At 45.4% G+C, this 72,089-nt stretch overlaps 2 protein-coding genes across 4 annotated transcripts; both read left to right on the forward strand.

Annotated features, from left to right (window-relative positions):
- The first annotated feature begins 26,316 nt into the window (after positions 1-26,316).
- LOC122924986 (gastrula zinc finger protein XlCGF17.1-like) lies at positions 26,317-49,982 on the forward strand. The gene is made up of 2 exons (XM_044276534.1): positions 26,317-26,373; positions 48,910-49,982. The coding sequence occupies exons 1-2, from the start codon at positions 26,340-26,342 to the stop codon at positions 49,821-49,823; spliced, it is 948 nt and encodes a 315-aa protein (XP_044132469.1). The 5' UTR covers positions 26,317-26,339; the 3' UTR covers positions 49,824-49,982.
- Positions 49,983-64,214: 14,232 nt separating this feature from the next.
- Positions 64,215-70,176, forward strand: LOC122924984 (gastrula zinc finger protein XlCGF17.1-like). Of its 3 annotated transcripts, none has more exons than XM_044276531.1 (2): positions 64,215-64,256; positions 68,509-70,176. In XM_044276531.1, the coding sequence occupies exon 2, from the start codon at positions 68,538-68,540 to the stop codon at positions 69,453-69,455; it is 918 nt and encodes a 305-aa protein (XP_044132466.1). In that variant the 5' UTR covers positions 64,215-64,256; positions 68,509-68,537; the 3' UTR covers positions 69,456-70,176. The 3 variants fall into 3 exon arrangements, with proteins under 3 accessions (XP_044132466.1, XP_044132465.1, XP_044132467.1); XM_044276530.1 differs by lacking the exon at positions 64,215-64,256 and adding an exon at positions 64,901-64,956; XM_044276532.1 differs by lacking the exon at positions 64,215-64,256 and adding an exon at positions 65,099-65,114.
- The last annotated feature ends 1,913 nt before the right edge of the window (positions 70,177-72,089 follow it).

Consider the following 72,089-nt stretch of genomic DNA (forward strand, 5'->3'; position numbering starts at 1 on the left):
GGAATATTTTACTGAATAATCACAGTGCTGCTATCATTTGGCTATATATTTTTTTAATATTATTTGAACATTTACATATTTTATATTTTTATATATATACAAACCGGATTCCAAAAAAGTTGGGACACGAAACTAATTGTGAATAAAAACTGAATTGCAATGATGTGGAGATGGCAAATGTCAATATTTTATTTGTAATAGAACGTAGATGACAGATCAAACGTTTAATCCGAGTAAATGTATCATTTTAAAGGAAAAATACGTTGATTCAAATTTTCACGGTGTTAACAAATCCCCAAAAGTTGGGACAAGTAGCAATAAGAGGCTGGAAAAAGTAAATTTGAGCATAACGAAGAGCTGGAAGACCAATTAACACTAATTAGGTCAATTGGCAACATGATTGGGTATAAAAAGAGCTTCTCAGAGTGGCAGTGTCTCTCAGAAGCCAAGATGGGTAGAGGATCACCAATTCCCACAATGTTGCGCAGAAAGATAGTGGAGCAATATCAGAAAGGTGTTACCCAGCGAAAAATTGCAAAGACTTTGCATCTATCATCATCAACTGTGCATAACATCATCCGAAGATTCAGAGAATCTGGAACAATCTCTGTGCGTAAGGGTCAAGGCCGTAAAACCATACTGGATGCCCGTGATCTCCGGGCCCTTAAACGACACTGCACCACAAACAGGAATGCTACTGTAAAGGAAATCACAGAATGGGCTCAGGAATACTTCCAGAAACCATTGTCAGTGAACACAATCCACCGTGCCATCCGCCGTTGCCAGCTGAAACTCTACAGTGCAAAGAAGAAGCCATTTCTAAGCAAGATCCACAAGCTCAGGCGTTTTCACTGGACCAGGGATCATTTAAAATGGAGTGTGGCAAAATGGAAGACTGTTCTGTGGTCAGACGAGTCACGATTCGAAGTTCTTTTTGGAAATCTGGGACGCCATGTCATCCGGACCAAAGAGGACAAGGACAACCCAAGTTGTTATCAACGCTCAGTTCAGAAGCCTGCATCTCTGATGGTATGGGGTTGCATGAGTGCGTGTGGCATGGGCAGCTTGCATGTCTGGAAAGGCACCATCAATGCCGAAAAATATAGTCAGGTTCTAGAACAACATATGCTCCCATCCAGACGTCATCTCTTTCAGGGAAGACCCTGCATTTTTCAACAAGATAATGCCAGACCACATTCTGCATCAATCACAACATCATGGCTGCGTAGGAGAAGGATCGGGTACTGAAATGGCCAGTCTGCAGTCCAGATCTTTCACCTATAGAGAACATTTGGCGCATCATAAAGAGGAAGGTGCAACAAAGAAGGCCCAAGATGATTGAACAGTTAGAGGCCTGTATTATACAAGAATGGGAGAGCATTCCTATTTCTAAACTTGAGAAACTGGTCTCCTTGGTCCCCAGACGTCTGTTGAGTGTTGTAAGAAGAAGGGGAGATGCCACACAGTGGTGAAAATGGCCTTGTCCCAACTTTTTGGGGATTTGTTGACACCATGAAATTCTGATTCAACATATTTTTCCCTTAAAATTGTTTATTTTCTCAGTTTAAACTTTTGTTCCGTGATTTATGTTCTATCCTGAATAAAATATTAGAAGTTGGCGCCTCCACATCATTGCATTCAGTTTTTATTCACGATTTGTATAGTGTCTATCACGATCGGCGTGACTATCACATACGTGACACAGAGGGAGGGAAAGAGGAAGGCCCTGCCCAAGTGAGAGGGAAGGTGGTGACCCCTGACTCACCTTGCGGCTGGCACCTGGCTGCCCTGACGTCCCTAGACGGGTTCCTCACCCGTACGCCGATCACGTGCCTAAAACCCTGGCTTTCCCTAAGATGAGCCCTAGATAGTGAACAGGGCGGTGGGAACACTAGTCCGCACCACTAGCTCTAAAGGAAAACACCAAGGGGAGGACAGACAATACAGACTAAACATATAATCCCAGGTGGGCGACAACAGGAGACAACAAAAAGCCCAACAGGGATCCGGAGGGAAGCACTCTGGAACAACAACCAGGATTCACAGCTCCAGTGGGTCAGTATAGAAGTCCAGGCAGGAAGCTCTATAACTGGCAACTAGAGAAGTGTGAGAGGAGAATATAAGGAGGTTGGGAGTGGCAGACAAGAAACAGCTGAGGAGGAGAAGCTACGGATCCCTGAGTGAGACAAAAAGGATTGCAAGGCAAACACAGAAAACAATCACTAAGAAACAACGTGATCTTTAGACATACAGCGCGCAGCCACCCGCTGCGACTTCCTGACCCCGGGTATAACTGAGTCAGACGTGGCTCTTGACACCCTCGTGACAGTGTCCCAACTTTTTGGGAATCCGGTTTGTATATATATATTATTTATACTCTACCTATTTAATAATATATTTTATTGATCTACTACATATTTAGTCTATTTGATTCCATCTATAAGAGTGCCCATTCACTTTTCCTCACCCGTACATACTAAATGGTAAAACACTGGGTAACACTGACATGGAAAAGGACCTAGGAATTTTTGTGGACAGCAAACTAAGATGTAGAAACCAGTGTCAGGCAGCTGCTGCCAAGGCCAATAAGATAATGGGTTGCATCATAAGGGGCATAAATGCCCGTGATGAGAACATAGTCCTACCACTTTACAAATCACTAGTCAGACCACACATGGAGTACTGTGCACAGTTCTGGGCTCCTGTACACAAGGCAGACATAGCAGAGCTGGAGAGGGTCCAGAGGAGGGCAACTAAAGTAATAACTGGAATGGGTGGACTACAGGACGCAGAAAGATTATCAAAATTAGGGTTATTCACTTTAGAAAAAAGACGACTGAGGGGAGATCTAATTACTATGTATAAATATATCAGGGGTCAGTACAGAGATCACTCCCATCATCTATTTATCCCCAGGACTGTGACGAGTGGAGACATCCTCTGCGTCTGGAGGAAAGAAGGTTTGTACACAAACATAGAAGAGGATTCTTTACGGTAAGAGCAGTGAGACTATGGAGCTTTCTGCCTGAGGAGGTGGTGATGGTGAGTACAATAAAGGAATTCAGGAGGGGCCTGGATGTATTTCTGGAGTGTAATAATATTACAGGATATAGCTACTAGAGCGGGGTCGCTGATCCAGGGAGTTATTCTGATTGCCTGATTGGAGTCGGGAAGGAATTTTTCCCCCTAAAGTGAGGAAAATTGGCTTCTACCTCACAGTTTATTTTTTGCCTTACTCTGGATCAACTTGCAGGATGACAGGCCGAACTGGATGGACAGAGGGCTTTTTTCAGCCTTATAAACTATGTTACTGTAATGCAAGGCACCAACGAAACAGACCAGTGAGGATGAAGTAAAAGGGGTTTATTAACAAAATAAACAAAGTCCAGGTAAACTTCACTGGGCAAACATCAGGCAAACAAAAAGCAAAGGAAAGCCAGGAGTAGTCCCGATCCGTGCATAAGTGGATGCGTCACGGAAAGTCCCAGGTCCTGGGTCCCACTGGAACGGACGGAGTCCCAGCAAACTTCAGTCAGTAGCTAGCAGTACTGACCTGCACCTGGATAAGGAAGGATAACAGTGAGCACTGACCGACCTGGGAGGCCACCTTTTATATGCCTGCTAACAAATCCCAGGGCGCCAAGTGTCCACTCCCCATAGGTAATGATCCTGCCCTACACCTGTGTACAAGGCTTTGGTCGGTCATTAGTTAATTAGACCAGCCCCATAATCTGCTTTGAACTTGCGGCCAGATGCTATTCCCTTAGCTGGTCGGCGAAGTGCCTACGCGCAACCGTGTATATCCCCTTGCGAACCCATTTTCGAACGTTAATGCGGATGCACGACAGGCTCTCCGAGAGAGTGCAAGTGTGTCGACATGGACAACGGAAAGGAATCCGTAATAGGCACCGGAGAGAAGCTCGGCCTCAGCGTACTGCCACTAGCCCGGCCAAGCTGTCCCCGAAAGCCATGTGGTCTTCCCCTCCAGCGCACATGCGAACGCATCCCCGTGTCGGTTCGCAAAGGGGTCAGAGCTAGTGTATCAATGGAGACACGTGTAACCTGTCCCGCAGCTCCACGAGGACCCTTTTTGGTCAGACCGGAGTGCGAGACAGGTGAGGATCTTACAGTTACTATGTTACTGCTAAGATCTGGGTGAGTCTTACATGTTATAATTGTCCTGTCCAAAGAACTGTTACAGTATATTGATGTGGTGATGGATTAATGTTATGCTGCCAACATGGAGTTGATACAGACTCCACAGTCCAGGGTTTGTCACGGGCAACTGGTATCATGTCTCACTACTGCGCTTTGGTAAGCAACTTGGGGTGTTCCTCAAGTGCAGCGAGCAGTGTCGCCAGTTGAGTACTAACATTGTTATGTCCAGCGTTGAGACAATCTACGGATGCCAGGGTTTACTTTTGAGTAACTTGTCTGCGTTTCTTATGGTTGCATTTTGGTAAGCGGTTCTTCAGGCAATCCAGATAACAAATCTACCCAGACCAGGACATACTTGTAATTACCCACCTTAGTTAGCTGTATGTAGTCCACCTGCAATCTCTAGAATGGATAATCTAGTCTTTTGGTGCTCTTCCTGGGTACTCGGGAAGGCTTACAAGGGTTATGCCTTGCACATGTAAAGACTCCCTGTACAAATTTTTCTTAGCTGCATTCTGAAACCCTGAGGCAAACTAGTTCTATAAAACTACTTGAAGTTATGGACCACTGACTGGGACAGGGTGGCCATCATGCAAAACAACAGGTCAGACACACGCCACGGCCCTCATTCTCCTTGTTTAGCACCTCCCTTCATCTACACCTTTTCCTTGTGAGGGGATGTCTTGTTCTGAAGGGTCCGCAGCAGCTCTACTGCAGGCATGGCCGATGGGGCATCTGCCATCAAGGGGTGAAATGCTGCCTTTCTGGCCACTTGATATGACAATGTATTCCCCGAGTTTCAAGGGTCTGCTCTTTGGTGTGCTGACACCTTCACAACTGCCGTCTTTTTATGTAATATCAGTCTGTGAGGAATATGGATTAATATTTACTGTCAGCCCTGTCCCCACACCAGCCATGAGCTGAAAGGTAGAAGAAGTATTGAGCTCCACAGGGGGTCCATGCTTCAAAGCCAGCAGATGGCATAGGACTACTAGCAGTCCACCAGTGTTTACAACGATTCACACTTCCATTCAGCCACCCAGGAACCCCAGCTAATGGAACAGGAAAGACCTCTCTGCAGGAGGTTTAAGCCATTCCCCAGTTTAATCAAATCTAGCAGACAGCACGGAACTGGCGATTTATAAGGAATTATGAATCACCCAGCCATCACAGGCGCAAACCGGATACATATTTGTCTGGCGGTGGGAGGCCAGGGAAGGGAGATACACATATCTCCCCACAGGAACTAAATAACGGTACCATGCTTGGACTCTACTTGTAGCTGGAACCCAGGCGGGTCTGTTGGTCCCAGAACAATCTCCCTGTGACCTTCTGCTCTGGAGCTATGAACCCTAAAGGGTTTTGTGGGTCATTGAGCTGCCAGGAGCAGCAGAGAGGGGGGACCCTTCCCAGAGGTGGGAAGAGGAGGGGCCGGCTACAGTTTGAAAGGCTTGTGCCAGCAAGCGGGCGTGTTTTTTCTCTGAAAGGGGGTCACATCGTGTCATGTGTTTAGAGGGACCTGCAACCGGCTGACATCACTGGCCCCAATGTGAATACAGCTAAGAACTCTTCACCACCCAAAACGACTCATCCATCTGGTAAACTGACTTTTGTTCTGCTTAATCCTGTTTGTACCATACCACCTGTGTTTGTAACCTCAGACCACTGTATATATTCCTTGTGTGTATAATGTTATTTCTAGTGAGCCCTTAAGGCAATTAAATATATAATTTAGTCTTGTGCTGTTCTTGTATCTCGATCATGAATCCCCACATCCGTGTTTCTGCCTAGTTAAAGACTACCGCGGGTTGGTTTCTTACCCTATATAATCCCGTTAGCGGACTGGAATTATATCAAACAAGAAACTGGTGGCAGTCTTCCTGGACTAAGAATGCGCTGTTTCACTGGGGCAGTGAAAAGGCTCTCTCAGTTTGTTGCCTCTCTGTGCCCGTGTGGACAGGAGGAGTCTGTGAAAAGTGTACCAAGACTGACCAAACCCCCTCCTCCAGGAGGGCTTAACATCACGCCTTGGTAACCAGTGACCATACCGTATCTCGTGAGCTCGACGTAGTTGACGTCCGGCACCAGTCGGGGCACGGTATTCGTCACACAGTCCGCTAGCTGTTGTACAGCCTCAGCGTTCTTTATAGGCTTACCTACAGAGCTCAATAAATAAGTGCTGCACCAAACGCATACCTCGAGTCCATATGGATGTTCACCTCCTTTCCTTTACCCAGATTACATGATACAGTGAGTGCCTTTAGCTCCGCAACTTTTGTCATGCAACTAGAAGGGTGTGGTTTCTGTATCACTGCCTCACCATTTTGGACTTCGGACTGCGGCATACTCAGTGACGAATCTTACTTATTCATTGTCCCATGACCTGGAGCCATCTACAAAATACTCAACAGAAGGGTTATTGAGTGGTACACCAGTAATATTTGCCAACCCACTTGTTTCACAGCGGTGAAGGACTTACATATGTTTGCTCATTCCTTACTTTTTAAAAGGTGGCATCACAAGGAGGGGGACTCGGATTATTTTGTCACCAGTGAAGAACGGGAGGCAGTGCAGACTCTGGAGGAACTATTGGAAGAAGGTGCACAGGCTAAAGATGTTAAAATACCTCCATCAATCAAATATAAGTCAAAAAAATGTCCCCCACTTTCCCCATGTCCTTCCATTGATAAGTTTGTAAAATAGATTTCCAAGGAATTAGCCAATGTCTCCATATCCCTTCCTAGGGATAATTTGTCCAGAACCCAACGCTCAAGTTTGAAGCACCTATCCAAATTACCAAATGTTGTCTTTAAACCTTTGGATAAGGGGGCAACATTGTGGTGTGACCCCACTCACTATATGAGAGGGAGGCCTACAGGCAATTATGGGACAAAGATTGCTCTAAGAAACTAACTTTTAATCCACTATTTTCATTTGAGGCTAGAATGCGGAAAACTTGGATAAAGCCTTAGATGAGGATGTGATTTCTAAACCTTTATATGATGCTTTGATCGTGAGAGAATCCACCATACCAACACTGTATCTTTTGCCGAACATTCACAAGAATGTCAAAGTACCGCCGGGTAGGCCCATTATCTCTGGAAATGGTAACTTAACTGAGAGGGTTGGGCACCATCTACATTCACAGTTTAAGGACATGGTGACTAACTTGCCGTCCTTTATACAAAATACCACAGATTTTTTTTGCGACAAATCGATGGGATACATTTGGAGGAAGATACTGTATGGTGCTGGTAACATGTGATGTAGAATCACTCGATACCAGCATTAGGCACCAGGATGGTATTAAGGCTGTTGAATATTTTCTAAAAAGAGAAAATATGAATGATCATAAAAGAAGATTTTTGGTTGACCTACTAGGTTTTGTTCTTACACACATCTTTTTAATTTTCAATGGGTCCTTCTACCTACAGCTCCAGGGGACCACGATGGCCTTGTGTGCCCTCCTACGTGAATCTGTTCCTGGGGCTGTGTGAGAGGAACATTTTCCTGTCAGATCGACACCCATTGATGGATCGTGCCATTTTCTGGCAGGGGGATACTCAGTAGTTGCAGGAGCTTTTTGGAGTCATAAATGATAATACCAAAAATATAAAACTTATATATACAAGTTCGATACGGACTCCATAGATTTTTTTGGATGTACAACTTCGGAGGGGAGTTGATGGTTCCATTTTAACAAACATCTTTAGGAAACCGACCTTGGTGAATTCTTATGTACATGCTTCCTCATCTGGCCTCCACAGATGATTAGATCAATCCCCATTGAACAGTTCCTGATGGCATGCAGAATATGTTCCACTGATGATATCTTTGAAGAACATTCGGAAGAACTGAGGCAATGTTTTTCCAATACGGTCCATTAGTCGTTCACTTGATCTTATCTATACAGAAAACAATTGGATATCGGATGACGACAAAGTGAGGTTCATTACATGCTATGATTCCAGATGGCATGAAATGAAGGCCTGTTCGGAGAAGTATTGGCCAGTTCTATTAACAAATCCGATTGCTGTGAGATATGTCGGCTCAGGTCCTTCACTAGTGGCAAGAAGATCTAGGAATTTGAAAGATCATTTGGTGAAGAGCTTTTATGTGAAGCAGATTCCTTTGATCTTCCCTGGAGTCGGCAAGCCTAAGTGGGGGTTCGTACCATGTGGGAAATGTATAGCCTGTTCAAATATGGAGAGGGCTGTGGATTTAACTGATGCCACTGGTGAGAAGATCTTTCAACTTACCCACCGGTTGATGTGCCCCAGTACAGCAATTTTATACTACGCAACATGCCCATGCCATATGTGGGCCTCACCACAAGAGAGTTAAAGGTTAGAGTCCGGGAGCATGTTCGAGACATTACATCTGCTGAAGATGAAAGAGAGGTGACTAAGTTAAAACTTGACGCTAGACATTTAAAAATCAATCGGTCTGAAAGTTCGGGAAATAGATTGTGTACCGAAAAATTTGCAAGGTGGAGATATCTCAAGGAGACTTGCTCAATTGGAATGTAAGTGGATTTGGAAACTAAACACGTTGCATCCAAATGGACTTAAATGAGTCCTCTGGCTTTTCGTCTTTTTTATAGGCATTTCTTAGGGCTGTATATTATATATAATAACGTTTTAATATATATCAGGTTTTATTATTCAAGCAATCACCTTGGTGTTATCATTCATTTTACTTATATTTTATTTATATTTTTTTATTCGTGTTCGCGTTGTCACCTTTTAGTCTTGATCCTAATATTCACACATAAAATTTAGCAGTATGCATTTATATACTATGTATTCATCATTATTATACATTCATTAATTATGTTTTTACAAATTATGGATGTACTATTATATATCTATGGATTATGTATTTAGACCAATTTTATAGATCACATCTTCATTTATTAATTATCCCCTTCACGACTGCCATATGGTTATTTACTTGCTATCTGCACATGCCCAGTGCAGCTAGCACATATATACAGCACATGTATACACATGCTAGCAGCGCTTTAATAAAAGCTCCTGCTCCTGCAATCTAACAGGAGCAGGTCAGGTCCCAGCTGACCGACTCAGCGGGGACTCTGAGGAGAAGACAGGAGCAGTTTATTACCGCTTCTGCCTTCTCCTGTGCTAGCAGAAGATCAATGCAGGAGCGCACATAGGAGGGAACAGGAAGCAGCAGAGCACTTCCTCTGCTAGCCCTGGCGGTCACGTGACTGCGGGGGGGGGGGGGGGGGAGTCTGGAGCAGGGTCAGGAGCAGATCTGCAGGGTCTAGGGAATCCCCGATCAGCTCTGCCTGTGTGTCATTCCCCCACGGGGGCCTGTTTTCCCCTGTAACTGGGGTTCCTGTGGTTTCCCCAGTTACAGTGGAAACTGTGAAAAGAAAAGTAAAAAAAAAAAAAAAAAGTCAGTGTCCTCCAGAGGTCTTTTATTGACCTCCTGGGGGACAGATTATGTGCAAAAAAATAATAATTTCAATATAAGTAAAAAATAATAATAAAAATGACAAATAAAAAAATGTAAAAAAAAATATTTTACATGCCATCGCTAACAGAAACCGTCACCATAGTCGCCCGGTTCTCTCAAACCTATGCATGTTATATATGAAAACGATTGTCACAAAATAGGGAACCAATTGCAATAATTAATTTTTGTGTCAGGTTTAATGTTGTAAATTAATATTCCGGGGCAGAGTATTCCAGAGAGTAGGTGTAGCTCGAGATAAGTCTTGAAGACGGGAGTGAGAGGTATGAATTATGGAGGTTAATAATCTTAGGTCGCTAACAGAACGGAGAGCACGAGTAGGGTGGTAGATGAGATGAGGGAGGAGATGTATGGAGGTGCAGCACTGTGGAGAGCAGGAGTAGGGTGGTAGATGGAGATGAGGGAGGAGATGTATGGAGGTGCAGCACTGTGGAGAGCAGGAGTAGGGTGGTAGATGGAGATGAGGGAGGAGATGTATGGAGGTGCAGCACTGTGGAGAGCAGGAGTAGGGTGGTAGATGGAGATGAGGGAGGAGATGTATGGAGGTGCAGCACTGTGGAGAGCACGAGTAGGGTGGTAGATGGAAATGAGGGAGGAGATGTATGGAGGTGCATCACTGTGGAGAGCTTTGTGGGTGAGAAGTTTAAACTGTATTCTGTGGTGGATGGGCAACCAGTGAAGTGACTGGCACAGACTAGTAGCATCAGTGTGGCGGTTGGATGGATAGATGAGCCTGGCTGCAGCATTTAGGACAGACTGAAGGGGGGGAGAGTTTAGTGAGAGGGAGACCGATTAGTAATGCGTTGCAGTAGTCAAGACGAGAATGAATCAAGGCAACAACAAGAGTTTTTGCCGTTTCCACCGTAAGAAAAGGGTGGATTCTGGCGATATTCTTGAGGTGCAGACGACAAGAGCGTGAATGTGACTGAATATGGGGAACAAAGGAAAGATCAGAGTCAAATGTGGCCCCAAGACAGCGGGCATGTTGCACAGGAGTTATGCTAGTTCTGCAGACCGAAATTGAAATATCAAGTTTAGGTGGGTTAGTAGATGGGGGAAAAATAAGACGTTCAGTTTTTCAGAAGTTCAGTTTTAGATACAGAGAGGACATGATGTTAGAGACAGCTGCCAGACAATTACTGGTGTTTTGGAGTAAAGCAAGGGTGATGTCAGGGGATGAAATGTATAGTTAGGTGTCGTTAGCATAGAGATGGTTTTGAAAGCCAAATCTTCTGTCCGATGGAGGGCTGTATAGAGGGAGAAGAGTAGAGGACCTAGTACTGAGCCCTGAGGAATGCCAACATCAAGAGGAAGAGGAGAAGAAGAAGAGCCAGCGAATGATACACTAAATGAGCGGCCATAGAGATAGGAAGAGAACCAAGAGAGAGCAGTGTCCTTAAAAGGGTTGTCCCACTCTGCTTTTTCAATCTTACCAGCAGTAAATGTCCTGATAACTTCCTGGTTTGGCTCCGGCAGTTGAGTGAAGGCCACGCCTCCTCATGACTCACCCTGAGAGCTCAGTCTGTGCTCGTTCATGTGGATGAGTCATCCACATGGAGCCTGCAGAGTATGTAAAGCCCATCCCCCTGCTGGGGCATAGCACTTTACAACACACCATACAAAACAGGGGTGAGAACAGAAACGCACCAAAGCAAAACAGTTTCAAACATAACAGTAACAAAATACAGAAGGATATCTAAGAGGAATGGGAGAGAGAGGAGATGTATTATAGACGCACAGAGGTATACAGGATTAACCAGCGATCAGTAACCGAGTCAAGACCCTGGAGAGAAAACAGAAGATGCTTTCACTGCTTCTGTCTTCTCTGTTTTCATATACACAGGTCCGCTGCCTGTATTGGTCCCACTGGTCATGTGACTGATGATGTAATCGCCAGGATAGCACACACACCTTTGATAGCTATTGTCCGACACCGATCACTACGGACTCCACCACGCACATTTGCTTTCGCCGAGCGTGTATGTGTTGCCGCCTGGACTCCTTCTGGGCACCAGAGAGCACGGCGTCCTCGGTTGCTATGACGCCGTGCGCTCCCTCCTGCTGCCGGAAAACAGTAATACATTGCTATGATCGGGCGCCGGCGCATGCGCAAAACTATGCGACGTGCGTGCTCACAGTGTGAGTGAGAGGCCAGCTGTAGGATCGCAATAGTTACCAGTGCGCAGTTGCGGCATGAATGCGGCCGGCGAGATGCGGCCATATCCATGGGATACCAGCACAAACAAAGGGGAGTGAAAGGAGCGTTTTTAGGCTGAATGCTATGTTTTTTTTTATTACATGTATTAGAAGAAATGTTCAGTGGGGGGCAATGATTTAATGTAACTCTATTTAATGAAGTGGGACAACCCCTTTAAGGCCGATTGAGTGGAGCATGGGGAGTAGGAGTTTATGGTCTACGGTATCGAACGCTGCAGAGAGATCCAGCAGAATCAGTAGAGAATAGTCACCATTTATTTTTGCTGTTAGGAGATTAGTAAGAGCAGTTTCTGTAGAGTGAGGAGGGCAAAAGGCAGATTGTAAGGGGTCAAAAAGAGAGTTTGCAGAGAGATAGCTTATTAATAGTGATGAGCGGCAGGTGCCATATTCGATTTCGACGAAATTCGCGAATATTCGATAGATTATTCGTTTTATATTCGTCGAAATCGAATATTCGTCATTATGCTAGTTATCGCGAATAATATGCGATTTAAAAAATCGCATATGCGATTTTTTTAATTTTTTTTTTTTTTTTTTTTTTTAAACTTAAAGGCTACTCTCCTATTGAAATCGCAAATGCAATTAATATAACACGAAATAATCGCATTTGCGATTTCAACGTAATTCTCAAATCCGACAGTACATTCTAGTATATGGAGACGTTACCATGGTGATGGGGACGCTCCATGAGCATGGCATATAGCAGGGATCAGCAACCTTCGGCACTCCAGCTGTGGTGCAACTACAACTCCCAGCATGCACACCTCCATGGCTGTTCTCAGGACTCCCAAAGAAGTGAATGGAGCATGCTGGGAGTCGTAGTTTGACAACAGCTGGAGTGCCGGAGGTTGCTGATCCCTGGAATATAGCATTACTAAGTAAAAATCGCAAATGCGATCATTTCGTGTTATATTAATCGCATTTGCGATTATTTTTATTTTTTTTACTATGGTTGGCTTCAATGGTAGAATTAGCGAATATGACGAATAAATTCGTTATATTCCACAAAACGAAGATAACGAAGTATTCTGCATCTCAGTTATATCTACCTATTCATCAACTTCGCTAATTCTAGCAATGATATAGGAAAGTTTACTATAGAGACAGCTAAGTATAATTCGCTATGCGATTATATTACTTAGCTTTTTTATATAAATAGATTATAATAATTATCAGGTATTATAATTATTCTATTTATATAAAAAAAAAAGCAGTCATATAATCGCATAGCGAATTATACTTAGCTGTCTCTATAGTAAACTGTCCTATATGATTGCTAGAATTAGCGAAGTTGATGAATAGGTAGATATAACTGAGATGCAGAATACTTCGTTATCTTCGTTTTGTGGAATATGACGAATACATTCGTATATTCGTTTTGTGGAATATAACGAATATATTCGTCATATTCGCTAATTCTACCATTGAAGCCAACCATAGTAAAAAAAAAAAAATAAATCGCAAATGCGATTAATATAACACGAAATAATCGCATTTGCGATTTTAACTTAGTAATGCTATATTCCATGCTCATGGGAACGTCTCCATATACTAGAATGTACTGTCGGATTTGAGAATTACGTTGAAATCGCAAATGCGATTATTTCGTGTTATATTAATCGCAATTGCGATTTCAACGTAATTCTCAAATCCGACAGTACATTCTAGTATATGGAGACGTTCCCATGGAGATGGGGACGCTCCATGAGCACGGAAGGCGGCAGAGGGGATAACGGGCACCGACTGGAGCAGCCAGGAAGCCAGGAATCCAAAGGACAGGTAAGAACAACTTTAGGGAAGTGGGAAAGGAAAAAATATAACAATTAAAAAAAAAAAAAAAAAAAAACGAATATTCGAAATAGCGAATTTATAGCACTATATTCGAAATATTCGCGAATTAGCGAAGTGCCGATATTCGCGAAAAAAATTCGCGATTCGAATATTCGCGCTCAACACTACTTATTAAGTGAGAGTAGACAAGACGTTCAAGGAGTTTAGAGATGAAGGGGAGGTTAGAAACAGGTCAGTAGTCAGCAGCACAGGTCGGGTCAAGAGATGGTTTCTTTAGTAGTGGGGTTATAATAGAGTGATTGAAAGAGGAGGGAAAGACACCAGAGGAGAGAGAGAGGTTTAAAATTGTCGTTAGATGAGTGATGACAGCCGGGGAGAGGGACTGGAGGAGGTGTGATGGAATAGGACCACTGCTACAGGTTGTGGGTCGAGAAGAAGAGAGAAGCCTGGAGACTTCTTCCTCTGTTACAGGGTTAAAAGAGGAGAGAGATCATGTGGAGGAATGGGAGGGAGGAGGATTGAAATTATTTGGAGACTGGGAGATTATTTCCTGCCGGATACTGCCGATCTTGTCTCTGAAGTAGGTGGCCATGCCATCAGCGCAGAGGTCAGTGACAGGTTCTGGAACTTTAGGGCTTGGAAGGGAATGAAAAGTGTGAAACAGTCGTTTTGGGTTATTTGAGAGTGAGGAGATGAGAGAGGTGAAGTACTTTTGTTTGGCAATGTTGAGAGCCGAATTGTATGTTTTGAGCATAAATTTATAATGGAGGAAGTCTGCTGATATTCGCGATTTTCTCCTCAAGCGTTCTGCACATCTGGAGCAGCGCTGGAGAAAACAGGTTTCAGGTGTGTGCCAGGGTTGCCGTGTTCTGTGTTAGGAGGGACAGATTGATATTGGAGCAACTTCATCTAGGGTGGTTTTGAGGGCCTGGTTTTAATGATTGGCAGCCAAGTCTGGACAGGAGAGGGAAGAGATTGGGGTAAGAGCTAATTGTAGGGGGTTAATAAGTTGCTGGCAGTTAATGGTGTGAAGTTTTCTGTAAGTGTGAAAAGTAGGATTGTCATGAGAAAAGTGAGAGGTCTTTATGGTAAATGAAAGAAGATTGTGGTCAGAAAGTGGGAAGGATGAGTTACTAAAGTTTGAGACTGAGCAGTGACGGAAGAAGACTAGATCGAGTGTATTGTCCTGTTCATGCGTGGCAGAGGAAGTCAGTTGTGATAGTCCAAGAGAGGAGGTTATAGAAAGAAAGTGAGCGGCTGATGGGGGGATGGGATCATCAATGGGGATATTAAAATCACCCATAATAAGAGTTGGTGATTCAGAAGATAGGAAGTGAGGAAGCCAAGTTGCAAAGTGATCCAGGTTTGGTGAGGGGAGCCTGGGGGACGATAGACAACCGCAACTCTCAGGAGGAATGGATAGAAGAGTCTAATGGTGTGAACCTCAAAAGAGGGGAATGTGAGAGAGGCTACAGGGGGAATGACCTGAAACGTGCCCCCATCCCACGCCCAAAGTCCGCCAGCGCGCCCTAGGTCTGCCTCAGCCTGAAAAGAGCTTGCAAGTCCCATAGGAGCAGAGATGCAAACACTCCCCCCCCCCCCCCCCCTTTAACTCAGGAGTAGGTTTGAAGCCAGGTTTCTGTAAGGGCCAGCAAGTCAGAGAGTCTGAGAGAAAGAAGCCATGGCTTGTGGGTAGTTTGTTATGAACCGACCGTGCGTTCCAGAGTGCGCAGTTAAGAGACTGGAGAGGATGTGTAGGGAACATTAATCAGATTTTTGGGGTTTCTGTGTGTGGCAGAGGAGAAGCTGAAGTTAGCAACAGAGGGACGGCCAGGGTTTGGGGAAATATCCCCTGCAGCTAGTAGCAGGAGAACAGAAAGAGACAGCAAGTGGGTGAGAGATTTATATTGGTGTTTTTTATGCTGCACCGTGGAGGAAGATGGGTCAGTGTAATGTATAAGGGTATAAAGTGTATGGGAACTGAACAAGGGTGAGGGAAGGAGGAAGGGACAGATGTGGAGAGAAGGGACAGAAGGGGGAAGGTGTGGTTGATTTTGAAGGTAGACAGCCATAGCAATGAGAAGAGCAGCCAGAGCCTGAGTGAGACAATATTGTAGCATACCTGTGTTGTGTGTAACGTTGAGTAGTCCACATAGCATCTCCGTCTCCTGCCCTGTCCGACTGCCATGATTAACTGCCAAGCGCTTAGGCAGTATGACGCTTTGGCAGAGATGGTGCTTTTGGCTCGTGCTGACCCCGAGTGCTCCCCCTTAGACTGTGTCTATATTTATAGGGAGTGTGGTCACAGAACAAGGGGGAATTTAGCTCATTAATCTATTAATAAAGATAAGAATACTGGGCACTCTCACTTTATGTAGAATCATACAGTTTATTTAAACATATAGAAGCATAATCATGACTTATAAAACAATATAATTAGACATCAGTAAGACTTATAAAACACAAAAATACTACCTTAAATTGTACAATAAATTGCTAACGCGTTTCGGGGTACTTTGCCCCTTCCTCAGTGGTGTACCACCAAGTACCCCGAAACGCGTTTGGTGAAAGACCCCCTGACCAACCACATAATCTATACGCTGGAACTATAAAGGCTTTTTCCACCCAAGAATTTGAGTATTCCGTGAGTAACCAAGTCCTGACACGCCGGCGACTAAAGCACACAGCACGAGGATATAAAGTACCGTAGTTCAAGTAAGCTGGCGTGGGAGAAGGCGATCTGAATCTCAGGGAGTACCGGCTCTGAGAAGCTACGGAGCGGTACCCAGAGCACTTCAGAGACACGGTAGTGGAAGCCTGAGAATTTAACAGCTACGGCACGATCTTTTGGACAGCAAGTACAGCAGCAGGAAAATTATCGCTGCGCAGTGAGTATAGCGGGACGCCGCGTTAATACACTCACTAAGGGTTAACTATCCAAACTGTAGTATCCCAAACCCATAAGAGGGAACTTGAAGTGGGGGTCAAAAAGGACTTTTTGAGAAGATTATCTTCAGTTACAAGATCTGTATCAGCAATTAGTCTGGATTCAACCCCATTGTCCACATATTCTTATGGACTTGTCAGTCTCATAGCTATAGTGCGGTATTTTACCATTTAGCGATTTATTGTACAATTTAAGGTAGTATTTTAGTGTTTTATAAGTCTTACTGATGTCTAATTATATTGTTTTATAAGTCATGATTATGCGTCTATATGTTTAAATAAACTGTATGATTCTACATAAAGTGAGAGTGCCCAGTATTCTTATCTTTACTTACTGCTTATTTGTCAGAGGAAGGGCGTATCCGCTTTACTGTGAGCACCTCCACCTGATTTTATTCACTCCTGTGCGTCACACAAGCTAACCTGTTGTATTAATCTATTGATCACTGAAGTGAGGCACATGAGAAGAGATGCTATATGTCGGTAAACAGACAAAGCTGAGGATCTGGATGGGCCATAAATCACTACAGATCACAAGCATTACAGCAGTCACATAAATCACCGGTCATCTGGAAGAACATCTCTAGGACTAATCACAAGGGTATCAGACCTGCAGAAAATAGTATACATTGATGAATATGCAAAGTTCTACACCAGGGGAGAGAGAAGCTGCACTATTAGGCTTGGGGAAAGCCGGTGGAGCAGTATTGTCCAAATGCAATGCAGACATACCTGTGTGACGAGAGGAGAGATTAGTTGATATCCCAAGTCTAGCTGAGCCCTCGGAGCAGCTGTTACTATCCTGCTCAGCTCCTCCATTGCTCCCAGCCTGAGAGAACGCTCTCCTGTCTCCAGGTCTTCTTGTAGGGCCACCTGGTTGCACAAAGCCCCTGATGAGCATTAATGGAACATGCGTGTAGGGATGGAGACAGAGATACATAGGGCGACTAGTATAGGGTAAGGGTCTGGACAGGGTCACCCTTCTCAGGGTGGGTGCTCTGTGGTTAGGTCCCCAGGGCCAGCACCCCCCCCCCCCAAATAGGGCATCAACATGGATAGTTACCATCCCTTGTCATTGACTTTTCCCTTCTTTTTTACATCCTCATAAGGAACCCATGCTGCATCCAGTGGATACCAGACTGACACCCCGCAACACTCAAGACATGGTAGGACTACCCGCTTCTTTTGACTTAACATTTTCTGGGTGTTTGGGTACCACCGTGTACCCGGGTACTGCTGTATACCCTCTATTTGATACTCTTATTATGATCTATAGGGGAACAATTGTATTATATGTCGATCCTCATTTATGTTAGGATGGAAAATAAACGTTCTATATTAAGGCAATCGTCTTACCATTTAGATGAGGTTATTGAGGCTGGTGAGTTACTTACATAAGTCAGTGAGAGGTTTTTGTATTTTGGTCTCTAAATAATTACTGATTAGAGATCAGGTATAAGGGGAAGCTCTGCTCCTGTTCTGTGTTTAGAGCCGCACCTGGATTTGGCTGATAATCACTGATGGAAATCATTCAGTGTATTGGAGTACTGTCATAGACTGGACTATTTTTGTCCTCAACCAATGTTTAAAGGGTTTATCCAGGAAATACTAATGATGACCTATTCTCTGGACAGGTCATCAATATCAGATCGGTGGGGGACTGACTCCCGTACCCTTGCTGATCAGCTGTTAGAAGAGGCCAGAGCTCCGTCAATGGGGCTGAGCTGCAATACCAAGCACAACCGCTGTACTGTGTATGGCTGTACTGTGTATGGCTGTACTATATATGGCTGTACTGTGTATGGCTGTACTATGTATGGCTGCACTGTGTATGGCTGCACTGTGTATGGCTGTACTATATATGGCTGTACTGTGTATGGCTGTACTGTGTATGGCTGTACTGTGTATGGCTGTACTATGTATGGCTGTACTGTGTATGGCTGCACTGTGTATGGCTGTACTGTGTATGGCTGTACTATGTATGGCTGTACTGTGTATGGTTGCACTATGTATGGCTGTACTGTGTATGGCTGTACTATGTATGGCTGCACTGTGTATGGCTGTACTATATATGGCTGTACTGTGTATGGCTGCACTATGTATGGCTGTACTATGTATGGCTGTACTGTGTATGGCTGCACTATGTATGGCTGTACTGTGTATGGCTGTACTGTGTATGGCTGTACTGTGTATGGCTGTACTGTGTATGGCTGTACTGTGTATGGCTGCACTGTGTATGGCTGTACTATATATGGCTGTACTGTGTATGGCTGTACTGTGTATGGCTGTACTGTGTATGGCTGCACTGTGTATGGCTGCACTATGTATGGCTGTACTGTGTATGGCTGTACTATGTATGGCTGCACTGTGTATGGCTGTACTATATAGGCTGTACTGTGTATGGCTGCACTGGTTGGCTGCACTGTGTATGGCTGCACTGTGTATGGCTGCACTGTGTATGGCTGCACTGTGTATGGCTGCACTGTGTATGGCTGCACTGTGTATGGCTGCACTGTGTATGGCTGCACTGTGTATGGCTGCACTGTGTATGGCTGCACTATGTATGGCTGCACTGTGTATGGCTGCACTGTGTATGGCTGTACTATATATGGCTGCACTGTGTATGGCTGTACTGTGTATGGCTGTACTGTGTATGGCTGTACTGTGTATGGCTGTACTGTGTATGGCTGTACTGTGTATGGTTGCACTATGTATGGCTGTACTGTGTATGGCTGTACTATGTATGGCTGCACTGTGTATGGCTGTACTATATATGGCTGTACTGTGTATGGCTGCACTGTGTATGGCTGCACTGTGTATGGCTGCACTGTGTATGGCTGCACTGTGTATGGCTGCACTGTGTATGGCTGCACTGTGTATGGCTGCACTGTGTATGGCTGCACTGTGTATGGTTGCACTGTGTATGGCTGCACTGTGTATGGCTGTACTATGTATGGCTGCACTGTGTATGGCTGTACTATATATGGCTGTACTGTGTATGGCTGTACTATGTATGGCTGTACTGTGTATGGCTGCACTGTGTATGGCTGTACTATGTATGGCTGTACTGTGTATGGCTGTACTATATATGGCTGTACTGTGTATGGCTGTACTGTGTATGGCTGTACTATGTATGGCTGCACAGTGTATGGCTGTACTATGTATGGCTGTACTGTGTATGGCTGTACTGTGTATGGCTGCACTATGTATGGCTGTACTATGTATGGCTGCACTATGTATGGCTGTACTATGTATGGCTGTACTATGTATGACTGTACTATGTATGACTGTACTGTGTATGGCTGCACTGTGTATGGCTGCACTGTGTATGGCTGCACTGTGTATGGCTGCACTGTGTATGGCTGTACTGTGTATGGCTGTACTGTGTATGGCTGTACTGTGTATGGCTGTACTGTGTATGGCTGCACTGTGTATGGCTGTACTGTGTATGGCTGCACTGTGTATGGCTGTACTGTGTATGGCTGTACTGTGTATGGCTGTACTATATATGGCTGTACTGTGTATGGCTGTACTGTGTATGGCTGTACTGTGTATGGCTGTACTATGTATGGCTGCACAGTGTATGGCTGTACTATGTATGGCTGCACTGTGTATGGCTGTACTGTGTATGGCTGCACTGTGTATGGCTGTACTGTGTATGGCTGCACTATGTATGGCTGTACTATGTATGGCTGTACTGTGTATGGCGGCACTGTGTATGGCTGTACTGTGTATGGCGGCACTGTGTATGGCTGTACAGTGTATGGCTGTACTATGTATGGCTGCACAGTGTATGGCTGCACTGTGTATGGCTGCACTGTGTATGGCTGCACTGTGTATGGCTGCACTGTGTATGGCTGTACTGTGTATGGCTGTACTGTGTATGGCTGTACTGTGTATGGCTGTACTATGTATGGCTGCACAGTGTATGGCTGTACTGTGTATGGCTGTACTGTGTATGGCTGTACTGTGTATGGCTGCACTGTGTATGGCTGCACTGTGTATGGCTGCACTGTGTATGGCTGTACTGTGTATGGCTGTACTGTGTATGGCTGTACTGTGTATGGCTGCACTGTGTATGGCTGCACTGTGTATAGCTGCACTGTGTATGGCTGTACTCTGTATGGCTGTACTCTGTATGGCTGTACTCTGTATGGCTGTACTCTGTATGGCTGTACTCTGTATGGCTGTACTCTGTATGGCTGTACTGCGTATGGCTGTACTGCGTATGGCTGTACTGCGTATGGCTGTACTGCGTATGGCTGTACTGCGTATGGCTGTACTGCGTATGGCTGTACTGCGTATGGCTGCACTGTGTATGGCTGTACTGTGTATGGCTGCACTGGGTATGGCTGCACTGTGTATGGCTGTACTGTGTATGGCTGTACTGTGTATGGCTGTACTGTGTATGGCTGTACTGTGTATGGCTGTACTGTGTATGGCTGTACTGTGTATGGCTGTACTGTGTATGGCTGCACTGTGTATGGCTGCACTGGGTATGGCTGCACTGGGTATGGCTGTACTGTGTATGGCTGTACTATGTATGGCTGTACTATGTATGGCTGTACTATGTATGGCTGTACTATGTATGGCTGTACTATGTATGGCTGTACTATGTATGGCTGTACTGTGTATGGCGCTGTGTTTGGAAAGCTGTCAGGAGCCGGGCTGTGCTCACCAGAGCTGCGGTTAGTGTGGTGGCTCCTGAAACAGCTGATCAATGGAGGAGCTGGGACTCTGACTAGGGATCGACCGATTATCGATTTTACCGATATTATCGGCCGATATTCAGTATTTTGACCGTTATCGGCATCTATTTTGCCGATATTCCGATAACTTATTGGGAACACAGATCTATCAGGCTGAATAAGACAAGGGTTCTAGTCCCTCAGGGGGCTAAAAGTTAGTAAAAAAAAAAAATATTAAGTATGAATGAAAAAGAAAGATTTACAAAAGAAAAATACTAGTTAACAATAAACATATTAATTTTCTGCAGATTTGTGTAGGATTTTTTTTTTTTTTCAAAAATGAAAATTCCCAGAATATCGGTCTAAATTATCGGCTATCGGCCTGAAAGTTCACAAATTATCGGTATCGGCCCTAAAAAATCAATATCGGTCGATCCCTAACTCTGACCCCCACCGATGTGATAATGAGGAGGATATCCTGAGGATAGGTCATCACCATCTTTACCTGGATAACCCCTAATAAAGTGTTTCATCTGTCAAATGTTGGGGGGGGGGGGGTCTCAAGAATGTGAATGATGTCATTGGTGAACAACACTATTTTACATTTACTGGACCTTATTTTAATTGTCTGATAAAATAATAATCCCCCGATATAAGAAGGTGTGAAGGCTATACTACATAGTAAGGGTGACCGGGAACAGCCCTGAGTCATTCCCTTGGTCAGATAAAGGTATAGATTTGAGCTGTAGGATTTTCATATAGGCCTGTAATTAACCCTCTGAAATTGCCTCTAACTCCGCTTTTGTCCTGAACCTTCCCCAGCCGGCTCCACCTGACATTAAAGGCTTTCTCTGCATGCAATGTGGTATACTGACCTGACTGCGGATGGTCCAGGCCCAGTCTGGAGTCTAAAGGACAATGCAGATGTTCGTAACAGCTTTTCTTCTCCCAACAAATCCTACCCCGATATAATGAATATAATACCACACTGGCTGCTGTAACATCTGGCAGTACTCTGACTCGGTGCGTCTCTGTTACCCTCTGTCTGGGCAGTTGGCCAATGAGAGCCCCACCATACAATCTTCTGAATTACTGTTGTGTCTCAAGCAACAAAACTTTCTCATGAATTTAGTCTCATCTCAGACTGTCCCCTGACCTGAAGATCCTGGGATCTGTTCTAGACACTCAAACAATTACCATAACCCTGTCAACAGGATAACTACCATTCACCAGGAGGTAAGTCATTTCTTGAACCTGTCAAATTGTAGACCTGGTCACCAATACAGGAGGTCCACGTCTCACATAATCTCTGCACTGTAACCTCCTCTGTGTCTGGGACAAGAATCCAATCTCTCTGGACTGTCATTTTAGAATCCTTCTATGTGTTTACAAAGATCTGAACTGATGTAGCAGAAGACCACTTGTCTGCAAGGAAATGTTTGGTTCATCTGGAGAAGTTCCTCCTCACCATGGATACTTCAGGCTCAGGTTGCGGTGCCCATGTCAAGAATCACTGGGTAGAAAAGAAGTGTCCATCATCAGATCTCCTGTCATCAAACATGAAGGAACTCAGGGCAATCACATCGGCCTTACTCATTTCTCAGCCCTTAATTCAGACGGATTCTGATTCAGACGGACAACACGGTGGATGTTTTTTCCCCATAAACAAGGTGGAAACAGACGCCTTTCCCGGTCAGAAGAATGGAGACAGATTGTGTGTTGGGCGGAGGTCACCTTGAGAAGCATTTCTACAGTTCATATCAGAGGCAATGTCAATGGCAAATCCAATCTGCTCATCTGCAAGACAATCCACTCAGCGCAGTAAGGGTTAATACTCATCTTCTTCTCCAAATCATTCAGAAACTGAGAGCTCCAGATATGGGTGTGATGGTGATGTGAGAGAAGTCTGACGGCTGATTATCCTGAGGAGCTGGACGGTCTATCCATTACCTGCTGGATAATATTTGTCCACATTTTTTCTCCCATCCCTCTCGTTCCCGAGTCCTGAAGAAGACCAGGGACAAGCAGAAGCCACTTCAATCCTACCTAGTCCTGCAGGGCCTGGCTTCCATGAGCATGACATTTTTCAATGGGAACCTTCTAGAAGCTTCCATAGAGGGAACAGAGGAGCCTGGAGGTGACAGAGGAGTCTAGAGGGGAACAGAGGACTCTGGAGGGGAACAGAGGGGTCTGGAGGGGAACAGAGGGGTCTGGAGGGGAACAGGGGAGTCTGGAGGGGAACAGAGGAGTCTGCAGGAGCAGAGAGGAGTCTGGAGGGGAACAGAGGACTCTGGAGGGGAACAGAGGGGTCTGGAGGGGAACAGAGGGGCCTGGAGGGGAACAGAGGAGCCTGGAGGGGAACAGAGGAGCCTGGAGGGGAACAGAGGAGCCTGGAGGGGAACAGAGGAGCCTGGAGGGGAACAGAGGAGCCTGGAGGGGAACAGAGGAGCCTGGAGGGGAACAGAGGAGTCTGGAGGGGAACAGAGGAGTCTGCAGGAGCAGAGGGGACTCTGGAGGGGAACAGAGGAGTCTGCAGGAGCAGAGAGGACTCTGGAGGGGAACAGAGGAGTCTGCAGGAGCAGAGAGGAGTCTGGAGGGGAACAGAGGAGTCTGCAGGAGCAGAGAGGAGTCTGGAGGGGAACAGAGGAGTCTGGAGGGGAACAGAGGAGTCTGGAGGGGAACAGAGGAGTCTGGAGGGGAACAGAGGAGTCTGGAGGGGAACAGAGGAGTCTGGAGGGGTCCGAATGGTATTGAGGGATCTGGAGGGGAAGAGAAGAGCCTGGAGGGAAGCTGAGGACGCGGAACGTGTAGAAGCCGTACCGCAATCCACACGAGAAGCAGTGTTTGGCAGCACGGAGAAGGAGCGGAGGAGGAGTCGTCTAGGATCTAATCTGCTTGTGGATCCTGGAGGAGCAGCGCCGTCCGTTCTTCTTGCTTTTTATGTCTGGTGTGAACTGAACCCACTTCACAAGGGACCTGCAGCGCTCACAGGAGGAGATACAACGCCAGACTAATTCTATCATTTTCAACACCTCAGTATAGATAACACAGGATCCGCCATTTACAATCAGTGTCACAGCTTACCTCCTCCCCCTCCCTGCACAATGGCCTCTGCTCAGTGCACAAAGCATGCCCACAATCCTCTCCTGTCTACTGTGCCCATAGTCCATGTAGCTGCTATAAACCATCTCTCTAAACGCTGCTCTCAGCATCGGGAAAGATGGCCACCCCCGTAATCATGTGCAGGAAACAGAGAGAACTACAACTCCCAACATTTCCAGGCTGCCATTATAGTATATCAGAGAAAAGAACTACAACTCCCAGCCTGTCCAGGCTATCATAAGAAATCAAAGGAGAGAACTATAGTTACCAGCACATCCAGACTGCTATTATAGGATATCAGAGAACTACAACTCCCAGCATTTCCTTGGCTGTAAAGAGAAAAAAATATCCTCAATCCTACAGTTCCTTCTCTATAGAAAGCTCCGCCCCCTCATGTCACATGACTAACATCTCCGTTCCTTCACCACCTCTTATCCTATCCTGAGTCCTGCCCCCTGCACTGGTCACATGACAGTGACATCATCACAGGTCCTTCACCTCTTCTCCTCTCCTGAGCCCCGCCCCGCCCCCTGCACTGATCACATGTCAGTGACGTCACCCCAGGTCCTTCGGCTCTGGCAGTGCAGCAGATACTGGGCAGGTCCTGGTCGGTAGTCAGGGCTCTTGTTCTCTCTGGTATCAGCCATTCCTCCAGCCTGCAGGTAAGATGAGCTGTGAGGAGACAGTGTGGTGGAGAGCTCAGACATGTCACCTCTGGAGAGTCTCCTCCATTACACACAAGGAATCCTTCTCCGCTCCTCAGCTTAGTATGATGGGGGAGGAGTAGTGGGGATGGTGGGGGTTGTCATCATTCACTGGCCCCTGACTGTCCTGGTGAGGGGCCCCTGCCTCCAGGAGGATAATGAATGGAGCGGGGGCCCGGCCTGAGCTCAGCTCTCTCCAGTCTCTTCTCTAGGAGTTCTGGACACAGCTGAGCACAGCCCAGAGGTGGGACCTGCATCTATCAGACATTTATCTCCTGTGGAGCCACCAGAGATCTCCATGATGGGCCCCTGGAATCCATGTGGTGGGGGCTCTGAGAAGCGGGGCCCCTCCAGGCTCAGGAAGTGCGGTTCTGGAGGTGACATTTGGTCTTGTCCCCTGGATGATTTCCTCTCCTCTTCTCATAAAGGCGCCTGCAGTACTAGAAGCCTCCAGCTCCTCCAGTTCTCTCCTCTTCTCCTGAACGACCACCAAGGATGGACAGGAAGGAGATCAGCAGAAGAATATTAGACCTCACCTTGGAGATCATCTCCCTGCTGAGCGGAGAGGTAAACTTTTCTAGATTTCTCTCCTCTGTATTGTATTCTGTAACAAGTCAGACATCGGGAAGGAGAATCCATCATAGGAAGTGATAGGAAGAGTCCAGGGTCCTGGAGAACGGCCTCCAGACCTTCCAAGTGATGGAGAACCTAAAGATCAGCCCCCAGTATGGTGAGTGATGTGTCATGTGACCAGTGACCAATAGTCATGTTGTAGGAGCCATGAGAAGGTAAGTAGGCACGTTGTACCAGGAGGAGAGGGCCGGAGGAGAGCACATGACCCCTGAAGGGTTTATTCCCTAAGTGTCTCTCTCCATCCACAGGAGTACACAATAGTGAAGAAGACATCGGGGGACTGTGTGACTCCCATCATCCATCTCCAGGAGTCAGGAGGGCGGAGCAGGACCCCTCCCCCCATCACAGAGCCTCCCCCTCACCCCCTGATACATGAGCAGAAGATCCTAGAACTCACCCACAAGATGATGGAGCTGCTGACTGGAGAGGTGACACTGCTGGGAATGCTGGGAAATTCTCCAGTAACAGCACTGGAGGGGTCTGGGTGATGACGATGTCATTGTGTTGTCAGGTTCCTGTAAGGTGTCAGGACGTCACTGTCTATTTCTCCATGGAGGAGTGGGAGTATATAGAAGGACACAAGGACCTGTACAAGGAGGCCATGATGGAGGAGCACCAGCCTCTTATATCACAGGGTAAGACCCGTCATGTGCAGTGTGTACACGTGTGTGCAGTGACATGTAATGGAGGAGCACCAGCCTCTTATATCACAAGGTAAGAGCCGTCATGTGCAGTGTATACACGTGTGTGCAGTGACATGTAATGGAGGAGCACCAGCCTCTTATATCACAGGGTAAGAGCCGTCATGTGCAGTGTATACACGTGTGTGCAGTGACATGTAATGGAGGAGCACCAGCCTCTTATATCACAGGGTAAGACCCGTCATGTGCAGTGTATACACGTGTGTGCAGTGACATGTAATGGAGGAGCACCAGCCTCTTATATCACAAGGTAAGAGCCGTCATGTGCAGTGTATACACGTGTGTGCAGTGACATGTAATGGAGGAGCACCAGCCTCTTATATCACAGGGTAAGAGCCGTCATGTGCAGTGTATACACGTGTGTGTAGTGACATGTAATGGAGGAGCACCAGCCTCTTATATCACAAGGTAAGACCCGTCATGTGCAGTGTATACACGTGTGTGCAGTGACATGTAATGGAGGAGCACCAGCCTCTTATATCACAAGTTAAGACCTTTCATGTGCAGTGTATACACGTGTGTGCAGTGACATGTAATGGAGGAGCCCAGCCTCTAATATCACAAGGTAAGAGCCGTCATGTGCAGTGTATACATGTGTGTGCAGTGACATGTAATGGAGGAGCACCAGCCTCTTATATCACAAGGTAAGAGCCGTCATGTGCAGTGTATACACGTGTGTGCAGTGACATGTAATGGAGGAGCACCAGCCTCTTATATCACAAGGTAAGAGCCGTCATGTGCAGTGTGTGCAGTGACATGTAATGGAGGAGCACCAGCCTCTTATATCACAAGGTAAGAGGCGTCATGTGCAGTGTATACACGTGTGTGCAGTGACATGTAATGGAGGAGCACCAGCCTCTTATATCACAAGGTAAGAGCCGTCATGTGCAGTGTATACACGTGTGTGCAGTGACATGTAATGGAGGAGCACCAGCCTCTTATATCACAGGGTAAGAGCCTTCATGTGCAGTGTATACACGTGTGTGCGGTGATATGTAATGGAGGAGCACCAGCCTCTTATATCACAAGGTAAGAGCCGTCATGTGCAGTGTATACACGTGTGTGCAGTGACATGTAATGGAGGAGCACCAGCCTCTTATATCACAAGGTAAGAGCCGTCATGTGCAGTGTATACATGTGTGTGCAGTGACATGTAATGGAGGAGCACCAGCCTCTTATATCACAGGGTAAGAGCCATCATGTGCAGTGTATACACGTGTGTGCAGTGACATGTAATGGAGGAGCACCAGCCTCTTATATCACAAGGTAAGACCCGTCATGTGCAGTGTATACACGTGTGTGCAGTGACATGTAATGGAGGAGCACCAGCCTCTTATATCACAAGGTAAGACCTTTCATGTGCAGTGTATACACGTGTGTGTGCAGTGACATGTAATGGAGGAGCACCAGCCTCTTATATCACAGGGTAAGAGCCGTCATGTGCAGTGTATACACGTGTGTGCAGTGACATGTAATGGAGGAGCACCAGCCTCTTATATCACAGGGTAAGAGCCGTCATGTGCAGTGTATACACGTGTGTGCAGTGACATGTAATGGAGGAGCACCAGCCTCTTATATCACAGGGTAAGAGCCTTCATGTGCAGTGTATACACGTGTGTGCGGTGATATGTAATGGAGGAGCACCAGCCTCTTATATCACAAGGTAAGAGCCGTCATGTGCAGTGTATACACGTGTGTGCAGTGACATGTAATGGAGGAGCACCAGCCTCTTATATCACAAGGTAAGAGCCGTCATGTGCAGTGTATACATGTGTGTGCAGTGACATGTAATGGAGGAGCACCAGCCTCTTATATCACAGGGTAAGAGCCGTCATGTGCAGTGTATACACGTGTGTGCAGTGACATGTAATGGAGGAGCACCAGCCTCTTATATCACAAGGTAAGACCCGTCATGTGCAGTGTATACACGTGTGTGCAGTGACATGTAATGGAGGAGCACCAGCCTCTTATATCACAAGGTAAGACCTTTCATGTGCAGTGTATACACGTGTGTGTGCAGTGACATGTAATGGAGGAGCACCAGCCTCTTATATCACAGGGTAAGAGCCGTCATGTGCAGTGTATACACGTGTGTGCAGTGACATGTAATGGAGGAGCACCAGCCTCTTATATCACAGGGTAAGAGCCGTCATGTGCAGTGTATACACGTGTGTGCAGTGACATGTAATGGAGGAGCACCAGCCTCTTATATCACTATGTAAGAGCCGTCATGTGCAGTGTATACATGTGTGTACAGTGACATGTAATGGAGGAGCACCAGCCTCTTATATCACAAGGTAAGAGCCGTCATGTGCAGTGTGTACACGTGTGTGCAGTGACATGTAATGGAGGAGCACCAGCCTCTTATATCACAAGGTAAGAGCCGTCATGTGCAGTGTATACACGTGTGTGCAGTGACATGTAATGGAGGAGCACCAGTCTCTTATATCACAGGGTAAGAGCCGTCATGTGCAGTGTATACACGTGTGTGCAGTGACATGTAATGGAGGAGCACCAGCCTCTTATATCACAAGGTAAGAGCCGTCATGTGCAGTGTATACACGTGTGTGCAGTGACATGTAATGGAGGAGCACCAGCCTTTTATATCACAAGGTGAGATCCATCATGTGCAGTGTATACACGTGTGTGCAGTGACATGTAATGGAGGAGCACCAGCCTCTTATATCACAGGGTAAGAGCCGTCATGTGCAGTGTATAAACGTGTGTGCAGAGACATGTAATGGAGGAGCACCAGCCTCTTATATCACAGGGTAAGAGCCGTCATGTGCAGTGTATACACGTGTGTGCGGTGACATGTAATGGAGGAGCACCAGTCTCTTATATCACAGGGTAAGAGCCGTCATGTGCAGTGTATACACGTGTGTGCAGTGACATGTAATGGAGGAGCACCAGCCTCTTATATCACAGGGTAAGAGCCGTCATGTGCAGTGTATACACGTGTGTGCAGTGACATGTAATGGAGGAGCACCAGCCTCTTATATCACAGGGTAAGAGCCTTCATGTGCAGTGTATACACGTGTGTGCGGTGATATGTAATGGAGGAGCACCAGCCTCTTATATCACAAGGTAAGAGCCGTCATGTGCAGTGTATACACGTGTGTGCAGTGACATGTAATGGAGGAGCACCAGCCTCTTATATCACAGGGTAAGAGCCGTCATGTGCAGTGTATACAAGTGTGTGCAGTGATATGTAATGGAGGATCTCCACAGTTTCTTCTCACATTACATTAGAGGCTACGTGTTCTTTATATGTCAGTCATGTCCATAGGGCTCCAGTCACATGATGAGAGCGTGTCCTTCTGGCCTCCATCGGGCCGGTATATTAGACTATACTACAGAGATTCAAAGTATACTAGTATTCAGTGGTTCACCCACCTTCTCTCCAAGGACCCGGTGCTCACTCCACGGATTCACCCAAATCCGATTGGGAAAGTGCAAAGTAAATAAATTATTGGAGGGCACTCAATTACCTGAAAACATTCAGCAGGGGATCAGTAAACCTATTTATTACACATAAAATAATCACAGCAATATTCGCTTTAAATATTCGCATGAAACACACACTATAAAATCATGCACGCATATAATCGCATAGGGGTTTGTCCATAAATCCAAATGGTGTACTCGATCCTAATGTAGGGAATCCGAATCTAACTGCAGTATTGATGTACGGTCTTTTTATGCGATCTTATTGCCGCCTTTGATCGCCATGTGTGGCATATATATAGAGCGCGTTCAATAGCCAAGTATAACGTATATCAATGATCAACATCGCATAAATAAATGCATCAATGTAGCCCCATGGGGCAAAGTACGTTACCCCTCTTCTGCCGCCGTATTCAAGTCCTTATTCAGCCTGCTCGACTCACATCGGCGTCCCGTGTGGTCTAAAGGTCTCGAACGCGGCGTCCTACGTAATGGGCACGGCTCTTTGGGGACCTGATAGGTAAATTCGGTCCTAAAGTCCGGACTGTATGCTTTGTATTCGCACAAACGAGGTCCTGAAGGCTGCCTTATAATATCGGCACCTTGGAATTCCGTTAAAGAAGATTTTTACTGTCATGAACCGGACGCGTTTCGGGGATCAAGCCCCTTCCTCAGCGGTAATGACAGCTATTATGTTCACTTTTCCTTATATATCCTTCCTTTATTGCAACAGGGAATTCTGGGGCCTCAGCTGCATTAGGATCCTGATATGGATCACTTCACTGGGCAACATGTCCATTCTCTATGTATATATGCATATAACCGCACGTGCGGTATTCAGTCCAACCTGCGGTACTGATTAGATCCAATACGCACTATAATAAACATGTGATCAAAACCACTTACTGGCACTTTTCGGTCTAAAGTCTCAAAAATCGACAAGCAGTGACCCTGCTTCATATTTATTGCATCAAGACTTCGAGATCCAAAGAAAACTCACTCGCGTTATCTGTGCGTTTTCTATACCGCCAGTGCGTTTTCTACAGCCATCCTGCTGAGTAACAATTTGTAAACAAACCCATATAAAAGGTTTTGAAAAACGCACAGTGTTATAATAAACGCACTTGCGTTATCTGTGCGCTTTTGCGTACATTCATGCTAGATCACAATTTATGGCCTGTACAATAGACTAAAACATTAAAATCACATTAAAACTCATGACTATTGCACAGAACCATACTCTGGAGATGGGTTCCAGAAGTACCAGAGGGGTGGTCTGGCGGGGAGAGGGGATCCAAGTGCTGGAAAAACAGCCTGACTTGTATCCCGTGTCCCCACCGGACAACCCCCCATATGTGTCTGTATCTGGCTCAATCATAGGAACCCAAACAGCTCCAATTCTGCATTTAATCCTTTTGGGGCCAACGTGTCAAACTTGAATATACTCCAAGACTCCTGTCTGGACATACGAATAGTGGGGTTCCGTGTTTGTCGACGTGGGGGGGAAGGAGTGCGTGATTTTCTGACCCTGTGGTTTGGGGGGGTCCCATCTAAAAAAAAGGGGAGAAGCTAGACCCTCAAATCTATTGGAGGTTGGGATGTTGACATGATCCCTTATTCTTATGCTCTCCCCATTTTCTATGGTCCCTACAGTCGTGGCCAAAGGTTTTGAGAATGACACAAATATTAGTTTTCACAAAGTTTGCTGCTAAACTGCTTTTAGATCTTTGTTTCAGTTGTTTCTGTGATGTAGTGAAATATAATTACACGCACTTCATACGTTTCAAAGGCTTTTATCGACAATTACATGACATTTTTGCAAAGAGTCAGTATTTGCAGTGTTGGCCCTTCTTTTTCAGGACCTCTGCAATTCGACTGCGCATGTTCTCAATCAACTTCTGGGCCAATTCCTGACCGATAGCAACCCATTCTTTCATAATCACTTCTTGGAGTTTGTCAGAATTAGTAGGTTTATGTTTGTCTACCCGCCTCTTGAGGATTGACCACAAGTTCTCAATGGGATTAAGATCTGGGGAGTTTCCAGGCCATGGACCCAAAATGTCAGCGTTCTGGTCCCCGAGCCACTTAGTTATCACTTTTGCCTTATGGCACGGTGCTCCATCGTGCTGGAAAATGCATTGTTCTTCATCAAACTGTTGTTGGATTGTTGGAAGAAGTTGCTGTTGGAGGGTGTTTTGGTTCCATTCTTTATTCATGGCTGTGTTTTTGGGCAGAATTGTGAGTGAGCCCACTCCCTTGGATGAGAAGCAACCCCACACATGAATGGTCTCAGGATGCTTTACTGTTGGCATGACACAGGACTGATGGTAGCGCTCACCTTTTCTTCTCCGGACAAGCCTTTTTCCTGATGCCCCAAACAATCGGAAAGAGGCTTCATCGGAGAATATGACTTTGCCCCAGTCCTCAGCAGTCCATTCACCATATTTTCTGCAGAAGATCAATCTGTGCCTGATGTTTTTTGGAGAGAAGTGGCTTCTTTGCTGCCCTTCTTGACACCAGGCCATCTTCCAAAAGTCTTCGCCTCACTGTGCGTGCAGATGCGCTCACACCTGCCTGCTGCCATTCCTGAGCAAGCTCTGCACTGGTGGCACTCCGATCCCGCAGCTGAATCCTCTTTAGGAGACGATCCTGGCGCTTGCTGGACTTTCTTGGACGCCCTGAAGCCTTCTTAACAAGAATTGAACCTCTTTCCTTGAAGTTCTTGATGATCCTATAAATTGTTGATTGAGGTGCAATCTAAGTAGCCACAATATCCTTGCCTGTGAAGCCATTTTTATGCAACGCAATGATGGCTGCACGTGTTTCTTTGCAGGTCACCATGGTTAACAATGGAAGAACAGTGATTTCAAGCATCACCCTCCTTTTAACAGGTCAAGTCTGCCATTTTAACCCAATCAGCCTGACATAATGATCTCCAGCCTTGTGCTCGTCAACATTCTCACCTGAGTTAACAAGACGGTTACTGAAATGATCTCAGCCGGTCCTTGAATGACAGCAATGAAATGCAGTGGAAAGTTTTTTGGGATTAAGTTAATTTTCATGGCAAAGAAGGACGATGCAATTCATCTGATCACTCTTCATAACATTCTGGAGTATATGCAAATTGCTATTATAAAAACTTAAGCAGCAACTTTTCCAATATTTATGTAATTCTCAAAACTTTTGGCCACGACTGTACATTGGGATTAGTGTTTGTTGTTTTACTAGTTTCCTGTTTGTTTTTCCCCGTATGTTTTAGTTTTTTTGATTTTCTGTTTATGATCTCCCCCTCTAAATTATGGCAAATTCTCTCTTTCCATCTCTGCACATCCTCTGTATCTGGAAAAAGTTCTATCTCTTTCCTCAGGGTGGAAATCTGGTCCGCGAACTGTTCTGTCATTTGGGATCTCCTAGTGATCACCATTTGGATCAGAACTTGAGATTGTGTTCTTAGGAACAGATCCCACTCCTTTTGGAAATTCTCATCCACCAAATCAGAGGCTGCACTTGGATCCCCTCTCCCCGCCAGACCACCCCTCTGGTACTTCTGGAACCCATCTCCAGAGTATGGTTCTGTGCAATATTCATGAGTTTAAATGTGATTGTAATGTTTTAGTATATTGGTCAGACCATAAATTGTGATCTAGCATGAATGTACGCAAAAGCGCACAGATAACGCAAGTGCGTTTTTTATAACACTGTGCGTTTTTCAAAACCTTTTATATGGGTTTGTTTACAAATTGTTATTCAGCAGGATGGCTGTAGAAAATGCACTGGCGGTATAGAAAACGTATAGATAACGCTAGTGCGTTTTCTTTGGATCTCGAAGTCTTTATCACGACCGGCGTGCCTATCACATACGTGACACAAAGGGAGGGAAAAGGGGAGGCTCTGTCCAAGGGAGAGGGAAAGGTGGTGACCCCTATCTCACCTTGAGGCTGGCACCTGACTGCCCTGACGTCCCTAGACGGGTTCCTCACCCCTACGCCGATCGCGTGCCTAAAACCCTGGCTTTCCCTAAGATGAGCCCTAGATAGTGAATAGGGCGGTGGGAACACTAGTCCGCACCACTAACTCTAAAGGAAAACACCAAGGGGAGGACAGACAATACAGACAACATATAATCCCAGGTGGGCGACAACAGGAGACAACAAAAAGCCCAACAGGGATCCGGAGGGTAACACTTTGGAACAACAACCAGGAATCACAGCTCCAGTGGGTCAGTATAGAAGTCCAGGCAGGAAGCTCTATATCTGGCAACCAGAGAAGTGTGAGAGGAGAATATAAGGAGGTTGGGAGTGACAGACAAGAAACAGCTGAGGAGGAGAAGCTACGGATCCCTGAGTGAGACAAAAAGGATAGTAAGGCAAACACAGAAAACTATCATTAAGAAACAGCATGATCTTTAGACATAGAGCGCGCAGCCACCCGCTGCAACTTCCTGACCCCGGGTATAACGGAGTCAGACGTGGCTCCCATATTTTTCAAGTTAGCTTGCACCTTCTGCCATACAGATGAAAGAGATGAAGAAAACCGTTCCGCTTCGGGAACCCCAGAAGACCCCCCCTCTTTGAAAGTACAGAATTGGGGATGAAAACCATATGCACCAAGAAATGGTGACTTGCCCGTGGATTCCTGACGGCGATTATTTATGGCAAACTCGGCTAACGGTAAATATGATGACCACACCTCTTGATTTTCAGACACAAAACACCTTAGATATGTCTCAAGGTTTTGGTTGGTACGCTCAGTCTGTCCATTCGACTGAGGATGGAAAGCTGAGGAAAACGACAAGTGTACCCCCAAACGGGAACAAAAAGCTTTCCAAAACTTAGAAATAAATTGGGTTCCCCGATCCGAAACAACATCGGAGGGGACCCCGTGAAGCTTAACGATCTCACTGACGAATACCTGAGCAAGAGTCTTAGCATTAGGAAGTGCGGGTAACGCAATGAAGTGTACCATTTTGCTAAACCTGTCCACTACAACCAAGATAACTGTTTTACCTGCAGACAAAGGTAAGTCAGTGATAAAATCCATTGACAGATGTGTCCATGGCCTATTTGGAATGACAAGTGGCAATAAAGACCCTGCAGGACGTGTATGAGAGACTTTCGCGCGTGCACAAGTAGAACAAGTAGACACAAAATCCATTACATCCTGACGCAACCTTGGCCACCAAAAACGACGAGACAATAGCTCCAAGGTTGCTTTACTACCCGGGTGCCCAGCAAGTGCCGAATTAAGATGTTCCTTTAATAATTCGAAACGCAGGTTTAACGGTACAAACAATTTCTCTGAGGGGCAAGAGACCGGGGCGTCCCCCTGGGCCTCTAACACCTTCCCCTCCAGAGCAGAGTGTACAGCAGAGACAACCACTCCTCTTTGTAGAATGGGCACCGGATCACTCACATTACCCCCTCCAGGGAAACAACGAGATAATGCATCAGCCTTGGTATTTTTTGCCCCAGGACGATAGGTAATCACAAAGTTAAACCTGGTAAAAAAAAATAGCGACCACCTAGCTTGTCTAGGAGTGAGGCGCTTAGCTGATTCGAGGTACAGAATGTTTTTGTGGTCCGTAATCACAGTGACAGGGTGGACTGCCCCCTCTAAAAAGTGACGCCATTCTTCAAATGCTAGTTTAATGGCTAACAGTTCCCTATTTCCAATATCATAGTTCTTTTCTGCTGCAGATAGTTTTTTTTTTTAAAAGAAAGCGCAAGGACGCCATTTGCCAGGAGACGGACCCTGAGACAGCACCGCCCCCACTCCAACCTCTGACGCATCGACTTCAACAATAAAAGGCTGGGAGACATCGGGTTGAATTAGAACAGGTGAGGAGGAGAAGCTACGGATCCCTGAGTGAGACAAAAAGGATAGTAAGGCAAACACAGAAAACTATCATTAAGAAACAGTGTGATCTTTAGACATAGAGCGCGCAGCCACCCGCTGCGACTTCCTGACCCCGGGTATAACGGAGTCAGACGTGGCTCTTGACACCCTCGTGACAGTCTTGATGCAATAAATATGAAGCGGGGTCACTGCTTGTCGATTTTTGAGACTTTAGACCGAAAAGTGCTAGTAAGTGGTTTTGATCGCATTTTTATTATAGTGCCTATTGGATCTAATCAATACCGCAGGTTAGACTGAATACTGCACATGCGGTTATATTCATATATACATAGAGAATGGACATGTTGCCCAGTGAAGTGATCCATATCGGGATCTTAATGCAGCTGAGGCCCCAGAATTCCCTGTTGCATTGATATACGTTATGCTTGGCTATTGAACTCGCTCTATATACACTGCGTGCAGAATTATTAGGCAAATGAGTATTTTGACCACATCATCCTCTTTATGCATGTTGTCTTACTCCAAGCTGTATAGGCTCGAAAGCCTACTACCAATTAAGCATATTAGGTGATGTGCATCTCTGTAATGAGAAGGGGTGTGGTCTAATGACATCAACACCCTATATCAGGTGTGCATAATTATTAGGCAACTTCCTTTCCTTTGGCAAAATGGGTCAAAAGAAGGACTTGACAGGCTCAGAAAAGTCAAAAATAGTGAGATATCTTGCAGTGGGATGCAGCACTCTTAAAATTGCAAAGCTTCTGAAGCGTGATCATCGAACAATCAAGCGTTTCATTCAAAATAGTCAACAGGGTCGCAAGAAGCGCGTGGAAAAACCAAGGCGCAAAATAACTGCCCATGAACTGAGAAAAGTCAAGCGTGCAGCTGCCAAGATGCCACTTGCCACCAGTTTGGCCATATTTCAGAGCTGCAACATCACTGGAGTGCCCAAAAGCACAAGGTGTGCAATACTCAGAGACATGGCCAAGGTAAGAAAGGCTGAAAGACGACCACCACTGAACAAGACACACAAGCTGAAACGTCAAGACTGGGCCAAGAAATATCTCAAGACTGATTTTTCTAAGGTTTTATGGACTGATGAAATGAGAGTGAGTCTTGATGGGCCAGATGGATGGGCCCGTGGCTGGATTGGTAAAGGGCAGAGAGCTCCAGTCCGACTCAGATGCCAGCAAGGTGGAGGTGGAGTACTGGTTTGGGCTGGTATCATCAAAGATGAGCTTGTGGGGCCTTTTCGGGTTGAGGATGGAGTCAAGCTCAACTCCCAGTCCTACTGCCAGTTTCTGGAAGACACCTTCTTCAAGCAGTGGTACAGGAAGAAGTCTGCATCCTTCAAGAAAAACATGATTTTCATGCAGGACAATGCTCCATTACACGCGTCCAAGTACTCCACAGCATGGCTGGCAAGAAAGGGTATAAAAGAAGAAAATCTAATGACATGGCCTCCTTGTTCACCTGATCTGAACCCCATTGAGAACCTGTGGTCCATCATCAAATGTGAGATTTACAAGGAGGGAAAACAGTCCACCTCTCTGAACAGTGTCTGGGAGGCTGTGGTTGCTGCTGCACGCAATGTTGATGGTGAACAGATCAAAACACTGACAGAATCCATGGATGGCAGGCTTTTGAGTGTCCTTGCAAAGAAAGGTTATATTGGTCACTGATTTGTTTTTGTTTTGTTTTTGAATGTCAGAAATGTATATTTGTGAATGTTGAGATGTTATATTGGTTTCACTGGTAAAAATAAATAATTGAAATGGGTATATATTTGTTTTTTGTTAAGTTGCCTAATAATTATGCACAGTAATAGTCACCTGCACACACAGATATCCCCCTAAAATAGCTAAAACTAAAAACAAACTAAAAACTACTTCCAAAAATATTCAGCTTTGATATTAATGAGTTTTTTGGGTTCATTGAGAACATGGTTGTTGTTCAATAATAAAATTAATCCTCAAAAATACAATTTGCCTAATAATTCTGCACTCCCTGTAAATGCCACACATGGTGATCAAAGGCGGAAATAAGATCGCTTAAAAAGACCGTACATCAATACTGCAGTTAGATTCGGATTCCCTACATTAGGATCGAGTACACCATTTGGATTTATGGACATACCCCTATGCGATTATATGCGTGCATGATTTTATAGTGTGTTTTTTATGTGAATGTTTTATGCGAATATTTAAAGCAAATATTGCTGTGATTATTTTATGTGTAATAAATAGGTTTACTGATACCCTGCTGGATGTTTTCAGGTAATTGAGTGCCCTCCAATAATTTATATACTACAGAGACGTCTTGTACAATCCGTGTTCTGCATTGTATATATATTGTAGATCATACATGGAGTTTATGGGCAATGTCCGCCCTGTACGACTGTCTCAATAAAATGTGAAAAAATTTGTAGTAAAATTCTTGTCTGGCATTGGCTTTAACCCCTTAAGGACACAGCCTTATTTTACCTTAGGACCAGGGCATTTTTTGCAAATCTGACCAGTGTCTTTGAGAAGTTCGGTATACCACTTTATTTTTTATTTTTAACAATTTTTATTGTTTTTACAATGGTCACATACAGAATAGTAGTATGCACATACATGTAATAAGTAACAATGAGTTATATTGCAAACAATATTCAGACTAAGTCCAATTAAATATTATATGCCTAAGATACATAGGAAGCAAGCTAAATATGTTAGGCTTGAGGTAGACCTGAGAATAAAGTGCAGGCGGAGAACAGATATATAATTCACAGTAATAGTAACTGTGAGTGGAACATAATTAAGTAACAAAACTAAGAAACATAAGGGGCGTTAATAGGTTATTGTATGCCACAAAGCCATAAAAAATTACCATATGGAGATAGTGGAAATGTATGCACTACAGGGGGGGATAAGTCGAGTTACAAATTAAAGTCAAGAGGGTCAAAGGAAGCCTCTGAATTGTTTCCAGGGAGACGAGATAGCTAGAAAAGTGGACCTAGAACGGAGTTCCCAGTGTGAGATCTCTTCAAGCCTATAGATCTGGTCCACTTTTTGTATCCACATGGCCATGTCTGGAACTTCTGGGGAGAGCCAATGGGATGCGACGAGTAACCTGGCAGCAGCCAGGAGTATGAGGAGAAGGGATGAGCGCCACTTATTCATACCTTTAATACCTAAGTTCAGGAGAGCTAATTCAGGGGAGCATGTTAGAGCAGATTTACCTATAAGATTGCATTTACTTATTATTCTGCGCCACCAATCCTTGATGGTTTGGCAGCTCCACCAGATCTGAAAGAAGGAACCTTTAGAGGCTTTACACCTTCAACATATGTCAGAACAGCTAGGGGAGTAAAGGGAGATAGATTTGGGGGTCTTATACCATCTCAGCAGAATCTTATATCCGTTTTCCTGGATGCGGATGCATCTGGATATCTTATGAGGAATCATAAGAGCTGTAGAAATTTCAGTGGGAGATAGGGAGCGACCCAAATCTTTCTCCCCGGAACCAATGATAGCGGGTGACCAGTGTCACTTTAAGTGGTGATAACTTTAAAATGCTTTGACTTATCCAGGCCATTTGTCACCACCAGATCTTTGAGAAGTTCTGATAGACGTTCTTCAGTACCTCCTGCATGATCTTCTTTTGTTTTGCTTTCGTTTTGACATCTCTCCTCCCTCTCCCAGCTGTCATCTATTAGCAGTGATTGCCTCCCTATATATCTCCTCCCCATACTGCCTCACCTTGCGGTTTATACAACTTTCTGGAGTGTGCTGATGCTGCAAGCTGCAACTGATGCTTCTACAGATAAGTCTGTTCATTTATTTGTGTTTTCCTGTTGCCTTGATCCTAGGTGACCCTGACTCCCTCCGTATTAAGTGTAGGGAGCTGGTGGTCGTGTCCCCTCACTATTATAGGGTGTTAAGGTGTCATGCATGCCCTCGTGCCTCGACTGTAATTATCTATCATAGAGATCTTTGCATGGGCTGAATAGACAGGGAGAGCTTCAGGGCTTTAATAGAGGTCACCCTTTTCTTCCTTAGTTTCGGATCAAGCCAGTCAGATCCTTATTTGTAACATCTTGTTTTCTGTTACAACCTCCGTGACACCATTCTGAGATAGTTTTTTCGTCACATATTGTACTTCATGACACTGGTAAAATGAAGTTATTTATAAAAAAAATACAAAATTTACCAAATTTTTTTTAAAAATTGCGAATTTCCAAGTTTCAATTTCTCTACTTCTATAATACATAGTAATACCTACAAAAATAGTTATTACTTTACATTCCCCATATGTCTACTTTATGTTCAGATCAATTTGGGAATGATATTTTATATTTGGGGGATGTTACAAGGCATAGAAATTTAGAAGAAAATCTTGAAATTTTTCAGAAATTTTCAAAAACCCACCAGTTCAGGTCTGAAGTCACTTTGTGAGGCTTACATAATAGAAACCACCCAAAAATGACCCCATTCTAGAAACTTGCGGATCAAGAAAAATCCAACCACCGTTTATTCAGATTCTTTCATTTTACAATGGCAAACTATTCTATCGGATTGCTCTTTTAAATTGATGGAACTGATAGTGCAGCATGAACAAGATACTCTCTCCAACTTGAGGGATGAAATTAAAACAGCACAATATCTATTGTCAGTCCATTCAAATATGCCGACTTTTGTTGAAGCAGATAACCAACTAAAGAGCAACCTCGAGAAAGTAGAAGAGGATCTCATGCTGTTCAAACAAAGTAAATTCAATAGGGACTTACTTGATTATAGCAATAATACAGTTTACACCTGGGCAGAAGCTCGTACTAATACACCACGCTCTATTTTACGGAGATCCCGCTCAAGGCAAAAAAGAACAAGCAGAGTATCATTCAGCTCCACTGAACGTGACTCACAGGAGTCCTCACCTGAGGCCACCGACCTCCCCGTTAACAACATGGAGAAAGATCCCAACCTCCGTGTGACATCCATGGCACAACATAAAAAGGAATAAAAAAACGGAGGGCAGGTCGGAGGCACCGGAAGAAACCACTGCTACCCGTCCAGGCAGAAAAGATAATCGAGGACATACAAGTCCTCAATTTATCGGCGTCCATTATTACATCTCAGCAGGTTAAGGTTCTAAAAAAGGGACAAACGTTCTCACCCACACATCACTTCAACCTTTACCGCACGATTTTGGATGTCAACAAATTTGCCCGGAACCTTACACTGAGGAAGCATTTTCGGGGGGAACCTCTGGGAGATGCACCGGATGCCGCCGTTTCTTCCACCTCGCAAGCTTTACCGGACTCTGACATGAACCAGGGACTTGGCAGTACAGCTCCTTCGGCTGCTTCTGTATGTAACCACAGCAATAAATCTCTTAGTATTAATGCTATGCCTGCATTAGATAGTAACACAATGAGTTTTGCTGATCTGGTTCAATGTAACTCCCTTCAAACTGCCATCAGCGATGAGGGGGGCTACATTAAATCTTCCCTATATTTTAGAACACAAAATAGAGATTTTTATCCCATCCAGTCTCGATCGCCAGCTCTTGATAAATATCAAGAACTGGTGGAGAAAGAATTATGCCTTTTATATGATACCACCAGGGCACAGGGACATTCCAATATGACCCCAGTGGAAAAAACTGCCCTTCGTGACCTAGGGAAGAGGGAAGATATTATTATCAGAGAGGCAGACAAGGGGGGGGGGGGGGGTCTGTGGTCGTTTTAGACAGGGGTTTATATAAATCCCTGGTGTTCGCTATGTTAAGTGACACTAGAGTATATACCCGACTGTCTAGCAATCCACTAAGGGCTTTTCAATCTGAAATGAAGAATCTCTTGGAGCTGGGGCTATCATGTGGTTGCTTCAGTATTAGAGAGAAGGAATACATTTTTGTGGAACACCCTATAGCTTCTATTTTCCATGCGTTACCCAAAGTCCACAAAGATGTATTCCCTCCACCCCTCAGACCGATCGTGGCTGGCATAGGCTCTTATTCTGAGCGTTTTTCTGAGTGGGTGGACTCTTTGCTGCAATCCTTGGTGCCACTTATTCCTGGTTTTCTAAAAGATACGGGGTCAGTGTTACAAGCTTTCTCTGATTTTGAATGGAAGGAGGGATATTCATGGATAACAGCTGACATTACATCTCTTTATACCAATATCCCCCACAATCTAGCAATTGTATCACTTAATTGGTTTTTTGAGCATTATAGTGATTATACTGAGGTACTCAGGGAATATGTTGTCCTGGTGGTGGACTTCCTCCTCAGGCACAATTATTTTCTGTTTGATGAGGCTTTTTTTCTACAGGTGTCGGGGGCTAAGTTCTCTCCCTCCATTGCAAATATTTTTATGGCATGGTGGGAGGGACACTTTCTCCTCATCGACACCTCTCCATTTTTGGACCACTTGCTCTGGTATGGACATTGCATCGATGACCTGCTGATGGTATGGTCTGGTGATGTGGCGTCCATACCGGAGCTTATCGGATATTTCAATTCCAAGGTTGACTGTATACAATTTGTTTTTCAAACTCATGAAACGGAGATTCAGTTTTTGGATCTGTGCCTGAGGGGGAATGTTTCCACCAACAGAGTCAATACGTTTACATATCGGAAACAACTTGCTGGGAATACTATATTACTAGCTCAGTCATGCCACCCCCCCCCCCCCCCCCCCATACCATTCACAGTATCCCTAAGGGCGAACTGATACGTGCCGGTCGGAACTGTCCCGACCAAAAAGCTTTTGAGAGGTAAGCCTCCAACATAACTGATAGACTGCTGCGCAGGGACTATTCACGCACTAATATAGAGCGGGCCATCAAAATGGTCTCAAATATGAATAGACAGTCCCCAGTTTTTCCCAAGCAGTCTGCAATATCCAAACAACTGGGAGATACTGACAGCAGCAAACAGGCCACCTATTTCGTTACACAATTCAGCCAAGAATTTTCTGCCATATGTAGAATCATGAAAAAATATTTCTATGTTCTCAATTTTGATGGTGATTGGTCTGAAATTGTGTCCAACGGAATAAAGTGTGTGGCCAAGAGAGCACCCACCTTGGGTAATATTATCAGCCCGAGTTTTTTCTCAGATGGGAAGAGATCACAAGCCACATGGCTACACTACAAAGGTAGTTTTAAATGTGGACACAAAAAATGCATTTGTTGCCACCATATGACCACTGAGAAAATGTTTAGATCTACTATTAGTGGAAAGGAATGTAATATTCAGTCTTACATTAACTGTAATACCAGACATGTGGTTTATCTTATCACATGTACCATGTGCTCTTTGCAATACGTAGGCTGTACTGTTAATCCGCTAAAAATTCGGATACGTAGACACATATCTGATGTGCCACATTATAGAGACCGTAATGTCTCTGCAGCCAGCCTGCATTTTGCAATTGCACATGCGGGAGATGTGTCCTGTTTAAAGGTTAAAGGCATAGAAAGGGTCCATCTACCGCCAAAGGGGGGGGATCATAGAAGGAAGCTCCTAAACAGGGAGGCCCTCTGGATCTTCCAGCTGGGATCCCGTCAGCCTTATGGGCTTAAAGGGAACCTGTCACCGGGATTTTGGGTATAGAGCTGAGGACATGGGTTGCTAGATGGCTGCTAGCCCATCTGCAATATCCAGTCCCCATAGCTCTGTGTGCTTTTATTGTGTAAAAGAAACGATTTGATACATATGCAAATTAACCTGAGATGAGTCCTGTCCCTGACTCATATGTGCAACAGACTAATAGGTCCTACAGGAGGTGGCCACGCTATTACAATATATAACAAAATTTTTTCAAGGGTCGTACGACCTAAGCGTGGCTTGAATCACCCACTGACTAATTTTTTATTTTGTGTACATAAAACTTATATCTTTATTATTTCAATTTAAAAGTTGAACTCTAAATTAATGATTAAAAGTCCTCAGAATGAGCGGTGAGACTGTTATATATGTTTGTATACCCCTCTTAGTATATGTCACTGGATGGGATAGCTCCTGATACACTTCTCAGGGCTTGCCCAAATCCCTAAATCTTTACAGCAACTTTATATTTAGTTGCATGTATGTCTCTGCTATGAGGGCTCACTCCGCTCTATCTGATTCTAAAATGTAGATGCTCCCGCTTCCCTACATGTTTCGCCGAGCCTTCGGCGTCCTCTGGGGATTTGCATATGTATCAAATCGGTTTTTTTTACACAATAAAAGCACACAGAGCTATGGGGACTGGATATTGTGGATGTGCTAGCGGCCATCTAGCAACCCATGTCCTCAGCTCTATACACAAAATCCCGGTGACAGGTTCCCTTTAATAAACGCCACGATCTCATCTTACAGTACTGACATGAGATTATAGTATTTCCTTTTCTTTTATCTATATGTATTTACCCTTTGATTATTGCTATTCTTTGAACACTGAATTCCATTTATCACTATTGTTTTAGTGTCAGGATTTATACCTAAGCCTCTTTTTCATGTTTGTTTTTGTTTCTGGCATGTAAGGGGTTCTTTTAACTTGGTTGATTTTTATGGGAACAGCTCCTGATGTCTCCTCCTCCCAGGTGATATCTATCAACCTGGGGTTAGTTTGGGATATATCTGGAGGTGCTCCTATTTCATATGTATGTTTGTCATGAGGAAGGACCCACATATCTAAGAGGTCTGAAACGCGTAGACTTACACTTGTATACAGATTTTATAACACTGGGATAAAGTTACAATACTTCACCTGAACTGAGCTGTATATTTCTTCACTATTTCCATTCTAGAAACTACACCCCTCCAGGTATTTAAAACTGATTTTACAAACGTCGTTAACCCTTTAGGTGTTCCACAAGAGGTAATGGCAAATGGTGATAACATTTCAGAACTTTTTTTTGGGGAAAATTTTCAATTTTAATCTATTTTTTCCAGTAACAAAGCAAGGGTTAACAGCCAAACAAAATGCTATATTTATTGCCTTGATTCTGTAGTTTGCAGAAACACCCCATATGTGTCCGTAAACTACTGTACGGCCACACAGCGGGCGTAGAGTGAAAGGTGCGCCGTATGGTTTTTGGAAGGCAGATTTTGCTGGACTGGTTTATTTACACCGTGTCCCATTTGAAGCCCCCCTGATGCACCCCTAGAGTAGAAACTCCATAACAGTGACCCCCATCTAAGAAACTACACCCCTCAAGGTATTTACAATCTTTGTTAACCCTTTAGGTGTTGCACAAGATTTAATAGAAAATTGAGATACAATTTCAAAATTTCACTTTTTTGGCAGATTTTCAAAATTTTTTTCTAGTTACAAAGCAAGGGTTAACAGCCAAACAAAACTCATTATTTATGGCCCTGATTCTGTAGTTTACAGAAACGCCCCATATGTGGTCGTAATCCGCTGTACGGGCACACGGCAGGGCGCAGAAGGAAAGGAATGCCATGCGGTTTTTGGAAGGCAGATTTTGCTGGACTAGTTCTTTTGGACACCATGTCCCATTTGAAGCCCCCCTGATGCACCCCTAGAGTAGAAACTCCAGAAAAGTGACCCCATTTTAAAAACTACGGGATAGGGTGGAAGTTTTGTTGGTACTAGTTTAGGGTACATATGATTTTTGGTTGCTCTATATTACACTTTTTGTGAGGCAAGGTAACAAGAAATAGCTTTTTTGGCACCGTTATTATTTTTTTTGTTATTTACAACATTCATCTAACAGGTTAGATCATGTGGTATTTTTATAGAGCAGGTTGTCACGGACGCGTCGATACCTAATATGTATAAATTTTTTTTATTTATGTAAGTTTTACCTAATGATTTCATTTTTTAAACAAAAAAAAAACATGTTTTAGTGTCTCCATAGTCTGAGAGCCATTATTTTTTTTTAGTTTTGGGGCAAATCTCTTGGGTAGGGTATGATTTTTGCGGGATGAGATGACTGTTTGGCACTATTTTGGGGTGCATATGACTTTTTGATCGCTTGCTATTACACTTTTTGTGACGTAAGATGAAAGAAAAATGGCTTTTTTTACACCGTTTTTATTTTTATTTTTTTACGGTGTTCACCTGAGGGGTTAGGTCATGTGATATTTTTATAGAGCCGATCGATACAGACAAGGCGATACTTAATATGTATACTTTTTTTTTTATTTATGTAAGTTTTACACAATGATTTCATTTTTGAAACAAAAAAAATCATGTTTTAGTGTTTCCATAGTCTGAGAGTCATAGTTTTTTTGGCGATTATCTTGGGTAGGGTATGATTTTTGCAGGATGAGTACTGGTACTATTTTGGTATACATGCGACTTTTTTGGTATACATGCGACTTTTTTGATCACTTTTATTACCTTTTTTGGGAAGTAAGGTGGGCAAAATTTTAATTTCCTCATAGTTTTTATTTTTATGGAGTTCACCGTGCAGGGAAAGTAACATGACCGTTTTATAGATCAGGTCGTTACAGACGTGGCGATACCGAATATGTGTAGTGTATTTCTTATTATTTTTATTTTTATTCAGTGATAAATGTATTTTTTTTTACCTTTTACTTTTTCACTTTTTTTTTACATTTTTTTTGACCCAGACCCACTTGGTTCTTGAAGATCCAGTGGGTCTGATGTCTGTATAATACAGTACAGTACACTATATAGTGTACTGCACTGTATTTCTCTTACACTTTGTCTGAACAGATCTATGCCTTTAGCACAGATCTGTTAAGCACCATGGACAGCAGGATGCCTGAGAAGGCGTCCTGTTTCCATGGGAACATTCCCCGTCTACCACAACTGAGCAGACGGGGAAGAAGAAGGAGGGGGGCTCCCTCCCTCTGTGACACCATCCTGTCTGGGGGCTGCAAAGGCACAGCAGCCCCCCTATGGGAGAGAGAGGGAGCTCCCTGACTGTCTGTTAACCTTTTCCATACAGTGGTCCATACGGACCGTGGTATGGAAAGGGTTAAACGGCTGACATCACAGCACAGATGTCAGCCATTTATACCAGAGTGTCAGCAATATGCTGACACTCTGGTATACCCACTGGACACCAATGAATATTCAAGAGGAGGCGGGCGGGGGATCGCGTTCTCGCCTGCCGCACCGCCCGCCTCCCACACCGCCTGCAACCCCCCCTGCATCACCCGCCGGAATAAATTCATTCAGGGGTGAAAAATCTTTATTTTGGCCATTTTAAAATTTCTGATCAGAATCTGCAGAAAGCGCAGATTCTGCAGACCCCCCCGACGTTGTGACAGGATGCCCACTGAATGATTTCAGCGGGCATCCTGTTCTGATTAACCCCCGCAGCTCTGCAATCTCGTTTTAAACTAATGACGTACTGGTACGTCATGTGTCCTTAAGGACTCTGGAAACATACCGTACCGGTACATCATGTGTCCTTAAGGGGTTAAATTGCTAAATGTGATCATGTTGTCCATCACTTCAGCGATTATCTGCTCATCCCCTTCAGACTGAACGTGTGACTTCTAGCAGTAACTGCATGTCCCAGAATGTTCCAGCTGCATTAGAGCGTGTTCACACAGGGCACATTTATTGTAGATCGTATTATGTAGAGAGAATCTAAATCGCACATCCTCATTCCTATACTTCTGATTCAAAAGGAATGCTGCAAATTGCAAACAGTTGTCGTATCAGAAGTATAGGAATGAGGATGTGCGATTTAGATTCTCTCCACAATATACAATTTATATGCTTTATCTTCTTTTTCCCCCCTCTGAGTCAGCACTCCTCCCCATGTGGCACAGGTGCTTTTAATTAGCAGAAGTCTGCAAAGGGTCTTATAATTCCTACCACATCTCGGTTGGAGTTCCTGAGAAGCTGTGAACAGGTGATACCTTTGCACCAGTTCACATGCGGCGCTGGACTGTGGCCGTCGCTGATTCTGTGCTGTGCTGGTGGAGTGATGGGATCCGAGGCCTGGGTGGCTCTGCCGCACGGTGGGGCCGCGGTGTGGCTGTTGGATCCCGTTGCCTGCTGGAGCGGTGTGGAGGCGCGGTGGTCGCCGCACGACGCCGTGCTATGGTTAGAGTAGGTCCCCACTTAAAAAGAGGCAACCTTGTCGCGGTAAGTGGGCCTATGCTCTTTGATCAAACTGTATACTAATGCCTCTTAATAGTGCACAGCAAATGATTGATACTAGTGCTGTACAGCCATGTTTTATCAAAAGAAATGCTGCAAATTGCAAACAGTTGTCGTATCAGAAGTATAGGAATGAGGATGTGCGATTTAGATTCTCTCCACAATATAAATTTTTTGTAGACATTTCCATGTATTGGGTTGTTTCTGCAGCAGGTGCATGGATTATTACAAGCCACATTCAGGATAGCGTCTGCAGCTGATCTTCTATGTGTGAACTTGCTGGTAGATAACCAGTGACTGATCTGTGCTGCTCTTATAATCTGTCCAAAAAGGGGGGATGTTAAGGTTCCACATATAGAAACAGGCAGGTTCTGCAGGGGCGGGGCTTACGATGCTCCATTGTGACAGAAAAGCCAACCACTAAGTGGTATAGAGGTAGACAGACTTGCGTAGCTGTGCAGCAGATCTGTCCTCCAGCCCAAGCTCCTGTGATGAATGTGGAGCATCTCTAGATTTACTCTGTACGTTTTAAACAGGATTAGTAAATCTGCCCAGTTGTTTACCCAATGGTTGCAGGGTGTCCAGACCATGAGGCAGCAACGCAGCTCCAAACCATGATGTTCCCTCCACCAGACCCAAACCATTAGACCCCACTTCACCAGGTCTAACGATTAGGCCCCCCTCCACCAGCTACAAACCATGATGCTCCTTGTTTTATTCAAATGATGTCTAGTTGCTGTTGAAAGGCAAAATGTGTTGGCAGAGAGCAGGGCTCGTTTCCAGACATGGTCAGGCTTTTTTCAATTTTTTTTGTTTTGTTAAGTCATTATTTACTGTATGTAATAAAAGTCATGACCTGGTGTAAACCAGAATCCTGGACTTTGTCAGGACGTTATAGAAGCTTTGTAAGGCTGAGATCACAAGTGCAGTGTTTTTTGGCCAAAGTCAGGAATGGATTCCAAATGAATGAACACTTCTCCTTCCTGCTGGATCAACTTCCAGCCTAATTGGAATGTTATAGGTTTGTCTACACTGTAGTTTGCAACAAAAAAAAACATTAAAACTTTTCATTTTTATCTTAACAGAAAATCCCAGTAAGAAATATGAAAATGTCATGTTACCACTAGATGAAGATATCCTGCAGCGCTCTTCAGGAGAAAACCTCATTACCCTTAATGTACATCCAGGACTTCACAGTACAGATCTGTCATATAATCCTCCTAATTATGAGGAACTTTCTCCGGACCAATCACAGATTGTTACCGCAAGTACAAGTCAGAAAAGGGTTAAAAGGTTTAATTGTGGTAAAGAATCCACAAACAGCCCAGGACTTTCTACACACCAAAGACATCACAAAGGAGAGAAAATGTATTCATGTTCAGAATGTGGGAAATGTTTTAGACAAAAATCTGATCTTGTTACACATCAGAGAATTCACACAGGAGAGAAACCATATTCCTGTTCAAAATGTGGGAAATGTTATACAGTGAAATCAAATCTGGTTATACATGAGAGAAGTCACATAGGAGAGAAGCCATATACATGTTTAAAATGTGGGAAATGTTTTACAGTTAAATCTAATTTTGTTACACATAAGAGAAGTCACAGAGAGAGGCTGTATTCATGTTCAGAATGTAGGAAATGTTTTAGACAAAAATCACATCTTGTTAGACATGAGAGAATTCACACTGGGGAAAAGCCATATTCCTGTTCAGAATGTGGGAAATGTTTTGCAGAGAAATCCAGTCTTGTTGCACATGAGAGAATTCACACAGGGGAAAAGCCGTATTCATGTTCAGAATGTGGGGAATGTTTTACAGTGAAATCCCGTCTTGTTACACATGAGAGAATTCACAGAGGAGAGAAGCTGTATTCATGTTCAGAATGTGGGCAATGTTTTAAGCAAAAATCGGATCTTGTTAGTCATGAGAGAAATCACAGAAGATTAAGGATACGATCACAATTCCAGAATTTAGACTTTGATTTTGATTCCAATTAAAGAATGACATTACTGAATACCAAACTGATACATAATGGGTAACAGGGATTGTGGCGAAACCAACCTCGCCACTAGGTTTTGGAGGGGCCTGTTTACCAGCCTCTTGCCCCAGGATTATGGGCCCTCTCATCAGCCAGGCCTCATTTGTTCACAAAGGACTTGGACTAACTTGAACCCCTGGTCTAATTCGTGCCATTTTGGGATGTTAAATGTCTATGTGTATTGAAAATGGTGGGACATTGTATACGTTGAGTAGGGAGGTCTGTTCTGTTTTTTGTTTTCTTTTTTACTTTTTTTTTTTACCACTTAATAGTCCCACAAGGGTACAATAACAGACAGCTTTTTGATTCATTTTAAAATGCTATGCATTAACCCTATAGGGCATTGCATTTTAAAATCAGTGCTATTCTTACATTGACCAACAGGCTGCGCCATAAAGGTGCAGCCTGCTGGAAATTACTGAAAACTGGTCTGGGGTCTACATCAGAGCCCTTCCAGCCTTTACACACATCAGCACCCCGCGATCGCATTTGCGGGGTGCAGATGGGAGACAGAGGGAGTCCGCTCCCTCTGTCAGCACTTTACATGCGGTGGGCGCCATTGCCTGCGGTATGTAAACTGTTAAACAGCCCGGATCAGCACTCCTGCCGGTCCGCGCTGTTAGAGCCAGGCCGCGGCTCTCATGTGAGAGCCCGACCGCCGCTGCACGGGAGACCCCGTTGCACGTAAAAAAAAAACAGTGGCCCGGCCTAAGGCCCCTTAGTGACCGCTGTATAAAGGCGTATGGGTGGTCACTAAAGGGTTAATGATGGAGTTATTATTAATGTGAGGCGCAAGGTTTTATCAATTTGGACCAACATGTGCCTCATATTCATAGTAAATAACCTCATCATGTACCTCACATGTTGCCCATTATATGAGGAGGTAGACGATGGGGTTACTTACTAATGTGAGGCATATGGAGGTACTAAAATAATTACACCACGTGGTCAATGCCTCACATTAATAATAAGTTACCCTGTCATATATCTCACATAATGGCAATATTGGGGTTGATGGGTCATATTAACCCTGGCTGTATCATCAGCAGCAAGAGGAACCCTCCCCTTGGATGTGTCAGTGACTTTCCACCCTCCCTGACGCTCTCCGTCCTTCTCTATGGGCAGCTGCTGGTGAGAACATGGCGTGCGCTGCGTTGTGCATGTGCCTAATCGGAACTTCTCCTAATTTGTGCTGCTTAGTATTGAAAACTGATTGATACGTTGATACCCAGTACAAACGGTTTCAGCAGGCTTTAGTGCAGATTCCTTCTGGCACCAGTGGAGGAGGTGCGGTGGCAGGCTGACTAGATGAGGATCTCTGCACTTAGCTAACACTGGCCTAATAGTGGCTTGATGATGATGAGGGTGTCCTTGGCCCGTTTTCCCTCTCTGTATATGCAGGGAGTGGATGCTCTATGAGCTGCTTCCACACTCCTTCTGACTGGAGAGGGGCCACAGACACCCCTCTCTTCCTCACTCTCCACTGACTGGACTAGCTCAATCCCCACACTTGGCAGGAAGTCCGCCTAGCCCACTTCTTCCACAGGGGGAGGAATGGAATGGTAAATTCCATTCCTATGCAGAACATGGCCAGGCACTCTCCATCCACTGGTGAACCAGGTGTAATACATGTATATATTCGAATTCTCATTTACTTTAGATGGAATACAGAATTGTTGCATTTTGCAAAAAAAAGAATAAAAAGCAATCAAAAGGTGTTATGTACCCCAAAATTATACCAATGAAAACTACAAGTTGTTCTACAAAAATCCAGCCCTCAACAGCTCCATAGCAAAATAAAAAGGTTTTGGGTCTTGGGATGCGGCAATGCAAAAAATTTTTCTTCTTTTAAAAAAATCTTGATTTCTAACATTAATCCGTTTTCCCTTAACAGCAGCACAATAATGGGGTATTTCTGCCCCCTCTGGTCCTGTGTTCTAGTAGGACAGATGGAATTTTTTATGTAATCACTAATTTGAGACCCCTGAGCCTATATAAGTATACCTAACCCCTCCTACCCTGTGTTTATGATAAAGAAGTAACGTACTAAGGGCACGGCGCTTGTGCTGCTGTTAGGACTAAGGGAAAACAGAATCAACACTTCTCTTACTTTCTAACCAGCAACACAATAATGGGGAATTAACAAGCACTATACCCGTAGGGAGGTCCCTCCTATGTTGTGGAACTCAAATAAACAGCCACAGGGTTGTCTCCCTTAGAACCATAAATTCAACAGACAGTGCAAGCTCCATGCTACTTGCATAAATCTTATCCAGCAGAGTCAGACTTCATCAGCCCAATACGTGGACACTGCTCTAAAAGGGGCTATAAACGAATTAGGCAGATTCAAATTCTGAACAAAGTGATCAGGTCTAATAACAGCCATAACATATCTGCCAGGGTACGTATGGCGGCTCTTAAGCTTATTGTTCTCAACCTTCCTGATCTCTTTTCCTGCAGGCTAAATAGATCTCAGGACATCCGGAAAGGTCTAAGGAATGGAGATTATATTCCACATTAGAGGAAAGCTCATAACAGAGAACAATCCTTTGGAGTAAAGTCTTTTAATACCATTAGAAAAAAAAACCTTGTCAGGAAGGAATCAGAAGTACAGATCCACTTATGACAAAACTAGGATTTCCCTTTGGAACTAAGCTCTTTGGGCTAGGTCTGTATGTCAGACCTCATCCCAAAGTTCATTGGGAGAAGAATGGTCTTTAAACTTTAAAGGACTAAGGGCAAGTCCTATTTTGACACAGATTCTTACAATGTGGATAAGATCCCTGACAAAGGAGCCCGATAGGCTCTGAAACGCGTCGGAAGTTTTTGTCCCACGGAGGCTCCAGTACTTTCAACAGTGACGTCACAGGCAGTGGTTTCCCGGGTAACAAAATCACAAGCTCCCTCGCACTGCGCGTGCTTCCGGCCGGGGCAGCGCTGGTGCTAGAATGTGAGCAAGGAGGACGGATATCTACAAGGAAAAGAAAAGAACTGTTCCAGCGGGAGAAGAGCGCCATACAATCACCAGAGAGAGAGGGGAATAAAGTGGGAGAAGTACAAGGTACGGACCGCGATACTAATATTAACGTTTGCATTTACTGCTTATCACTTTCTCTGACATAGGAATTATTTATATATACCCCAGGACAGCCCACTTCTATATACCATCCTCTCCTTAATCTCAAGGGACATACCTAATCTATTAAGTAATCTCCAGTGGGAATAGCTGTTTAGCTTGTTTGCCAGCGCCGGTGTCTTATATCACCTACGGGCGATATACTAGTGATATACACAGATTCTTACAATGGAGGGCCATATCTTGGCAAACTTTTCAGGAACTTTTCTAAGGACTTTTTAGGTCAGTACCCTCAGGCCTTTTTGAAAGTGTTTCTTCAGGAAGCCTGAGAGGCTGATAAACTGTGGTTTAGAACTATCTACTCCTTGAGCAGAATTCAAGCTGAATAGACTCACTCGATCCTTGTGTAAGACCTTTAACTGGCTACTACAAGGTCTTTATAACTATGTCTTAGAGGTCAGTAGGTTGCTAAAGTGGCTGTATGGTTGAGTCTCCCCAGGTCCTGGCAGAACTGAGTGCTCTAGATACACATGATTTGCATTGGAGAGAATCTTCAGATATATGTACCCTTGACTCATTTGAATATGTTGTAAAGAAAATTATCTTCTTATTGAAAACCAGAGTATGGTAAGGTCTCCATGAATGAATCAGAGAGGCCTCTAGATAGCTATAAAGGCTGGTCAACCTTCAGGCTGTCAGACTGAAGTTCTTCAGTAGTGATGGGCGAACATCGTCCGGGACGGTTCGCAAAACGCGAATGAGCGTTCACGATCAAATGTTCGCGAACCACGCGTTCGCGACAGGCCCTATTCATTTTAATGGCAGGCGAATCTGAAAAACCTTCAGGTCATATTTTCAGCCACCAAATACTTACTAGAAGTGCACAAATAGTCCCACAACATGGACAGTGACATACCAGAGGGGGGGTCATTGGCAAAATTCCCACAAAAAATATGTATTTTAATCAGGGGACATTTTTATGCATCTTAAAGGTAAACTCTCAAAAATGTGCCCTGCTGGAGCCTATAAAAATGTCTTAGGCCACGGGAGTACAGGCCCCAAAAATTAGGCATTCACCTGACAGAAAAGAACTTGTGATGATGTGGCTGAAGGCACATTAGGCGGTCACCGGCTATAAATTTTACTTTATGCCAGTACAGGCCCCAAAAACTAGGCATTCACCTGACAGAAAAGAACTTGTGATTATGTGGCTGGAGGTATATTAGGTGGTCACCGGATAAAATTTTTACTGTAGGCCACTGGAGTACAGGCAGGCTGCGTTACTGCAGTGTTCTGCTCCAGACTCAATGTGCCCAATATGGAAACTGAGAGCAAACCGATGCGGGCGGCGTGTGGAGCTAATTTTGTAATAATTTATTGTGGGCTTGACAAATTTAAAATACCTTTTGAAAAAAAAAATGGCAAAGGAAAATATTGCATTAGATGAAGAAGCTGCTGTTTATTTTTGGTGTTCCCCGGTCTGGTGGGGGGCCCATTCCTGGGAACACATTCCTGCTGCAAAGAACCTGCTGCTTTTGGTTCCTGCAGAGTTAGGCCGAGCTATGTGTAGGCCATATACTCGACCGTTACCATGTACCTGCTGCTTCTGCTGCCAGTCCTGATCCTGGTGAGTTATGTGTAGGCCTTATACTCCACCGTTACCATGTACCTGCTGCTGCTGTCTGTCCTGATCCTGATGAGTTTGCCCTGGACTAAAGGTGCCTTACTGCAACCTATCTGTTAATATTACCCAAAAACATAACTATTTCAAGAAACGAAAGCACACGTTAGAACTGAAAATATTTTTTTACAATTTGGGAAACAAATATGCCTCTGGAAATTTCTTAAGTTTGTCTAGAAGGTCCAAAAGCTCCTGGATTCTCTGACGGTGCTGCTCCTCTATCTGCTGCACCTTTCTTTCAAAAATCAGCTGCTGCTTCCTCTGCTGCTCCCGGAGTTCCTGCATTGATTTTAGGTGCTCCTGTTGCAGCAGCCTTATTTATTTATTTTTATTCAATTTGTACTGTTAGGATAAAAAAAAAATAATGAAAATTACTTGCAATTCAGATTAAGAGGCAATTGGTGCATTGTGTGGAGTATTTGTTAAAGCACTTCCGATTTACATCTCAATTCGATAGTTTATGATATTTATGATGATTATATAGTTGGTTAATTAGTGATAGTTCAGTAGAGTATACAGTATATACATATATATGGGATGTTTCTTGAATGGGGAGAAAATGGGGAACAAACACTGGGGTACATTTTGTCCTGTTACCACTTGTGAAAGTGAAAAATTGGGGACTGCTAGTAATTTTTAATTTTTACAAATGTGTGCTTTGAAATCCTTTCATCACTATTGTTTCGGCCTTCTGTGAGAAATCTGTTTGCTGAAAAATATCCTTTCCAACACTTAAAATGTTCGTACGGAGGTGCTGTTTCCGAAAATGGGTCACTTGTTGGGGCTTTTAATTTCTGGGGATCTCAAGAATTAATTTAATGCGACATGGTACCTAATATAAATGTCTGCCAACTCATGTCAGCCAAATCCATATTTTGCTGTTTGACTCTAGAGCCCTGCTGTGCGCCCATACATAATTTTTTGATCACATATGGGTTTTGATGTATGGGGGGGGGGGGGGGGATGGGTAACAAAATGTGGGGTGAATTTTGTCCTGTTACCCCTAGTGAAAGTGAAAGATTTTAGTGTAAAGCAACTTTTCACGAATTTTTCTTTTTTTTTTCTTTTCATTTTCACAGCCAAGTGTTTCCTAATTCTGGGAAATGCCTGATCAGTCAAAATGCTCACTACACACCTTGAAATATTTAATATACATGTTATGGATACAGAATTTTATTGCTGTGTGCACAAATTTACCCTCCTGGCAGGGGCTGGTGACATTCTCCTCCTCATCAGGACCTGAGAGGGGAACATCGGGTCCTGGGAGGGTCCAGCTTCTTCAACATCCACCTCCACCACTTTGCCCACATCAGGTGGGGATTGCGTATCCTACTGCTGGGAGGGTCCCGCCTGCTCTCCCTCTATCTCCTCCTTTGCGGACACCACTACTACCTGCGGTGGACGGAGGGAACAGGAACACCTGTAATCACACAATGTTCAGAATTTAAACAAACAACTCAGAACTCATATAAAATCCAAATTAAGTTGGGGATGTATGTAATGTAATAAATGGACGGGGCCTTTTACTGGAATGCAGAATGATGATTGCAGTTTATGTATATATAAACACACATACCTATATTGATTTATGTGTATGCGAAACGTACAAAATCATACATCTGTACCTTCCTGTGTGTATAAATATATGTGTTAAGGCATTTTGCCTGGATTTGTGGGAGGGGCTGAGGTCCGCCTCCAGCCTATTTAGGGCACCCCCTTTACCTGGCTCCTGCACTGTCCGAGGTCTGAGCTTTGGCCCTCCCACCACTCCACTCATTCACAACTCATTTCTTCCATATCGCTTTCCTTGGGTGGGCCCTCTTCTTTCTCAGGCCTACCTCATCCTCGGTTTTGGCACACCACAACCGACTACGCTTATTCCCTGATTTCCTAGGGTTCTTCACTGTACTACCGTAAGCTCCTTACACAAATATATATATATATATATACAGTACAGACCAAAAGTTTGGACACACCTTCTCATTCAAAGAGTTTTCTTTATTTTCATGACTATGAAAATTGTAGATTCACACTGAAGGCATCAAAACTATGAATTAACACACGTGGAATTATATACATAACAAAAAAGTGTGAAACAACTGAAAATATGTCATATTCTAGGTTCTTCAAAGTATCCACCTTTTGCTTTGATTACTGCTTTGCACACTCTTGGCATTCTCTTGATGAGCTTCAAGAGGTTGTCATCTGAAATGGTCTTCCAACAGTCTTGAAGGAGTTCCCAGAGATGCTTAGCACTTGTTGGCCCTTTTGCCTTTACTCTGCGGTCCAGCTCACCCCAAACCATCTCCATTCAGGTCCGGTGACTGTGGAGGCCAGGTCATCTGGCGCAGCACCCCATCACTCTCCTTCATGGTCAAATAGCCCTTACACAGCCTGGAGGTGTGTTTGGGGTCATTGTCCTGTTGAAAAATAAATGATGGTCCAACTAAACGCAAACCGGATGGAATAGCATGCCGCTGCAAGATGATGTGGTAGCCATACTGGTTCAGTATGCCTTAAATTTTTAATAAATCCCCAACAGTGTCACCAGCAAAGCACCCCCACACCATCACACCTCGTCCTCCATGCTTCACGGTGGGAACCAGGCATGTAGAGTCCATCCGTTCACCTTTTCTGCGTCGCCCAAAGACACGGTGGTTGGAACCAAAGATCTCAAATTTGGACTCATCAGACCAAAACACAGATTTCCACTGGTCTAATGTCCATTCCTTGTGTTCTTTAGCCCAAACCAGTCTCTTCTGCTTGTTGCCTGTCCTTAGCAGTGGTTTCCTAGCAGATATTCTACCATGAAGGCCTGATTCACACAGTCTCCTCTTAACAGTTGTTCTAGAGATGTGTCTGCTGCTAGAACTCTGTGTGGCATTGACCTGGTCTCTAATCTGAGCTGCTGTTAACCTGCGATTTCTGAGGCTGGTGACTCGGATGAAGTTATCCTCCGCAGCAGAGGTGACTCTTGGTCTTCCTTTCCTGGGGCGGTCCGCATGTGAGCCAGTTTCTTTGTAGCGCTGATGGTTTTTGTGACTGCACTTGGGGACACTTTCAAAGTTTTCCCAATTTTTCGGACTGACTGACCTTTATTTCTTAAAGTAATGATGGCCACTCGTTTTTCTTTACTTAGCTGCCTTTTTCTTGCCATAATACAAATTCTAACAGTCTATTCAGTAGGACTATCAGCTGTGTATCCACCTGACTTCTCCACAACGCAACTGATGGTCCCAACCCCATTTATAAGGCAAGAAATCCCACTTATTAAACCTGACAGGGCACACCTGTGAAGTGAAGACCATTTCAGGTGACTACCTCTTGAAGCTCATCAAGAGAATGCCAAGAGTGTGCAAAGCAGTAATCAAAGCAAAAGGTGGCTACTTTGAAGAACCTAGAATATGACATATTTTCAGTTGTTTCACACTTTTTGTTATGTATATAATTCCACATGTGTTAATTCATAGTTTTGATGCCTTCAGTGTGAATCTACAATTTTCATAGTCATGAAATAAAGAAAACTTTGAATGAGAAGGTGTGTCCAAACTTTTGGTCTGTACTGTAGTTATGGGGTATCTGTGGATGATGCGCTGTTATGGGGGATCTGTGGAGGACGCTGTTATGGGGTGGATCTGTGGAGGACGCTGTTATGGGGTGGATCTGTGGAGGACGCTGTTATGGGGTGGATCTGTGGAGGACGCTGTTATGGGGTGGATCTGTGGAGGACGCTGTTATGGGGTGGATCTGTGGAGGACGCTGTTATGGGGTGGATCTGTGGAGGACGCTGTTATGGGGTGGATCTGTGGAGGACGCTGTTTTGGGGTGGATCCGTGGAGGACGCTGTTTATGGGGTGGATCCGTGGAGGACGCTGTTATGGGGTGGATCCGTGGAGGACACTGTTATGGGGTGGATCCGTGGAGGACACTGTTATGGGGTGGATCCGTGGAAGACACTGTTATGGGGTGGATCTGTGGAGGACACTGTTATAGGGGATGTGTGCTATGACACATAGGGCCATGAGGGGGGCCAGCATAAGACATATAGCATCTTATGCTGGTCCCCCTCATGGCCCTATGTGTCCTAAACTGCGCACATAACTGGTTTGTGTGTAAAGTATTTTACTAGTGTGTAAAACAATCTCTCTCCTATTGATAACAGGTCCGGCCTCTGTACTCACTGTCACAGTACTATGAATGCACTGTAGCGAGTGGCCGCGAGCTGGCCGGCCGGCACGTGACTGACGTCACTTAGTAACGTTCCTCCCACTTCAGGAAGCAGGAGCGTTACTAAGTGACATCAGTCACACGCCGGCCGGCCCGCTCGCTGCAGTGCATTCATCGTGACAGTGAGTACAGAGGCTGGACCTGTTATCAATAGGAGAGAGCTTGTTTCACACACTAGTAAAATACTTTACACACAAAGCCAGTTATGTGCGCGGGGCCCCTTCATATATAATCGCGGCATTTTCGGGTCGGCCAAATCGTCATATCGCATTTGCCGATTATCGCGATTCGATTAATTTTGCGATATATCGTGCAGCCCTAGTTAATACTCATCTTCTTCTCCAAATCATTCAGAAACTGAGAGCTCCAGATATGGTGTGATGGTGATTTGAGAGAAGTCTGACGGCTGATTATCCTGAGGAGCTGGACGGTCTATCCATTACCTGCTGGATAATATTTGTCCACATTTTTTCTCCCATCCCTCTCGTTCCCGAGTCCTGAAGAAGACCAGGGACAAGCAGAAGCCACTTCAATCCTACCTAGTCCTGCAGGGCTTGGCTTCCATTAGCATGACATTTTTTTATGGGAACCTTCTAGAGGCTTCTATAGAGGGAACAGAGGAGTCTGGAGGGGAACAGAGGGGTCTGGGGGGGAACAGAGGAGTCTGGAAGATCAGAGAGGAGTCTGGAAGATCAGAGAGGAGTCTGGAAGATCAGAGAGGAGTCTGGAAGATCAGAGAGGAGTCTGGAAGATCAGAGAGGAGTCTGGAGGAGCAGAGAGGAGTCTGGAGGGGAACAGAGGAGTCTGGAGGAGCAGAGAGGAGTCTAGAGGGGAACAGAGGAGTCTGCAGTAGCAGAGAGGAGTCTGCAGGGGAACAGAGGAGTCTGGAGGGGGACAGAGGGGTCTGGAGGGGAACAGAGGAGTCTGGAGGGGAACAGAGGAGTCTGCAGGAGCAGAGAGGAGTCTGGAGGGGAACAGAGGAGTCTGCAGGAGCAGAGAGCAGTCTACAGGAGCAGAGAGGAATCGGCAGGGGAACAGAGGAGTCTGAAGGGGAACAGAGGAGTCTGGAAGTGACAGAAGGGTCTGGAGGGGAACAGAGGAGTCTGGAGGGGAACAGAGGAGTCTGGAGGGGAACAGAGGAGTCTGGAGGGAAACAGGAGTTTGGAGGGGAAGAGAGTAGTCTGGAGGTGACAGAGGAGTCTAGAGGAGCAGAGAGGAGTCTGACGGGAAACAGAGGAGTCTGCAGGAGCGGAGAGGAGCCTGGATGGGAACAGAGGAGTCTGGAGGAGCAGAGAGGAGTCTAGAGGGGAACAGAGGAGTCTGGAGGGGAACAGAGGAGTCTGGAGGGGCACAGAGGAGTCTGCAGGAGCGGAGAGGAGTCTGCAAGAGCAGAGAGGAGTCTGGCGGGGAACAGAGGAGTCTGGAAGTGACAGAGGAGTCTGGAAGTGACAGAGGGGTCTGGAGGGGAACAGATGAGTCTGGAGGGGAACAGAGGAGTCTGGGGGGGGGGACAGAGGAGTCTGGAGGTAACAGAGGGGTCTGCAGGAGCAGAGAGGAGTCTGGAGGGGAACAGAGGAGTCTGCAGGAGCAGAGAGCAGTCTGCAGGAGCAGTCTGCAGGAGCAGAGAGGAGTCTGCAGGGGAACAGAGGAGTCTGGAGGGAACAGAGGATCCTGGAGGGGAACAGAGGAGCCTGGAGGGGAACAGAGGAGCCTGGAGGGGAACAGAGGAGCCTGGAGGCGAACAGAGGAGCCTGGAGGCGAACAGAGGAGCCTGGAGGCGAACAGAGGAGCCTGGAGGGGAACAGAGGAGTCTGGAGGGAAACAGAGGAGTTTGGAGGGGAAGAGAGTAGTCTGGAGGTGACAGAGGAGTCTAGAGGAGCAGAGAGGAGCCTGGATGGGAACAGAGGAGTCTAGAGGGGAACAGAGGAGTCTGCAGGAGCAGAGATGAGTCTGGATAAAACAGAGGAGTTTGGAGAGGAACAGAGGACTCTGGAGGGGAACAGAGGAATCTGGAGGGAAACAGAGGAGCCTGGAGGAGCAGAGAGGAGCCTGGAGGGGAACAGAGGAGCCTGGAGGGGAACAGAGGAGCCTGGAGGGGAACAGAGGAGTCTGGAGGGGAACAGAGGAGTCTGGAGGGGAACAGAGGAGTCTGGAGGGGAACAGAGGAGTCTGGAGGGGAACAGAGGAGTCTGAAGGGGAACAGAGGAGTCTGGAGGAGCAGAGAAGAGTCTGGAAGGGAACAGAGGAGTCTGTAGGGAAACAGAGGAGTCTGGAGGAGCAGAGAGGAGTTTGGAGGAGCAGAGAAAAGTCAGGAGGGGAACAGAGGAGCCTGGAGGGGAACAGAGGAGCCTGGAGGGGAACAGAGGAGCCTGGAGGGGAACAGAGGGGCCTGGAGGGGAACAGAGGGGTCTGGAGGGGAACAGAGGAGGCTGGAGGTGACAGAGGGGTCTGGAGGGGGACAGAGGAGTCTGGAGGGGGACAGAGAAGTCTGGAGGGGGACAGAGGAGTCTGGAGGGGGACAGAGGAGTCTGGAGGGGGACAGAGGAGTCTGGAGGGGGACAGAGGAGTCTGGAGGGGAACAGAGGAGCCTGGAGGTGACAGATGAGTCTGGAGGTAACAATGGGGCTGGAGGAGCAGAGAGGAGTCTGGAGGGGAACAGAGGAGTCTGGAGGAGCAGAGAGCAGTCTGCAGGAGCAGAGAGGAGTCTGTAGGGGAACAGAGGAGTCTGTAGGGGAACAGAGGAGTCTGTAGGGGAAACAGAGGAGTCTGTAGGGGAACAGAGGAGTCTGTAGGGGAACAGAGGAGTCTGTAGGGGAACAGAGGGGTCTGGAGGGGAACGAGGAGTCTGCAGGAGCAGAGAGGAGTCTGGAGGGAAACAGAGGAGTTTGGAGGGGAAGAGAGTAGTCTGGAGGTGATAGAAGAGTCTGGAGGAGCAGAGAGGAGTCTGAAGGGAAACATAGGAGTCTGCAGGAGAGGAGCCTGGATGGGAACAGAAGAGTCTAGAGGGGAACAGAGGAGTCTGCAAGAGCAAGATGAGTCTGGAGGGGAACAGAGGAGTCTGGAGGAGCAAAGATGAGTCTGGAGGGGAACAGAGGAGTTGGAGGGGAACAGAGGAGTCTGGAGGAGCAGAGAGGAGTCTGTAGGGTACAGAGGAATCTGGAGGGGAACAGAGGAGCCAGGAGGAGCAGAGTGGAGTCTGGAGGGGAACAGAGGAGTCTGGAGGAGCAGAGAAGAGTCTGGAGGGGAACAGAGGAGTCTGCAGGAGCAGAGAGGAGTCTGGAGGGGAACAGAGGAGTCTGCAGGAGAGGAGTCTGGAGGGGAACAGAGGAGTCTGCAGGAGCAGAGAGGAGTCTGGAGGAGCAAAGAGGAGTCTGGAGGAGCAGAGAGAAGTCTGGAGGGGAACAGAGGAGTCTGGAGGAGCAAAGAGGAGTCTGGAGGAGCAGAGAGAAGTCTGGAGGGGAAACAGAGGAGTCTGGAGGAGCAGAGAAGAGTCTGGAGGGGAACAGAGGAGTCTGGAGGAGCAGAGAGAAGTCTGGAGGGGAACAGAGGAGTCTGCAGCAGCAGAGAGGGATCTGGAGGGAAACAGAGGAGTCTGGAGGGGTCCGAATGGTATAGAGGGATCTGGAGGGGCATAGAAGTCTGGAGGGGAAGAGAAGAGGCCTGGAGGGAAGCTGAGGACGCGGAACATGTAGAAGCCGTACCGCAATCCACACGAGAAGCAGTGTTTGGCAGCACGGAGAAGGAGCGGAGGAGGAGTCGTTCTAGGATCTAATCTGCTTGTGGATCCTGGAGGAGCAGCGCCGTCCGTCTTCTTGCTTTTTATGTCTGGGGTGAACTGAACCCACTTCACAAGGGACCTGCAGCGCTTCACAGGAGGAGATACAACGCGAGACTAATTCTGTTCATTATTAACACCTCAGTATAGATAACACAGGATCCACCATTTACAATCGGTGTCACAGCTTACCTCCTCCCCCTCCCTGCACAATGACCTCTGCTCCGTTCACAAAGCATGCCCACAATCCTCTTCCTGTCTACTGTGCCCATAGTTCATGTAGCTGCTATAAACCATCTCTCTAAACGCTGCTCTCAGCATCGGGAAAGATGGCCCGCCCGTAATCATGTGCAGGAAACAGAGGAGAGAACTACAACTCCCAAACATGTCCAGGCTGTTCATTATAGTATCAGAGAAATAAACTACAACTCCCAGCATGCCCGGCTATCATAAGAAATCAAAGGAGAGAACTATAGTTCCCAGCACATCCAGACTGCTATGATAGGATATTAGAGTAACACAACTCCCAGCATTTCCTTGGCTTGTAAAGAGGAAAACATTCATAATCCTACAGTTCAGTCTCCATAGAAAGCTCCGCCCCCTCATGTCACATGACTAACATCTCAGCTTCTTCACCACCTCTTTTCCTCTCCTGAGACCCGCCCCCTGCACTGATCACATGACAGTGACATCACCCCAGGTCTTTCACACCTGGTATCTTTACCACTGTTGAGCCCCGCAACCTGCACTGATCATATGACGGTGACGTCACCGCAGGTCCTTCACCACCTCCTCTCTCCACTGCTGAGCCCCGCCCCCTGCACTGATCACATGACGGTGACGTCACCGCAGGTCCTTCACACCTCTCTCTCCACTGCTGAGCCCCGCCCCCTGCACTGATCACATGACGAGTGACGTCACCGCAGGTCCTTCAGCTCTGGCAGTGCAGCAGACACTGGGCAGGTCCTGGTCGGTAGTCAGGGCTCTTGTTCTCTCTGGTATCAGCCATTCCTCCAGCCTGCAGGTAAGATGAGCTGTGAGGAGACAGTGTGGTGGAGAGCTCAGACATGTCACCTCTGGAGATTCTCCTCCATTACACACAAGGAATCCTTCTCCGCTCCTCAGCTTAGTATGATGGGGGAGGAGTAGTGGGGATAGTGGGGGTTGTCATCATTCGATGGCCCCTGACTGTCCTGGTGAGGGGCCCCTGCATCCAGGAGGAGAATGAATGGAGCGGGGCCCGGCCTGAGCTCAGCTCTCTCCAGTCTCTTCTCTAGGAGTTGTGGACACAGCTGAGCACAGCCCAGAGGTGGGACCTGCATCTACCAGACATTTATCTCCTGTGGAGCCACCAGAGATCTCCATGTTGGGGCCCCTGGAATCCATGTGGTGGGGGCTCTGAGAAGCGGGGCCCCTCCAGGCGCAGGAAGTGCGGTTCTGGAGGTGACATCTGGTCTTGTCCCCTGGATGATTTCCTCTCCTCTTCTCAAACAGGCGCCTGCAGTACTAGAAGCCTCCAGCTCCTCCAGTTCTCTCCTCTTCTCCTGAATGACCACCAAGGATGGAGAGGAAGGAGATCAGCAGAAGAATATTAGACCTCACCTTGGAGATCATCTCCCTGCTGAGCGGAGAGGTAAACTTTTCTAGATTTCTCTCCTCTTTATTGTATTCTGTAACAAGTCAGACATCGGGAAGGAGAATCCATCATAGGAAGTGATAGGAAGAGTCCAGGGTCCTGGAGAACGGCCTCCAGACCTTCCAAGTGATGGAGAACCTGAAGATCAGCCCCAATATGGTGAGTGATGTGTCATGTGACCAGTGACCAATAATCATGTTGTAGGAGCCATGATGAGGTAAGTAGGCACGTTGTACCAGGAGGAGAGGGCCGGAGGAGAGCACATGGCCCCTGAAGGGTTTATTCCCTAAGTGTCTCTCTCCATCCACAGGAGCACACAATAGTGAAGAAGACATCGGGGGACTGTGTGACTCCCATCATCCATCTCCAGGAGTCAGGAGGGCGGAGCAGAACCCCTCACCCCATCACAGAGCCTCCCCCTCACCCCCTGATACATGAGCAGAAGATCCTAGAGCTCACCCACAAGATGATGGAGCTGCTGACTGGAGAGGTGACACTGCTGGGAATGCTGGGAAATTCTCCAGTAACAGCACTGGAGGGGTCTGGGTGATGATGGTGTCATTGTTTTGTCAGGTTCCTATAAGGTGTCAGGACGTCACTGTCTATTTCTCCATGGAGGAGTGGGAGTATATAGAAGGACACAAGGACCTGTACAAGGAGGCCATGATGGAGGAGCACCAGCCTCTTATATCACAAGGTAAGAGCCGTCATGTGCAGTGTGTACACGTGTGTGCAGTGACATGTAATGGAGGAGCACCAGCCTCTTATATCACAAGGTAAGACCCGTCATGTGCAGTGTGTACACGTGTGTGCAGTGACATGTAATGGAGGAGCACCAGCCTCTTATATCACAGGGTAAGAGCCGTCATGTGCAGTGTATACACGTGTGTGCAGTGACATGTAATGGAGGAGCACCAGCCTCTTATATCACAAGGTAAGAGCCGTCATGTGCAGTGTATACACGTGTGTGCAGTGACATGTAATGGAGGAGCACCAGCCTCTTATATCACAGGGTAAGAGCCGTCATGTGCAGTGTATACACGTGTGTGCAGTGACATGTAATGGAGGAGCACCAGCCTCTTATATCACAAGGTAAGACCCGTCATGTGCAGTGTGTACACGTGTGTGCAGTGACATGTAATGGAGGAGCACCAGCCTCTTATATCACAGGGTAAGAGCCGTCATGTGCAGTGTATACACGTGTGTGCAGTGACATGTAATGGAGGAGCACCAGCCTCTTATATCACAAGGTAAGAGCCGTCATGTGCAGTGTATACACGTGTGTGCAGTGACATGTAATGGAGGAGCACCAGCCTCTTATATCACAGGGTAAGAGCCGTCATGTGCAGTGTATACACGTGTGTGCAGTGACATGTAATGAAGGAGCACCAGCCTCTTATATCACAGGGTAAGAGCCGTCATGTGCAGTGTATACACGTGTGTGCAGTGACATGTAATGGAGGAGCACCAGCCTCTTATATCACAGGGTAGGAGCCGTCATGTGCAGTGTATACACGTGTGTGCAGTGACATGTAATGGAGGAGCACCAGCCTCTTATATCACAGGGTAAGAGCCGCCATGTGCAGTGTATACACGTGTGTGCAGTGACATGTAATGGAGGAGCACCAGCCTCTTATATCACAAGGTAAGAGCCGTCATGTGCAGTGTATACACGTGTGTGCAGTGACATGTAATGGAGGAGCACCAGCCTCTTATATCACAGGGTAAGAGCCGTCATGTGCAGTGTATACACGTGTGTGCAGTGACATGTAATGGAGGAGCACCAGCCTCTTATATCACAAGGTAAGAGCCGTCATGTGCAGTGTATACACGTGTGTGCAGTGATGTGTAATGGAGGAGCACCAGCCTCTTATATCACAAGGTAAGAGCCGTCATGTGCAGTGTGTACACGTGTGTGCAGTGACATGTAATGGAGGAGCACCAGCCTCTTATATCACAAGATAAGAGCCGTCATGTGCAGTGTATACACGTGTGTGCAGTGACATGTAATGGAGGAGCACCAGCCTCTTATATCACAGGGTAAGAGCCGTCATGTGCAGTGTATACACGTGTGTGCAGTGACATGTAATGGAGGAGCACCAGCCTCTTATATCACAGGGTAAGAGCCGTCATGTGCAGTGTATACACGTGTGTGCAGTGACATGTAATGGAGGAGCACCAGCCTCTTATATCACAAGGTAAGAGCCGTCATGTGCAGTGTATACACGTGTGTGCAGTGACATGTAATGGAGGAGCACCAGCCTCTTATATCACAGGGTAAGAGCCGTCATGTGCAGTGTATACACGTGTGTGCAGTGACATGTAATGGAGGAGCACCAGCCTCTTATATCACAAGGTAAGAGCCGTCATGTGCAGTGTATACACGTGTGTGCAGTGACGTGTAATGGAGGAGCACCAGCCTCTTATATCACAAGGTAAGAGCCGTCATGTGCAGTGTGTACACGTGTGTGCAGTGAAATGTAATGGAGGAGCACCAGCCTCTTATATCACAAGATAAGAGCCGTCATGTGCAGTGTATACACGTGTGTGCAGTGACATGTAATGGAGGAGCACCAGCCTCTTATATCACAGGGTAAGAGCCGTCATGTGCAGTGTATACACGTGTGTGCAGTGACATGTAATGGAGGAGCACCAGCCTCTTATATCACAGGGTAAGAGCCGTCATGTGCAGTGTATACACGTGTGTGCAGTGACATGTAATGGAGGAGCACCAGCCTCTTATATCACAAGGTAAGAGCCGTCATGTGCAGTGTATACACGTGTGTGCAGTGACATGTAATGGAGGAGCACCAGCCTCCTATATCACAAGGTAAGAGCCGTCATGTGCAGTGTATACACGTGTGTGCAGTGACATGTAATGGAGGATCTCCACAGTTTCTTCCCACATTACATTAGAGGCTACGTGTTCTTTATATGTCAGTCATATCCATAGGGCTCCAGTCACATGATGGGAGCGTGTCCTTCTGGCCTCCATCGGGCCGGTATAGTAGACTATACTACAGAGGCGTCTTGTACAATCCGTGTTCTGCATTGTATATATATTGTAGATTATACATGGAGTTTATGGGCAATGTCCGCCCCTGTACGACTGTTTGTCACCGATGTAGAACAGGCGTGTGTTATGTAAGTCGTTGGGGTCTCAATAAAATGTGAAAAAAATTCTAGTAAAATTCTTGTCCGGCATCGGCTTTAAATTGCTAAATGCGACCATGTTGTCCATCACTTCAGCGATTATCTGCTCATCCCCTTCAGACTGAACGTGTGACTTCTAGCAGTAACTGCATGTCCCAGAATGTTCCAGCTGCATTAGAGCGTGTTCACACAGGGCACATTTATTGTAGACATTTCCATGTATTGGGTTGTTTCTGCAGCAGGTGCATGGATTATTACAAGCCACATTCAGGGCAGCGGGACAGTCACAGGAATGTCTGCAGCTGATCTGCTCTGTGTGAACTTGCTGGTAGATAACCAGTTACTGATCTGTGCTGCTCTTATAATCTGTCCAAAAAGGGGGGATTTTAAGGTTCGACATATAGAAACAGGCAGGTTCTGCAGGGGCGGGGCTTACGATGCTCCATTGTGACAGAAAAGCCAACCACTAAGTGGTATAGAGGTAGACAGACTTGTGTAGCTGTGCAGCAGATCTGTCCTCCAGCCCAAGCTCCTGTGATAAATGTGGAGCATCTCTAGATTTACTCTGTACGTTTTAGACAGGATTAGTAAATCTGCCCAGTTGTTTGCCCAATGGTTGCAGGGTGTCCAGACCATGAGGAAGCAAAGCAGCTCCAAATCATGATGTCCCTCCACCAGCCCCAAATCATGATGCCCCACTTCACCATCTCCAACCATGATGCTCCTTGTTTAATTCAAATGATGTCTAGTTGCTGTTGAAAGGCACAATGTGTTGGCAGAGAGCAGGGCTCGTTTCCAGACATGGTCAGGCTTTTAAAAATTTTTAGTTTTGTTAAGTCATTATTTACTGTATGTAATAAAAGTCATGACCCGGTGTAAACCAGAATCCTGGACTTTGTCAGGAAGTTATAGGAGCTTTGTAAGGCTGGGATCACAAGTGCAGTTTTTTTGGCCAAAGTCAGAAATGGATTCCAATTGAATGAACACTTCTCCTTCCTGCTGGATCAACTTCCAGCCTAATTGGAATGTTATAAGTTTGTCTACTCTGTTCTTTGCCAAAAAAAAAAAAAAACACTTTTCATTTTTATCTTAACAGAAAATCCCAGTAAGAAATGTGAAAATGTCATGTTACCACTAGATGACAATATCATGCAGAGCTCTTCAGGAGAAAACCTCATTATCCTTAATGTACATCCAGGACTTCACAGTACAGATCTGTCATATAATCCTCCTAATTATGAGGAACCTTCTCCTGACCAATCACAGATTGTTACCACAAGTACAGGTCAGAAAAGGATTAAAAGGTTTCACTGTGGTAAAGAATCCACAAACAGCTCAGGACTTTCTACACACCGAAGACGTCACACAGGAGAGAAATTGTGTTCATGTTCAGAATGTGGGAAATGTTTTATATATAAATCAGATCTTGTTATACATGAGAGAAGTCACACAGGAGAGAAACCATATTCATGTTCAGAATGTGGGAAATGTTTCACACGGAAATCAAGTTTTGTTACACATGAGAGATGTCACACAGGAGAGAAGCCATATTCATGTTCAGAATGTGGGAAATGTTTCACACGGAAATCAAGTTTTGTTACACATGAGAGATGTCACACAGGAGAGAAGCCATATTCATGTTCAGAATGTGGGAAATGTTTTAGAAAGAAATCATATCTTGTTACACATGAGAGATATCACACAGGAGAGAAGCCGTATTCATGTTCAGAATGTGAAAAATGTTTTACAGAGAAACCACATCTTGTTAGACATGAGAGATGTCACACAGGAGAGCTGCCATATTCATGTTCAGAATGTGGGAAGTGTTTTAGACAAAAATCTCATCTTGTTATACATGAGAGAAGTCACACAGGAGAGCAGCCATATTCATGTTCAGAATGTGGGAAATGTTTCACACGGAAACCGTATCTTGTTACACATGAGAGAATTCACACTGGGGAAAAGCCGTATTCATGTTCAGAATGTGGGAAATGTTTTTCAGATAAATCAAGTTTTCTAAAACATAAGAGGAATCACACGTGAGAGAAGCTGCATTTACAATGAGAAAAACGTTTTTGCTTCTAAAGCCATAATTAGGGGTCATTAGTGAAGTCACACAAGAGAGAAGCCATATGGCCGCAATATAACGAAACAATATATCACTGGGTCATAGACATTGTTTTCATTTCAGGTTGTATATTTGGATATAAAAGCTTAATTGATGTCACATAACGGCTTCTATAAAACATCTGATAAATCCTGTTTAGGAAGACATATATTCTGTTCATAACTTATATTTTAAACCTTACAGTTAACCCTTTTAGCCCGGAGGGTTTTTCCTATTTTCGTTTTTTTACTCCCTGCCTTTCCAGGACTTTTTTTATTTTTGCGTTTACATAGCCGTATGAGCTCTTGTTTTTTGCCGGACAAGTTGTATTTTCTAACTCCTCTATTTAATATTGCAAACGATGTAGTGGGGAGATGGAAAAAAAATCCATGTGGGGCGAAATTGTAAAAATAACACAATTACGCATCAGTTTTATGTTTTGTTTTTACAATGTTCCCTATACAGTAAAACTGACCTGTTACTTTCATTATCCAGGTCAGTACAATTACGGCAATACCACATATGTATCGTTTTTCTTGCATTTTAATACTGAAAAGTATTTTTTTCCGTTTCATCGCCATATTGTGACTTCTATAACCTTTTTGTAGTTACAGATGCAGCAGTGTTAGCGATCACAGTAGAATCGCCTAAACGCAGATCGATATCCTGTTTCATTAGCTAACAAAGTGCATAAAAAAAGTAGTGTTAAAATTCAGGGTGCATTTTGTGTTAGTAAACAGCAGATGGCGCATGGAAGTGCAGTTTTATACGGTAGTATTAGGCCCCTTTCACACGGGCGAGTTTTCCGTGCGGGTGCGATGCGTGCGGTGAACGTATTGCACCCGCACTGAATCCTGACCCATTCATTTCTATGGGGCTGTGCACATGAGCGGTGATTTTCACGCATCACTTGTGGGTTGAGTGAAAATCGCAGCATGCTCTATATTGTCCGATTTTCACGCGACGCAGGCCCCATAGAAGTGAATGGGAAGCGTGAAAATCGCATAGCATCCGCAAGCAAGTACGGATGCGGTGCGATTTTCACGCACGGTTGCTAGGAGACGATCGGGATCATTGGTTATACGGGAAAATAATAGCATTCTGAATACAGAATGCATAGTACAACAGAGCTGGAGGGGTTAAAAAAAATAATAATAATAATTTAACTCACCTTAGTCCACTTGATCGCGAAGCCCGGCATCTCCTTGTGTCTCCTCTGCTGAACAGGACCTGGGGTGAGCTGCTGCATTAAATATCGGTTAAGGACCTTTGATGACGTCACTCCGGTCATCACATGGTCTTTTACCATGGTGAATCACCATGGTAAAAGATCATGTGACGTACCATGTGATGACCGGAGTGACGTCATCAAAGGTCCTTTACCTGTATTTAATGCTCACCCCAGGTCCTGTTCAGCAGAGGAGACACAAGGAGATGCCGGGCTTCGCGATCAAGTGGACTAAGCTGAGTTAAATTATTATTATTGTTTTAACCCCTCCAGCTCTGTTGTACTATGCATTCTGTATTCAGGTAAAAGACAACAAATTGAATCTTAAGGGTTACACATCATCCCCACATATGTGTCTGTGTCAAGAAGGTTTTCCCTTTGCTCCAATTAGGGGTTAGAGGTTGTGATAGGTTATTGGACAAGGATGAATGGAATGCGAGGGTATTAGCACAATGGAGTTCTTTGGATATACTGGTGTCCTAATTACATGGCAGTTATAGCTGAGCTTATGCTACACGGCTGCCCCGCCATGCCCCCGGATCTGTGCAGTGAGGCCCACTGGAGGAGCTCCTGTCCGGGGGTCCTGAGGTGCTGCGAGTCTTCCTGCAGTGGGAGCGGGTGCCGAGCTTCCTGTCTGAGCCTGAAGTGGCGGAGATCCTGAGCTCTGCTGCCGCTGTCCAGTACCGGGAGGATGAGGTGTCCATGTCTGCCGCCATGGATTGTTCTCCTGTCACTTATTACCCGGAGGTGTCGGATGTGGAGCCCCCACTGCTGGAGCTCGGCTGGCTGGCGTTCAGCGCTGGCTCGTACCAGGGAGTCACACCAGGGTAAAAAAAAAAAAATATATATATATAGAGGGGAATAAAGGATCCACTTTTTATTTTCTATTGGAGTGCTGCCTCATCTTTGGATACTTTACTTGTTTATAGCCGTCTAAGCCTGTGGCTGTGAGGATTGCACCCACCAAAAAGAGGGTCCCAGCAGCACAAGACCAGAAATGCAGGTGCAGGTCCTCTCAGCCGCAGGCTCAGACGGCTATAGGTAAATAAATGTCCAAAGGATGAGGCAGCACTCCAAATAAAGTGAAAATAGTGGATCCTTCATTCCCCTCTGTGCAACGTTTCAACCGTCTCAATGCGGTCTTTCTCAAGCATATCACATGGTGTCATACAAGGGTATATATACCTACAATACATAGCAAACAATTAGAGTGACAATTATTCAATACAAAGTATAATAAAGTCTATAGTGCAATATACAATATGTATAACTGACGTGATTTATAAAACATGATGATTTACATGGCATGATGATCTCCACAGTACAATACAGTGTGCACAAA

Source organism: Bufo gargarizans, chromosome 1 (genome assembly GCF_014858855.1).
Source record: "Bufo gargarizans isolate SCDJY-AF-19 chromosome 1, ASM1485885v1, whole genome shotgun sequence".
Taxonomy (NCBI): domain Eukaryota; kingdom Metazoa; phylum Chordata; class Amphibia; order Anura; family Bufonidae; genus Bufo; species Bufo gargarizans.

What these genes read in the sequence shown, in the direction of transcription:
- LOC122924986 (XM_044276534.1), top strand. Translation starts at nt 26,340, where the DNA reads ATGATGGAGGAGCACCAGCCTCTTATATCACAGG. An exon ending in CCAGCCTCTTATATCACAGG is followed by an intron (nt 26,374 to 48,909) that starts GTAAGACCCGTC and finishes TTATCTTAACAG; the next exon opens with AAAATCCCAGTAAGAAATAT.
- LOC122924984 (XM_044276530.1), top strand. Translation starts at nt 64,923, where the DNA reads ATGATGGAGGAGCACCAGCCTCTTATATCACAAG. An exon ending in CCAGCCTCTTATATCACAAG is followed by an intron (nt 64,957 to 68,508) that starts GTAAGAGCCGTC and finishes TTATCTTAACAG; the next exon opens with AAAATCCCAGTAAGAAATGT.